This window comes from Engystomops pustulosus, chromosome 3 (genome assembly GCF_040894005.1).
Source record: "Engystomops pustulosus chromosome 3, aEngPut4.maternal, whole genome shotgun sequence".
Classification (NCBI taxonomy): Eukaryota; Metazoa; Chordata; class Amphibia; order Anura; family Leptodactylidae; genus Engystomops; species Engystomops pustulosus.
Window position 1 is genome coordinate 57330004 of NC_092413.1, and position 60948 is coordinate 57390951.

Here is a 60948-nt window from a genome sequence, read left to right on the forward strand (position 1 = left end):
CAGAATCTCTGTATTTATGAGGCATCATCTTATAAGCAACAACATCTCATATGGCCATGACTTACTGCCTATTTAAATCCACTAGGTTCGGATATTACTGCACTTTTATTTGGCAGTTTTAATCTAGCTGCAAATTGCTGAGCCAAACTTTTCCTTTTACATTATTGTACAGATTAGAACTGCACTCTTGTCAGCCATTTGCAGTTCCTTCTAAGAGGACATAGTGTCATACAGAGTCATTAATGAATCTTTAGAAAGAGGAGAGCTAACAAAGCACAATTTAACTTTTGTTGTAGCACAAGAGGGTGCATTAGTTTATTAGGTTGTATCTTTTCCAGATGTTCCACAGTTGCTGTATGTGGAGCCTACTGTTTAACTGCAGATCAAGCACTCAGACACAGCAGCATCTTTACCTCAGAAAAGCTATGGGACACATCAGAAATGGCTTAGTATTTCACAAATGTACTGTCATGGTCACATATAGAAATTTCTACCAGAATTCCCATGTTGAGGGAATACACTAAAAGCAGCACTTGAAGTTAATGTCCCAGCCAAGGGGCTAAGACTGTCAGCCCAAATGGAAAAAGAGTACATAAAGTGACATTGCAAAATGTTAATGTGCAAAATCATGGAGGTCTTATCACTTGCCGAATCCATCATTTTTCCAAATATGACTGATGGATTTCCGGTACTGAGTCATTAACATTCATTTCTGATTTCCAGATAGGACACTGGGCTATCAAGGTTTTCAAATTTGTCGAGCACATATTTTCTACCCACTTTGTGACCATCTCCCTTTGTTATATATAGGTACTGTAAATCCTATTAGATTGCGCTGTTACATTTTTATTTAAAGAATACAAAAATTATTTTAAAATGTATCAAAATCTCTCCTTAGGCCATGGCAGAAGAATCAGACATACTGAAATCCAAAATGTCATCTGTAACCAGTGCTATTTACTTACCTCTCTCTGTGAATGGACATGTTCTATTTCTCTTTACATTGACTGAATGGAGTTTTTCTGGTGAAGTAAGAGTCTTGTTGTATGGTCTGTAATGGCTAAATGTCTCCTCTCCCTTCTTAACCCCTTAATGACCGCCCTATCGGGATTCTACGGCGGTCATTAAGGGTACTTCTTCTGATGCGACGCCTTTCTACGGCGGCGCATCAGAAGAAGATTTCGGGACATCGGGTTATTATAGTGCCGGTGTCGGGCTGTGATATTACAGCCCAGACCCGGCACTAACACCCGGGATCGGAAAAACTCCGATCCCGGGTGTTTAACCCCTTGCACGCCGCGGTCAAGCATGACCGCGGCGTGCAAGTGTGTCCCCCGTGGATCGGACCCCCCCGGTGTGCTTACCGGGGGATCCGATCCCTCCTGCCGCTGCCCCGGGTTCCGACGAGTGACCCGGGGCTGTCGGCTCCTCTTCTCACCGGGTCCTGCCTTCCTGGCAGGACCCGGCTGTAAGTAACTGAGCATGCGCGGCATGCTCAGTTACTTACACTATACACTGCAATACAAGTGTATTGCAGTGTAAAGGCTTGAATAAGCGATCGGATGATCGCTTATTCAAGCCAAGAAGTAGAAAATGTAAAAAAGTAAAAAAAAAAAAAATTTAATCTTTTTATAATATAATTAAATAAATAAATAAAATAAAAGTCCCATAATCTCCCCAGTAACACATAAAATGCAAATAAAGTATATAAAACACAAAACACGTACATATTTGGTATCACCGCGTCCGTATTAATCTGTACAATATATCTAAATCAATATTGAACCCGCTCGGTGAACTACGTAAAAAAAAAACTCGAAAAACTTCCCATAATATACAATTTTTCATCAAACACCATCACAAAAAATGTTCTAAAAAGTGATCAAAAAAAGTTACGGTACCTAATATGATACGACTGAAAAGAACAACTGTTTTCGCAAAAAATAAGCCCTCAACCAGATCTGACAACAGAAAAATACAGAAGTTATGGCCCTGAAAACTTGTCAATAGTAAAAACAATGCGATTTTCTCCAATATTGGTTTTGCTCAGGAAAATTGAGCAAAATAAGAAAAACTATATAAATGAGGTATCACCGCGTCCGTATTAATCTGTACAATATATCTAAATCAATATTGAACCCGCTCGGTGAACTACGTAAAAAAAAAACTCGAAAAACTTCCCATAATATACAATTTTTCATCAAACACCATCACAAAAAATGTTCTAAAAAGTGATCAAAAAAAGTTACGGTACCTAATATGATACGACTGAAAAGAACAACTGTTTTCGCAAAAAATAAGCCCTCAACCAGATCTGACAACAGAAAAATACAGAAGTTATGGCCCTGAAAACTTGTCAATAGTAAAAACAATGCGATTTTCTCCAATATTGGTTTTGCTCAGGAAAATTGAGCAAAATAAGAAAAACTATATAAATGAGGTATCACCGCAATCGTAGTGAACCAGAGAATAAAGATAAAATATTATTTTTACGTTACGGTGAGCGGGGGGGGGGGGGGATGCTCACAATCCAAAATAAAAATTGATGATTTTGTTTGTGTCCCCCTTGAAATAGTTAATAAAATCTCATGAATAAGCTTTAGACTCCCAAAATAAATTATTTATACATTGTATCTCATCCCATAAAAAATAAGCCCTCATATGATCGCATTATCAAAAAAAATAAAAATTTATAGGTCGTACAATGTGACAATACAAATCTGCTGTGGACGGCGCCTCCATTCATTCTATGCTCGGCCGTGCGCCCGTACAGCAGTTTACCACCACATATGGGGTATCAGTAAACTCGGGAGGAATTGGGCATCAAGCGTTGCAGTGCGTTTCATCATTTAATTTATTCTGAAAATGTCAGTTTTGGCCTAAATGAATGTATTTCCAAAAAAATTCCATAGTTTCTAAATCGCAGGTCCATATTTTTTAACCCATGTGAAACACTTAAAGGGTTAATGAACTTAATAGAAGTTGTTTTACATATGTTGAGGGGTGAAGTTTCTATAGTGGGGTAATTTATGAGGTTTTACTATTATTTAGGCCTCTCAAAGTCACTTGGAAGCCGAGTTGTCCCTCAAAATGTGAGTTTTGGCAATTTTCATGAAAATAAGAAAAATCGCACCTAAAGTTCTGCGCCTCATAACATCCTAGAAAAATGACCGGAAGCATAAAATATCATCCCAACATAAAGCAGATATTCTGTAAATGTTAATTATCAAACTTTTTGGGTAGTTTTACTTCCTGTCTGGAAACCAGAACATTTCAAACTTGGAAAATGAAGAATTTTTACAAACTTTTGCCAAATTTTCACTTTTTTTCAGAACGAAACGCAAAACTTATCACTTAAATTTTATAACTAACATGAAGTACAATGTGTCACGAGAAAACATTCTCAAAATCACCAGGATATGTTAAAGCGTTCCGAAGTTATAACCAATTATCGTGAGACATGTCAGATTTGAAAAATCGAGTCTGGTCATTGAGCTGAAAACTAGTGTCGGTGATAAGGGGTTAAAACACGAACGATCTCATTCACTGAGGGAAAGTTTCTGCAACTCCAACTTCTACTTACAATATCTTCAGATAGGTTTTGGAAAGATACAAGGGAACTTCAAACTTCTGAAACATATTTAAAAAAATAGTTAATTGTATATAGTATAATGAATGTGCATGTGCACTCATGCATAATGATAACAGTCACAAAACAGTTATATAACCAATAAGTTAGCATTATAATATAATAAGAATTATAGTAAACCTGTATATTGTGGCTGTAAACCTGTGAATTTACACCTAACCAAGTAGCTAATAAAGAAAATATTACAATTTTAATATATATATATATATATATATATATATATATATCATACTAACATGCCTGCCAAAAGATAATAAATATAAAATAACTTGGTAAATATACAGATATAATATCTGCTTAATCTTCTACTTGGTAAATATACAGATATAATATCTGCTTAATCTTCTACTTGGGCACTGGGTTGAGTATTTCCTGGGTGACTCCTCCCTTTTCCATCCAATAAATGGATGGTTGGAGCTGCAATCATATTATACTTATTTGTATCTGATGCTCAATGTGTTTACCACATCTTTGGCTCCTACCTAAGCGCCCAACTACTACCCCTAAATTACAGATCAGGCTTGACAAAGGTCGACTCAGACCGAAACGTCGCTGAAAGAATTATTTGGATCTGTTATTACTTTATATGATCTTCCTGTGATTTTTATGGTGGAGCTGTATACCATATAATACGATATGAATTAAAAGAAATCGTTAAACTCACAAAGGATGTGTGCTATGTATTTTTCCACTGTGTTTACCATTGTGACACTCAGGCATCCTGTTTGATTTGTTTTATACATTTATACACATTTATTTTCAAAGTTATGTATACTGAATGGGGAGGATGTAAAACAAAAATAAATACCTGGTCTTTAAAGTGTTAAACACAGGGGGAATTTATCATAGCTTGTACACTTTTCATGATATACAATTGCAATTTATTATCTCCATACCGCACCTCCACGCCAAATAGGCAGAGATGGGGCATGGAGGGGTGGGTAATGGGCAGGGCTGGAGCAGGGATGCTGACTATTGCAGATTTCTATGCTAGGCAGGAGCACAGTTTTTATCTTCCGATAAGCTTGAATTTATAAGGTCATGTAATAAGGTCGTTTTTTTTTTTTACCTCGAAACGCCTAGCTTTAAGATTTGATGAAAACCTTTTTGATTTTATTGTGAAACTTTTTAATGAAAAATGAAATTTTGTTGGACAAAACTTTGAGCAAATTGTCTTTATGGTCGGAAAAATTGGAAGCATGGCTACACGTGGAGCGCTCCATTTTCTCCATTTTTTCCTGACTAAACTTTGTCTTACTAACGGACCTCAGAAGGTTCTGAGGAGAGTAGCAAACCAGGCCTGACAAGGACTTCCATCTATATGTCTACAGAGTAGCTATGCACTTAGCATAACTACATCAGGTGAGCGGACACGCACACATCCACATTTTTTTCTTTATATTACAGTGTAACCCCCCTTTTTCTTCCCTCCTTTTCTCTTTAGCTGAAAGCAGGAGCCTCTTAGCATATCAGACCAAATGTGTACTGGGGTAGCAGTATCACAAATGGCTCCCAAATGTGATAAATTTTGAGGGGGGGGGGTGAGAAGTGAAGGTGAACAGAAAAAATGTATGGTCCAGGAGATTATTTTAATGTATTTAAAGGAAACCTATCAGCTGTTCTGACATCGCTAGTTTTAGAGCAGCTGATAAGAATTCCATAGCAGCATTTATGTTATTGATCCATACATTATTCGTTGTTAAATAAACTTTTCTTTAATATGCAAATGTGCATCTGCACTGAAGTGAGGAACTTGAGCCAGAAGCTAAATCTCTATTCCTTTCACACATTGTGTAAGAAGGGATGACCAGCGTGAGGATCTAGAGAAGACTCTCAGTCCAGCCCTGGGAGCAGTGGCTGGGCACAATACTGATATATAAGCTGGACATCGCTTCAAAGAAGATGTTGAACCGGACTCCAGCTCAGCTTATGTGATTACAGCTTTATGAACTGAATGTTAAGTTTACAGACATGGAAAAGGACAATGTAGGGGTAAGGACAATGCTTTCTAATGGCAGTTTATGAAAATATTTTTAATTTTTGGTGGTTAATTTGACTGACAGGTTCCCTTCAATACTATAAAATTCTTCTGGAATAAGTGGAGGCTCCCTGGAAGTTATGATGTGAAGTGCTGTCTTGCAGTTACAGTTTTAGCATGTTGCGTTATTTTATTGACAATATTTCAGAAGAAACTAGGGTTCTGAACGTGATATATTTTTTGCGCTATCCAATAATGTGCAAATTTTTTTTCCTCTTTGGCTGTTGTTTTGAAAAGTTGCTTAGAGCAGCCCTAATCTGTTGCTGTTCTATAAATAATGATTTGAATGCTTGAGGATTTGAAGCAGTGCTTGGTCTTTCCCTGGAGCTGTGTCAAAGCCAAAGGCTGATTTTTATAGAAGTAGATGAAATATTTATTTCAATTTTTTAAAAGTATTAAAATGGAGACAAGTCCAATATAAAAAAAAGAATATTTACCTAGCATGGCACCTTTGCAACCAACATATTTATTTTTCCCTTGTTTTTAATACATTGGCACCACATTAACAATACACAAGCAAAACGGTGTTATATAAGTAGAACGCTGCCAGAGGGTAAAGTGTTTGAAAACAGAACCACAGAACACTTTGTCTGATCTTCAGTTATTAACAAAGTGGTTTGGGTTGGTATTTGAAGTTATATGTTTATAGCAGATGTCTTTTGTTTGACTTCAAAGCTTTAACTTCAAAGTCAATATAACTTAAAATAATTTAAATATTATTACGTATATAGTAAAGTAGGTAAAAATATGTCATAATGGTTATCATGAAGACTGTGAAAACATAAGATATATGGGCTTTGGGCAACACTGCTTATTTGCAATTTGATTTATTTCTGGGTCTATTTGATGGTCTGGGTCTGTATTTTAGACATCTATACATGGCAACTATTATGAGATTGAGTGCTTTTTAAAAATTTCATTGTTCAAAACAAGATATATAGACATTTTTGTATGGGAGGGCACATTGGGCCCCATTGCTGTACCCAGAATCTGTAGATAGAACTGATCACCAAACAAAAAAAGATGTATAATTATATGTAGAAATTGAATAATGAGTGCCGTTTCATTGTCATCGATGGAATTTTGTGAGGGAAGTATGTCCACTGCTCTGATGATTGAAGTGTAGAGACTACAGACATCCTGTAGTGTAACTAGGAGCAATGGTTGTGGTAAGGGTGATAAATTCTTGATTGCCTCTACAAGTTGAGATGTATCTAGTAGAAAGGATGTCGTTTTTCTAATCATTGGGGTTAGAATTTTCTCAAGAAATTTTGCCAGTGGGGCCAATATGGAATCAGTGGAGGCCACAATGGGTCTCCCTGGACGTTTTTCCAGTCTTTTGTGGAGCTTTGGCAATGTGTAGGACACAGGAGTGATAGGGTAATGATTGATGAGATATTGTGCAGTTTTTTTGTTAATAGTGCCACTGGCTATGTATTTGCCTATTGTATTCTGGATAGTAGTAGCACTTTTGGGAGTGGGATCTTGTGAAAGTTTTTTGTATGTAGTGATGTCATCTAATTGGGTTTGTATTTTTGCTATATAGTCTTTTTTATCCATTACCACTATTGCCCTTTCTTTGTCCGCTGGTTTTCTTACCAGAATTTGGGAACTTTTAAGTGAAGTGAGTACCTGTCGTTCCAAAGGAGAGAGATTAGAATCATGTTTGTACTTATTCTTTTTGATGTCCGTAAGTAGTGTTTGTGTATCATTATTAACCAGTGAGATGTCAGTCTCAACTGGATGATAATGTGAAGGAGAGTTATAGTTACTTTTGTTTCTGAGGCCTAGTTTATCAATGATGTATAATGTTGGAGGTAGTGTCAGAGTCTCTAGTGGAAGGTGGGATGTCAGTAAAATGGACTTTAACTCTGAAAGATCATAATAATATAGTTTAAAAAGACGCAAGTCCATCAAGCCCAACCTTTAAGAATTAAATAAATGTTTTATCCCCATAACCTGTGATATTTTTTCTCTCGAGAAAGGCATCCAGGTCTCTCTTGAACGTGTACATAGAGTCCGCCATAACAACCTCCTGCGGCAGAGAGTTCCACAGTCTCACTGCTCTTACAGTAAATAACCTTTGTCTATGTTGATGGTAGAATCGCCTCTCCTCTAGACGTAGAGGATGCCCCCTTGTCCTGGTCACAGGCCTAGATATAAAAAAAATCTTTGGAGAGATCCTTGTACTGTCCGTTTAGGTATTTGTACATTGTAATGAGGTCTCCCCACAGTCGTCTTTTTTCTAAACTGAATAATACCAAATTTTGCAATCATTGCAGTCATTGTATTCTAGTCCCCCCATTCCCCTAATAATCTTGGTTCCTCTCCTCTGAACCTGTTCCAGTTCTACTATGTCCTCTTGTGTGGACCAGGGATTTGTATGAGGGCAAATGCAGTTATCATGAGAATCAATTCCTCTCTTGATACATCCCATTATTTTATTTGCTTTAGCAGCAGCCGCCTGGCTCTGGTCACTAAAATTAAGTTTACCATCCACTAATACCCCCAAGTCCTTTTCAGCTCCAGTTTACCAAGTAATTGACTGTTCAGAACATAATTATACTTTTTGTTTCCATGGCCCAAGTGCATAACTTTACATTTATCTACATTAAACCTCATCAACCATTTCTCTGCCCATTCCTCAAGTTTACAGAAATCCCTCTGTAATGCTAAACTATCGACCTCAGAATTTATTACACAGCTTAGTATCATCTGCAAATATTGAAACTTGACTGTGTAAACCCACTACAAGGTCATTAATAAAAATATTAAAAAGAAGTGGCCCCAATACTGACCCCTGTGGTACTCCACCGTAAAACATCAACCCAATCTGAGAATGTGCCATTAATGACGATCCTCGATTTTATATAACTAAGTCAATTACTTACTTACCCAAATACACAGATTTCCCCTAGTCCCAGCAGTCTCATTTTATGTACCAACCTTTTAAGAGGCACAGTGTCAAATGAAATGTCCAGATATACAACATCCACAGCGTCCCCCTGATTCAGTCTGGAACTTACTTCCTTGTAGAAACCAATCAGATAAGTCTGACAGGACCGATCTCTCATAAACCCATGCTGACACTGGGTTATAAGGTTATGTACAGCGAAATACTCCAGGATAGCATCTCTAACAAACCCCTCAAATATTTTCCCCACCACAGAAGTTCGACTCACAGGTCTGTAGTTTCCAGGATCGCTTTTTGATTCTTTTTTGTATATTGGTACCCCATTTGCTATGCATCAGTCCTGTGGTACATAACCAGTCCTCAGTAAATCTTCAATTATTAAAAATAACAGTCTGTCTATCACGGTACATGCAGAACCCGGGGGGATTTATCTATCTTAGTGGTTGTGAGATGGCACCGTACCTCTTCCTGGGTTAAACTGTTGACATTCCAAAGATAATTTACATCATTCCTCATTGTGTCTTCCATCAGGGGATTTTCCTGGGTAAAGACAGCCGAGAAGGCGACATTCAGTAGAATGGCCCTTTCCTCATCTCCTTCCACCATGACCCCCATGTTATTCCTAAGGGGGCCCACACTCTCCATTTTTAGTTTCTTATCATTTATATACTTGAAAAATAATTTGGGATTATTTTTGCTCTCTCTGGCAATATTTCTCTCAGTCTCTATTTTTGCGGCCTTTATCTGCTTTTTACAGGATTTATTTTTCTCTCTATAATCCTGTAACACCTCATAGCTACCTTTGCGTTTTAGCACCTTAAATGCCTTATCTTTCTCACTTATTGCTTTCCTTACAAGACTAGTTAGTCACATTGGCTTTTTCTTGTTCCTCTTATGCTTTTTGCTTATGGTATGTGTTTCTCACAGGTCTTTTTTAGAATATATGAGAAAAAACTCCCATTTTTTTTTTTTGGGGGGGGGGTGTTTTTGAGAATATTGTCCCAGTTTATGCCTAGGTGTTGAAAATTTGCCCTCCTGTGTTGGTTGCCCTCAACTAAGGCTCTTAGTAAAGCGTAATTCAAAATCAATAATATTATGATCACTGTTACCCAGGTTCCCCCAACCTGTAATTTTGATACCCTATCAGGTCTGTTGGTTAGGATTAGGTCCAACAGTGCCCCCTCTTGTTGGCTCCAGTATGAAAAAAGACTAAGGTAGATGATAATGATGCTTAAATTCACTTGAAGTATGAGGACAGTACATAGAGTGAATAAAATGTAACTTTTAATGTTTATAATTAAAATTATTGATAAAAAATAACAAGTGTTGAAAAAATGAGAGCACTCATGAGCAATTACACTGTCTAAAATGAATAGACCAAATGTCTAGTTCTACCATAGACTGAAGAGTCCTTCAAAGATATGCCATATTTGTGTATATTTCAATGTTCCACAAAAAATGATATAAAAAAGGACTCACCACTGAGATGGTCTATGGTTGAAAAAATATATGTAGGAAGCAGCGTCTCCTGTTCACCCGTCTTGGTGTGTACCTGGATTCTGATGAGGAAACTGGATCCCGTGTCTCAGAAAACCGTTTAGCGGGTAGTGCGTACACAGTGGGGGCGTTGTGTGGAGGCGTGTGTCCAACAGGATATGGTCAAACTGTCAAAGAAAGGGGGGATTGGGTAAAAGTACTAACCCTATTAACCCCTGACCAGACAGATTGCTATTAATCCCTAAGTATCCTAACCTCGGAGCCGCGGCCCTATATGGCTGCCACCCCGACTGGAACCTTTCCCTATAAACACTGGCACTGTTAAAGACCTACAGAGTCCAGGGAAGGTATATTAAATTGCTTTACAGTAGTGATGTCAGGTAGAGCATGTCCCTACATGCCATGTTTCGCCCTGCTTAGGCTCATCAGGGGACATTTCAAAAATACCATAGTCACCTTTGTAATTGATGACTGAGGTTTTAAGAAAGGGTACAGGTTAACTCATATCAGGCATATAAGTGACCTCTACGAGTGATTCCCTGTGTCGGGAGCTTGTGGTAAAGAGCTTCCGTCGGTTATGTGAACCAGTGGGTCCAGTGGAACCCTCCCCTACTGTAGAGCCTGTAGCCGAACACAAAAGTCAGCCCAGTTCTCCATGAACCCAAAGCCCTCCTTCCTACACCATCTTTTGAGCCACTTATTTACCTCCCTGATCTCCCGCTGCCTTTCTGCTGTGGCACGTGGTACAGGTAGTATTTTGGAGAAAACTACCTCGAGGTCCAGACATGACTACTGGTTCCTCACCAGCCCCTCCCAGTAATCTGTCAACCCGATCTGCAACCTGCCGAACCCAAGCACCCGGCAAACAACACACTGTTCAGTATGCAATCATTGTGTCTTTGTGGCAGATTGCCCGGTCTGTTCCCCTAATAATTGGATCTCCCATTACCAGCAGCCGTCTGACCTTGCCTGTGCTCCCATTACCTTTCTTACTGGAGCAGACAGTCCCCTGGTTGCTAGAGGCCATGTCTTGCTGCAGCATTGCTACCCCAGAGCTGAGATACCCCTCATCCCCCAGCTTGGCAAACTTATTGGGGTGGACCAAATCAGGACTAGACTCCCTGCAACTCTTCCCTCTACCCCGCCTGCTAAATGTTACCAAACTTGCTGCCCCCTCACTCTGCACCTCCATACTTCCATCCCCACACCCATCTTCCGCAGAGAGTTTGTGCTCCAGGAGCAGCAAACTTCGCTCCATATTGTCAATTGTCCGCAGCCTTGACACTTGCTTATTTAGATCCAGAATCTGGGCTTCCAGATGAGCAATTTTCACACATCTCACACAGCTGTATTCCCCATCGAACGGCTGTTCAAGGAAAGCATACATGGCACAGGATGTACACTGTATAGCATTGCCAGTTATGGAGTGCTAACGGGGAATACAAGGGAAATATGGAAGAAAAAAGAAGATTCACATTAAAAGTAACACAAAAATACAGCCGTTACCTGCTAAAGTCCATCAAACTTAAAGAGAACCTGTCACCAGGAGACCCATTTTTAGCACTCCCCCAGTCCCCACAGAGCATAGTACATACACTGCCAAAGTGTTTTTGTATAAAAAAAATAGGTTTTACAGAAAAAAAGATATGTTATATTGTACCTTGCATTAGAATCTGCTGTGTGACTAGGCAGTTGCCTGGAAAGGAGCAGTCTCTCCCCCCCTCTCTTGGGAAACATGTGACCTTTTCAAATGTATGAATAACTCCCCACACTCGGGATTGGCTGTAGAGGAGCAGGGGGAGTCGCTAAGCCAAGTGTATATATATTTGAAAAGGATACATGGAGTAGCTGTTTCCCAAGAGTGGGGGGAACTGCTCCTTTCCAGCCCCTCCCATTTGGCAACTGCCTAGTCACACAGCAGATGCTAATGAAAGGTACAATATAACATATCTTTTTTTCTACAAAACCAATTTTTAATACAAAAACACTTTGGCAGTGTATGTACTATGCTATGTGGGGACTGGGGGAGTGCTAAAAATGGGTCTCCTGGTGACAGGTTCCCTTTAAGTCCCTTAATCCTAAATCCCACTTTGGACACTGCACACATTTAGGATCAATGCACAGTCGCTTTTCTGAATGCTCTTAAAAAGGTTATTTGCCACAATAATCCGCTATGTTCACTGCAACAAGATCTGGCCTAAAGAAGAAAATGCGATGCAGATGGTCCTCTAATGTTAAGGTGTCTATTGTAGTGCTTGGGCAGAATGAAAGGCCCTTACTTAGTACTGTCATCTCAGTTGGTTTTTATGTTTGTGATGAAATGTTAAAGTAAACCTACCATTTCAAATGGTAGGTTTAAGCTGTAAACACCGAGCACCAGCTCAGGGTGAGCTGGTGCCGGTGCTTAGTTTCGTTAGTGTTAAAACCGCGGTATTGCGGTTTTAACACTTTTTAAACTTTATAGCATAAACTGCTTCGGCGCTGCGTGCGCACGATCGTGCGCGCGCCTACATAGGAAATGCCGCAGGCGTTGCGCGCGCGCACGGTCGCGCGCAGCGCCAAAGCGGCTTCTGCTATAAAGTTTAAAAAGTGTTAAAACCGCGATACCGCGGTTTTAACACTAACGAAACTAAGCACCGGCACCAGCTCACCCTGAGCTGGTGCTCGGTGTTTACAGCTTAAACCTACCATTTGAAATGGTAGGTTTCCTTTAATGACTTGTTCTAACCCACCTCTGAGCGAGTCTGGAATCATGGTGGTGGAGGTTGTTTTTTTTCTTGCATCGTCTTCTCGTTGGTCGTCTCTTTCTTGTGTTGTGTGTGGACTCAAGAAGGGATTGGAATGATGTGGACTAAAAAACGGTGATTGTGGGAATCGGAGGATCTCTCACCACTAGACAGTGGGCCACCGGGAAAACCCCTGGTGGGTCCCGACTGCTCTTGGCTCCGCCCCCTCATTATACTATGGATGAGGGGGAACGTGGATGCAGTGCTTCCTGCACCTGTGATACCACTGTATCAGTGTCACTGAGTGTGTCTGCTCACAGTTGCTAGGTCTGGACTGGCTCCTGTGATTGAGAGCAGACACATTCAGTAATCCCAGCAGGACTGTGTCAGCTTCATACCTCAGGGAGCAGCAGAGGGCAGAATCAGCTGGAGAGTGGAGGAGTCTCTCATCTTCACACAAACCTCGGGCAGTGAGGTGTAATGTGCTCACAGTGACTCTCACTGCCCCAGTGCTGGGGGAAGATGAGAGACTCCTAGTAAAGAATGGCTTTATCGGACTGCCAGCGCTGCACTGAGCAGCCAGGAAGGGAGCAGCCAGCCCTGGAGCTGCTGAGCAGACAGGGACCCACAAGATTGCTCAGTGGGCCCTCCTCCTGGTCCTGACAGGCACCTGGGGCCACCAATGAGAAGGCAGCTTGTAGCTGAGGCATCTTCACTCTGCCCCACCTAACCCTGAGCTGCGCACTGGCGGGACATGGGTGCTGAAGAGCTGTTCCCTCTCCTCAGATCTGCATGGTGGCCTCCTGCCCAGAGATATAGGTATTTACAGCAATACACTGCACTACATGTCACATTAATAACTTCCCATCTAAGAACTACAACTCCCAGCAGCTGAAAGAGCTGCTGAAGATGTAGTTCTTCAGCCCACTCTAATTTTGTATAGGTTTACTTTAACCCCCTTTGCCCCATGTGGCCCCCCCTCCACCGAAGAGTTTCCAAAATGCATATTCTTCACAAAATGTTCTCAATACAAACGGCTTTACCCCATTAAAAATGACATCTTACCTCCCCGAAGTATAAAAAACTCAACTTTCTATTGATTACCTTTCAGAAAATTAAAAACAAACCCTTTATTTAACCCCTTAGCGCTCCGCGCCGTAGCTGTACTGCGCAGCTTCCCACTATTGGCGCTCAGCGCAGTACAGCTACTGCGCGAGCGCATACTATTTTAGAATTGTCACCACGTCGCGAGACGTGGTGACATCGGGCTGAAATTTGGGTGACAGAGGCAGGAGGAGTTCCTGTCTCCGTCACCCGACCAATCAAATTGGTCCCGCCCGCCGATCGCCGTGATTGGCCAGTCAAACCTGACTGGCCAATTACAGCGATTTTAGGCTAAAAAACGTGCTTTTAGCACTTTCCTCTTCCTCCAGCGGCACCATTTTGGTTTGGTATCGCTGGAGAGAGGAAAGAGCGTTACTGTGTGCACCAAAATACACTTTTACACTATAAATAGTGTTCTGATCCTTATCTGATCCCTATTGTTCCCTACAAATTCCCATCCTATCTGTTTTTTCCTGTGTCCTGTGTGTTCCCTGTGTGATCGCCTTGTGTGATCCCACGTGTCTTCCGTTTTTCCCTGTCTGTCCCTTCTGAACCCAAACGCACTTTTCAGTGCGCTGTGTTAGCGTTGTTCTGCACTGGACGCACTTTTCAGTGCGCCGTGTGAATAGCGCTGCACAGAATCTTTAGCAATCTTAGCGGTAGTTAGTTTGTCTTAGGGCAAGCTAGGTGCATTTGTAGCGCCTTTTTGCGCGGTGCACATAGGTTTTTTTTCGGTGCCTGGTAATATTTTTTTCCAGAACGCCGTGTACCCGTACTTAGCTATTTTTTGTGTGTGCCATCTGTGCGGCTGGTCCGTGTGGCTTGGTGTGCATTATCTTTTTTTTTTTGTGTGCTATCTGTGCGGCTTGTCCGTGTAGTTTAGTGCGCATTATTTTTTTTGTGTGCTATCTGTGCGGCTTGTCCGTGTAGTTTAGTGCGCATTATTTTTTGTGTGTGCCATCTGTGCGGCTTGTCCGTGTAGTTTGGTGTGCATTACCTTTTTTTTTGTGTGCTATCTGTGCGGCTTGTCCGTGTAGTTTAGTGCGCATTATTTTTTTTGTGTGCTATCTGTGCGGCTTGTCCGTGTAGTTTAGTGCGCATTATTTTTTTTGTGTGCTATCTGTGCGGCTTATCCGTGTAGTTTAGTGCGCATTATTTTTTGTGTGCCATCTGTGCGGCTGGTCCGTGTGGCTTGGTGTGCATTATCTTTTTTTTTTGTGTGCTATCTGTGCGGCTTGTCCGTGTAGTTTAGTGCACATTATTTTTTGTGTGTGCCATCTGTGCGGCTTGTCCGTGTAGTTTGGTGCGCATTATCTTTTTTTTTTTTGTGTGCTATCTGTGCGGCTTGTCCGTGTAGTTTAGTGCACATTATCTTTTTGTGTGTGCCATCTGTGCGGCTTGTCCGTGTAGTTTGGTGCGCATTATCTTTTTTTTTTTGTGTGCTATCTGTGCGGCTTGTCCGTGTAGTTTAGTGCACATTATTTTTTGTGTGTGCCATCTGTGCGGCTTGTCCGTGTGGTTTGGTGTGCATTCTCTTTTTTTTTTTGTGTGCTATCTGTGCGGCTTGTCCGTGTAGTTTAGTGCACATTATTTTTTGTGTGTGCCATCTGTGCGGCTTGTCCGTGTAGTTTGGTGTGCATTATATTTTTTTTTTGTGTGCCTGCTAGACGGTTTATCCGTGTAGTTTGGTGCACATTATCTAATTTTTCTTGTTCTCTATTTTTTTTTGTGTGCAATGTCTCAGAAGACGTACACCGTGTTGGAGGCATATAACATGCTTGCCTCTGACACCGAGTCAGCTAGTGGGGATGATGGTCCCTTTTACCTATCATCATCCTCCTGCTCATCTTCCAGTGACCTGGAAGGACCCCCAAGAAGGCGCCGTAGGGTTCCAGGGACTTCTGCAATTGAAGTGCCTGGGACTTCTGCAGGAGAAGTGCCTGGGACTTCTGCAGGAGAAGTGCCTGGGACTTCTGCAGGAGAAGTTTCTGGGACTTCTGCAGGAGAAGCGTCTGGGGCTTCCACTGACCCCACATGGGTAGCCCCAGATAATTATACCCCTCAGGTCCCTGACTTTTTGGGCCATCCTGGCATTAACTTTGACACGACAGGGCTCAGAGCTGTAGACTTTTTTAAGTTTTTTTTTGATGAGGAGCTGCTAAATATTATTATATTTCAGACAAATCTCTACGCTGCACAACATATTGCCCAAAACCCCACGTCCTTTTATGCACAACCCTACAGGTGGACCCCTGTCACTGCAGCAGAGATGTACAAGTATTGGGGCATAATACTCCTTATGGGGATAGTAAAGAAGCCTTCAATCAGGGACTACTGGAGCACAGATATACTGTACCACACCCCCATGTTCCGCATGGCAATGAGCAGGATGCGCTTTGAAGCCATCCATAAGTTTTTGCACTACACTGACAACACACAGTGCCCACCCAGAGGTGACCCCAGTTATGATCGGTTATTTAAGGTCAGGCCCATATTAGATCATTTTAGTGCCAAGTTTGCCCAGGCATATACTCCCGCCAAACATGTGAGCATAGACGAGTCCCTGGTACAATTCAAAGGGAGACTTCAATTCCGCCAGTACCTGCCCAATAAGAGGGCAAGATATGGTGTGAAAATGTATAAGCTGTGCGAAAGTTCATCAGGGTACACATACAAGTTCAGGGTATATGAAGGGAAGGACTCCACTATAGTGCCCCCAGAATGCCCCCCCTTCCTGGGTGTTACAGGGAAGATAGTGTGGGATTTAGTGCACCCACTGCTGGACCAGGGCTACCACCTCTACCTGGACAATTTCTACACCAGCACCACCCTGTTCAAGTGCCTCACTTCCAGAAATACTGCGGCATGCGGCACTGTACGCAGAAATCAGAGAGGTCTCCCTAAGTCGCTGCTTGGGCAAAAACTTAAAAGGCACGAAAGCAGGGCACTATGCAGCGACTCTGTATTGTGTGTTAAGTACAAGGACAAGAGAGAGGTCCTTGTATTAACCACAATACATGAGCACACCACCACCCCTGTCCCAGTACGAGGTGCCAGTGCAGAAGCCCCCCAAGCCAGACTGTATTTTAGATTATAACAAATACATGGGAGGGGTGGACTTGTCTGACCAGGTGCTTCAGCCGTACAATGCCATGCGGAAGTCGAGGGTGTGGTACAAGAAGCTGGCCGTGCACATCATGCAGATGGCATTGTATAATGCTTATGTGCTGCATCGATATGCCGGCCAGAGGGGAACTTTCCTGGAATTTCAAGAGATGGTAATAAAGTACTTTCTTTTTGGAGACCAGGAAGGGGGGAGTGCTAGCACATCTGGAAGTGAGGCCACATCACGTATTGTACCAGGGCAGCACTTTCCAGGAGTAGTTCCCCAAACAGCCAGCAAGGGAAGGTCACAAAAGAGGTGCAGGGCAGAGGTCGCATTAACGCCTCACCACGCGTCATAGACGCGTGATGAGGCGCCATTACCCCCCAAAATAATTGCCATGCGTAAAAGAACGCATGGCAATTATTCCCTGTAGCGCACAGGCTGAGCGGCCCGGCGCGCGCTGCAAAAGAGGGAAATGTCACTAGCGCGATCGCAGCGCGCTCCGGGCCGCTCAGCGGGGCACGTGACTAAGGGGCGTGCCGGAGAGACCCGGAGTGAGAGCACCGGCCACAGGGGAGACATGTGGACAGAGGGGCTGTCCCCGCGACGGGACTTAAGATCAAGGCCGGGTGAGTGTAGTGTGCTGTGTGTGCTGTGTGCGTGCTGTGTGAGTGTAGTCTTGTGTGTGCTGTGTGTGCTGTGTGAGTGTAGTGTAGTGGTGTGCGTGCTGTGTGAGTGGAGTGTAGTGTAGTGGTGTGCGTGCTGTGTGAGTGGAGTGTAGTGTAGTGGTGTGCGTGCTGTGTGAGTGGAGTGTAGTGTAGTGGTGTGCGTGCTGTGTGAGTGGAGTGTAGTGTAGTGGTGTGCGTGCTGTGTGAGTGGAGTGTAGTGTAGTGGTGTGCGTGCTGTGTGAGTGGAGTGTAGTGTAGTGGTGTGCGTGCTGTGTGAGTGGAGTGGAGTGTAGTGTAGTGGTGTGTGTGCTGTGTGAGTGGAGTGGAGTGTAGTGTAGTGGTGTGTGTGCTGTGTGAGTGGAGTGGAGTGTAGTGTAGTGGTGTGTGTGCTGTGTGAGTGGAGTGTAGTGTAGTGGTGTGTGTGCTGTGTGAGTGTAGTGTAGTGTAGTGTAGTGGTGTGTGTGCGAGTGGAGTGTAGTGTAGTGGTGTGTGTGCTGTGTGAGTGGAGTGTAGTGTAGTGGTGTGTGTGCTGTGTGAGTGGAGTGGAGTGTAGTGGTGTGAGTGGAGTGGAGTGGAGTGGTGTGCGTGCTGTGTGAGTGGAGTGTAGTGTAGTGGTGTGCGTGCTGTGTGAGTGGAGTGTAGTGTAGTGGTGTGCGTGCTGTGTGAGTGGAGTGTAGTGTAGTGGTGTGCGTGCTGTGTGAGTGGAGTGTAGTGTAGTGGTGTGCGTGCTGTGTGAGTGGAGTGTAGTGTAGTGTAGTGGTGTGCGTGCTGTGTGAGTGGAGTGTAGTGTAGTGTAGTGGTGTGCGTGCTGTGTGAGTGGAGTGTAGTGTAGTGTAGTGCGTGCTGTGTGAGTGGAGTGTAGTGTAGTGGTGTGCGTGCTGTGTGAGTGGAGTGTAGTGTAGTGGTGTGCGTGCTGTGTGAGTGGAGTGTAGTGTAGTGTAGTGTAGTGCGTGCTGTGTGAGTGGAGTGTAGTGTAGTGTAGTGCGTGCTGTGTGAGTGGAGTGTAGTGGTGTGCGTGCTGTGTGAGTGGAGTGTAGTGTAGTGGTGTGCGTGCTGTGTGAGTGGAGTGTAGTGTAGTGGTGTGCGTGCTGTGTGAGTGGAGTGTAGTGTAGTGGTGTGCGTGCTGTGTGAGTGGAGTGGAGTGTAGTGTAGTGGTGTGCGTGCTGTGTGAGTGGAGTGTAGTGTAGTGGTGTGCGTGCTGTGTGAGTGGAGTGGAGTGTAGTGTAGTGGTGTGCGTGCTGTGTGAGTGGAGTGTAGTGTAGTGGTGTGCGTGCTGTGTGAGTGGAGTGTAGTGTAGTGGTGTGCGTGCTGTGTGAGTGGAGTGTAGTGTAGTGGTGTGCGTGCTGTGTGAGTGGAGTGGAGTGTAGTGGTGTGCGTGCTGTGTGAGTGGAGTGTAGTGGTGTGCGTGCTGTGTGAGTGGAGTGGAGTGTAGTGGTGTGCGTGCTGTGTGAGTGGAGTGGAGTGTAGTGTAGTGGTGTGCGTGCTGTGTGAGTGTAGTGTAGTGTAGTGGTGTGCGTGCTGTGTGAGTGTAGTGTAGTGTAGTGGTGTGCGTGCTGTGTGAGTGGAGTGTAGTGTAGTGCGTGCTGTGTGAGTGGAGTGTAGTGTAGTGTAGTGCGTGCTGTGTGAGTGGAGTGTAGTGTAGTGGTGTGCGTGCTGTGTGAGTGGAGTGTAGTGTAGTGGTGTGCGTGCTGTGTGAGTGGAGTGTAGTGTAGTGGTGTGCGTGCTGTGTGAGTGGAGTGGAGTGTAGTGGTGTGCGTGCTGTGTGAGTGGAGTGTAGTGGTGTGCGTGCTGTGTGAGTGGAGTGTAGTGTAGTGGTGTGCGTGCTGTGTGAGTGTAGTGTAGTGGTGTGCGTGCTGTGTGAGTGGAGTGTAGTGGTGTGCGTGCTGTGTGAGTGGAGTGTAGTGTAGTGGTGTGTGTGCTGTGTGAGTGGAGTGTAGTGTAGTGTTGTGTGCGTGCTGTGTGAGTGGAGTGTAGTGTAGTGTTGTGTGTGCTGTGTGAGTGGAGAGTAGTGTAGTGTTGTGTGTGCTGTGTGAGTGGAGAGTAGTGTAGTGTTGTGTGCGTGCTGTGTGAGTGGAGTGTAGTGTAGTGTTGTGTGTGCTGTGTGAGTGGAGTGGAGTGTAGTGTAGTGTTGTGTGTGCTGTGTGAGTGTAGTGTAGTGTTGTGCGTGCTGTGTGAGTGGAGAGTAGTGTAGTGTTGTGTGTTGTGTGTGCTGTGTGAGTGTAGTGTAGTGTTGTGTGTTGTGTGTGCTGTGTGAGTGGAGTGTAGTGTAGTGGTGTGCGTGCTGTGTGAGTGGAGTGTAGTGTAGTGTTGTGCGTGCTGTGTGAGTGGAGTGTAGTGTAGTGTAGTGTTGTGCGTGCTGTGTGAGTGTAGTGGTGTGTGTGCTGTGTGAGTGGAGTGTAGTGTAGTGTTGTGTGCGTGCTGTGTGAGTGGAGTGTAGTGTAGTGTTGTGTGTGCTGTGTGAGTGGAGTGTAGTGTAGTGTTGTGTGTGCTGTGTGAGTGTAGTGTAGTGTTGTGCGTGCTGTGTGAGTGGAGAGTAGTGTAGTGTTGTGTGTTGTGTGTGCTGTGTGAGTGGAGTGTAGTGTAGTGTTGTGTGTGCTGTGTGAGTGTAGTGTAGTGTAGTGCGTGCTGTGTGAGTGGAGAGTAGTGTAGTGTTGTGTGTTGTGTGTGCTGTGTGAGTGGAGTGTAGTGTAGTGGTGTGCGTGCTGTGTGAGTGGAGTGTAGTGTAGTGTTGTGCGTGCTGTGTGAGTGGAGTGTAGTGTAGTGTAGTGTTGTGCGTGCTGTGTGAGTGTAGTGTAGTGTTGTGCGTGCTGTGCGAGTGGAGTGTAGTGGTGTGCGTGCTGTGTGAGTGGAGTGGAGTGTAGTGTAGTGGTGTGCGTGCTGTGCCAGTGGAGTGTAGTGGTGTGCGTGCTGTGTGAGTGGAGTGTAGTGCTTTCTGTAGTGGTGTGCGTGCTGTGTAAGTGTAGTGTAGTGGTGTGCGTGCTGTGTGTAGTGGTGTGCGTGCTGTGTGTAGTGTTGTGCATGCTGTGTTTTACCAAAATTTTCATACTCCTCCTCGGGTAAAAATACTCCTCAAAAATGGTGAGAGGAGTATTTTTACCCTTCTGGAAAAATGTTAGTGCGACCTCTGGTGCAGGGTGTGCTCCAAAAATGGCATTCGGAAGGACACCATTCATCACTGTGAGACATGCCCAGAAAAACCAGGGTTATGTATGAAAGATTGCTTCCGAATTTATCATACATCCCTGGATTTTTAGAGTACCCTGTTGTTACCCTGACGCACAGCTTATACATCATGCCGCACCTTCCCTTCTAAGCCCTGCCATGTGCCCAGCCTCTAGATTACTGTCCCGTATGCTTTACCCGGGAAAACATGCATCATGATTTTTAGGGTGTTTGTCTCCCATGGCAGCAGCTGGGCACAAAATGACATAATAGATATTTTTTACTATGCACTATCCATTTTGCACTTTTTCAGGGGTCCACCTGTGGGGTTAAAATGCTAACTATACCCCTAGATTAATTCATGGAGGGGTGTAGTTTCCAAAATAGGGTCAGTTCTTAGGGGTTTCTACTGTACTGGCCCCTATTGGCATCTACAAATCTTTCATGATGCCAAAAAGAAAAAAAAAAGTACAATGTCTGTGCTCCAACAAGTTATTCCCTTTTGAGCCCTGCCGTGTCACTATCCTACAGATTATTGCCTCCTATGGGGTATTGCCCTAACCGGGGTAACCCGCAGAATGATTTTTGATGTGTTTTTCCCCAGTGGCATGAGTTGGGCAAAATACTTTTGTCACTTCAATGGCATATTTGATAAATTGCAATACAACTGTTTCTCTGCACTACTCACTTTGTATTACATTTGAGCCAGCACCTTAGGGGTTAAAATACTCATACAAGCCTACATACATTCTTTGAGGGGTGCCCTTTCCAAAATGGGTTCACTACTTGGGCTTTCTATTGTACTGGTACCTCGGGGGTACCCCCCATTACCAATCTAGTGAAAACGGAGCTTGAAAACCTAAATTGTGCTTCTTTCTTCCTGACCCCTGCCGTGTGCCCAGCCTGTAAATTATTGGCACATGTGTGGTATTGCCGTACTCAGGACAACCCCCAGAATGATTTTTGGGGTGTTTGTCTAAAGTGGCATGGGTTGGGCACAGTATATGAGGCACAAAAATGACTTTTTTTGAGATAAAAACACAATTTTTACTCTGCACCATTTACTTTGCATTCAATTTTGACCAGCGTGTTGGGGGTTAAAATGATCATACAAGCCTACATACATTCTTTGAGGGGTGCCCTTTCCAAAATGGGTTCACTACTTGGGAGTTTCTATTGTACTGGTACCTCGGGGGTACCCCCCATTACCAATCTAGTGAAAACGAAGCTTGAAAACCTAAATTGTGCTTCTTTCTTCCTGACCCCTGCCGTGTGCCCAGCCTGTAAATTATTGGCACATGTGTGGTATTGCCGTACTCAGGACAACCCCCAGAATGATTTTTGGGGTGTTTGTCTAAAGTGGCATGGGTTGGGCACAGTATATGAGGCACAAAAATGACTTTTTTGAGATAAAAACACAATTTTTACTCTGCACCATTTACTTTGCATTCAATTTTGACCAGCGTGTTGGGGGTTAAAATGATCATACAAGCCTACATACTTTCTTTGAGGGGTGCCCTTTCCAAAATGGGTTCACTACTTGGGAGTTTCTATTGTACTGGTACCTCGGGGGTACCCCCCATTACCAATCTAGTGAAAACGAAGCTTGAAAACCTAAATTGTGCTTCTTTCTTCCTGACCCCTGCCGTGTGCCCAGCCTGTAAATTATTGGCACATGTGTGGTATTGCCGTACTCAGGACAACCCCCAGAATGATTTTTGGGGTGTTTGTCTAAAGTGGCATGGGTTGGGCACAGTATATGAGGCACAAAAATGACTTTTTTGAGATAAAAACACAATTTTTACTCTGCACCATTTACTTTGCATTCAATTTTGACCAGCGTGTCGGGGGTTAAAATGCTCACCACAACCACCGATAAATTCTTTGAGGGGTCTAGTTTCCGAAATGGTGACATTTTGGGGGGTTTTCTATTGTACTTTTACTTCAGGGGCTCTTCAATTACACTGTGGCACCACAAAATAAATTGGCCTTCCAAATTCCCGGTATCGCTAACTCTGTTCTGGACATCGATGTGCGGGGAAACAGCAGCTGACATCCACATGTCTGGTATTGCCGTACTCGGAAGAAGCAGGGCAAGAAATTAGGAATATATATTTACCTCAAATTCCTTCTGAATGTATCCGTTTTAGGGCTAAATTGGAAAGATTGAAATCAAAAATTGAAATTTCAAAATTTCCACTCCATTTTCATATGCTTCCGGAAAAATAATTAAAGGGTTAACAGACTTCTTAAATGCTGATTTGAATAGGTTGAGATGTTAGGTTCATAAAATGGTGTTACTTGTGGGGGTATATAGTACATAAGCCTTTATACGGCACTTCCAAACTGAATTGATCACCAAAAAGTTCGCATTTTTCAAATTTCAAGAAAATCTGAGAAGTTGCTACTAAAACTTCAAACCTTCTCACATCCATAAAAATAATGGAAACGTAAAACAAATTATGGATATAAAAAGAAGACCAATGGCAAAAGGTTTCTATCAAAAAAAATTTGTGGTATCACTTTTTGTCTAAAAATTATAACATTTGAAACTTTGAAAATAGTCATTTTTTTCAAATTTTTCCTAAATTTTTGAATTTTTACCCCCCAAAAAAGGAACGGATCACCGAAATGACACTACTAACATAAACTACAATGTCTCACGAGAAAACAATCTCAAAATCACAGAGATATCTTAAAGCGTTGAAAAGTTATTACCACAGGAAGAGACACTGGTCAAATTTCCAAAAAAAGTTGCGAGCCTTAACCTGCAAACAGGCTGCGTCCTTAAGGGGTTAAATCACCATGTTTTATCTCCATGATCGTACTGACCAATAGACTGTGTTTTATTCTATCCCATCTGATTTTTTTCCTGCTTCCCAGTATATGACACAGAATAGGATATACTGATAGAAATGCGGCTAACGTATGGTAACTGCACGTCCATGGCCTAGATTTATCGGAAGTGAGGCAATATACGGTAGATTACTGAATACTGGCGGGCGGTCTGCAGTAATCTAACGCCCCCTGCACTGCTCAGGAAGTGGCCGCCATCCTTTTTTTGTTGCACCTTTAACATACAGCATGCGACACAATTCTGTCAAATTGCAGTAATAAATGTAACCGACTAAGCAGTAACTCGCTCAGTGAGGGCGCCTTCACACGTTGCCTTTTGGTTGCGTTTTCATTGCGTTTGAAACGCATTACAACAGCTGATGAGAGGTGAATTGCCTCTTACGCAAAAAACGCATCGTAAATGAAATGTTAACGCGTATGTTTTGTTAACGCATGTGTTAATGTAAACAGTAATGTAATTACATTACTGTTTACATTAACACATGCGTTAACAAAACATACGCGTTAACATTTCATTTACGATGCGTTTTCTAAACAGAAATGTTAACAGTAATGTAATTAGACAAATCATCTCTCCTCAGCTGTTGTAATGCATTTCAAAAGCAATGAAAACGCAACCAAAATGCAACTTTGGACGAACCCTCAGGGCGCGTTCACACGTTGCGTTTTGGTTGCGTTTTCATTGCATTTGAAACGCATATACAACAGCTGATGTGAGGCAATTTGCCTAATTACATTACCGTTTACGTTTGTAAACGCAATGTTAACGCATACGTTAACACTTTGTTAACGCATGCGTTAACATCGCGTTTACGATGCGTTTTGTAAACAGAAGCGTTAACAGTGATGTAATTAGGCAAATCACCTCTCCTCAGCTGTTGTATATGCATTTCAAACGCAATGAAAACGCAGGTCAAAACGCAACGTGTGAACGCGCCCTCAGGTGTAAAACACAGAGCAGCCGCGGTACAAATCTGGAGCAGACACTATAAATGCAAGCTCCAAAATGTTCTTTCTAGTGCAATGTCAACAGAAAACTGTTGCAGCCAGAATAATAGACCCAGGCCTATGTGTCATCGTAGTGTAGTCAGTTTCTGAGCCATATGTAGTCTCTGTGTGATCTGTGTCATCCATTTTTACGGAGCCACCAAAAACTTAGGGCGCGTTCACACGTTCCGCTAGCGCCGCGTTCATAATGCGACGCTAGCGCACAGGGGGCAGAGTTTGGGGCGATCGCATATGCGTTTCCAGAGAAACGCATGCGATCGTGTTATTAATCGCATGCGTTTCCCGGGAAACGCATATGCGATCGGCCCGAGCCCCGCCCCGGAACGTGTGAACGCGCCCTGAAGGTTGTCACCAAGGTTGCCATTATATGATTATGGGCGGCAGGGTGGCTCAGTGGTTAGCATTACAGCCCTGTAGCCCTGAGGAACTGGGTTCAAGTCCCATCCAGGTCCACATCTGCAAAGCATTTGTATGTTCTCTCAGTGTTTGCATTGGTTTCCTCCAGGTCCTCCTGTTTCCTCCCACACTACAAAACATACTGGTAGGTTGATTAGATTGTGAGCCCCATTAGGGACAGGGACTGATTTGGGAAGCTCTGTGCAGCGCTGCGTAATCTGTGTGCGCTATATAAATAAAGGAATTATTATTATGATGTCACTACCTAGTCCCAACTTCTTAAAGCACCACATGATTACTTAAAACGACACCCTTGTAGAAACCATAGCTTTTACATTCCCACAGACTATGCAATTGTCAATTTAACAGCCGCTTAAAGGGTTATCCACTCTCAGTAAATAAATGATATTGTTTGTGTAAGGAAAAGTTATACAATTTTCCAATATCAATTCCTTACAATTTTCTAGATCTCTGCTTGCTGTCATCCTATAGAAAGCTTCTATGTTTACGTCCAGAAGATAGAGACCTGTCCATGGTCTTGCGATGGACACACAGATGCATGAGCCATTAGTATCACATGGCTCTAATTACACTCTGTGATAATAATTGGCCATGCACCTGTATGGCCATCACAAGACCATGGACAGATTTCTATCCACTGAAAGTAAACCTAGAAGCTTTCTATAGAATGACAGCAAGGAAAGATTTAGAAAACCATAAGCAATTGATACAGACTGTGTATTAGGAAATTGGATAACTTTTCCTTACACAAATCATATCAATTATTTGCTGAAAGTAGCCAACCCCTTTAAAAGTTAATGGAGCACCACAGATACATTTAATAATTCCTTTATTTGTATAGTGCACACAGATTACACAGCGCTGCACAGAGCTCGCCAAATTAGTCCCAGTCCCCAATGGGGCTCGCAATCTTCCAGTATGTTTTGGGGTGTGGAAGGACCCGGAGGAAACCCACACAAACACGGAGAGAACATATAAGCTCTTTGCAGATGTTGACCTGATGTCAAAGCTTTATTTACAGAGGTAATTTCAACTCTGTTCAACTACTACTAATACTACCCCCAGTAAATATTGGGCAGACTCTATAAATATAAATATTCTTAAAAGTGGTGCCTGGCACTTCAGAAGCATTGCTTCCTTCTTCTAAAAACAGAACTACACCTGACCATGGTTTCTACAGGTCCAGTTCAGACATATAGAAATAAATGAATCTTGGTTATAATACCAGGATGTTTTTGGAAGAATGTAGACATGTCTTTAAGCCCTCGGACAACCCCCTTAAAGGGGTTATCCGGGTTTACATTTTTTTTTATGTCCGGGCTGGGGAGGGCTAGTTAAACATAATAAACATGTACTTACCTCCTCCGGTGCTGCCGATGTCCCGCGCCGCGGCCCGTCTTCTCCGTGCGCCGGTTTCATTACACCGGCGCACAGGGAGCTTCCGGCCGGCCGGAAGCTCCCATGCGCACCATCTCTCAGCGCTTACAACGCTGAGAGATAGGGACGCATGGGAGGAGCCGTCCACATCGTGGACCGGAAGCTCCCTGTGCGCGGCTTCCGTGCCCCTGTAAACAAACAGGGGCACGGATCGAAGGGACCGCGGCGCGGGACAACGGCGGCGCCGGAGGGGGTAAGTCCATGTTTATTATGTTTAACTAGCCCTCCCCAGCCCGGACATTAAAAAAAATTTAAACCCGGATAACCCCTTTAAGGACGAAGCCATTTTGTAGCTTGAGGGCGCGTTCACACGTTGCGCTTTCGTCGCGTTCATAACGCGACGCTAGCGCACAAGGGGCGGAGTTTGGGGCGATCGCATATGCGTTTCCAGAGAAGCGCATGCGATCGGGTTATCAATCGCATGCGTTTCCCGGGAAACGCATATGCGATCGCCCCAAACTCCGCCCCCTGTGCGCTAGCGTCGCGTTATGAACGCGATGAAAGCGCAACGTGTGAACGCGCCCTAAGGCTCAGTCCCATTTTTTGGATTCTGACCTGCGTCTCTTTATATGGTTATAACTTTTGAACACTGTTACTTATCAAAGCGATTCTGAGATGGTTTTTTTCCCCACATGTTGTACTTCATTATTGTGCTAAATTTTTGGCTGATAAGTTTTGGGTTTTCAGGCGAAATCATCGCGTTATCAGGCAGATAGATTTACCGCCTAAGTAACTTGCCGAATAACATTGTCCATATGTCTACTTTACATTTTCATAATTTTTGAAATGTCTGAATAATTTATTTTGACGTCACGCGGCTTTTCGTATTTTCAGAATTGACTATTTTGGGGATAAATACTGTTTGAAATAAAATTTTACATATTTAGCATCAAAACCCCCTATATAACCAATCCATTTTCAAATCTGCACCCCTCAAGCTATCAGAAACAGCTTTTAGGAAGATTGTTAACCCCTTGAGATCTTCATAATAATTGAATCAAAATGGAGGTGAAATTTTGTCGGTTATACGTTCATTTAGCCCTAAAATGTACACATTTCCAAAAGATAAAAAGAGAAAACTCACCATACAATTTTTTCTGCAATTTCTCCCGAGTACAGAGACCCCCCACATGTGGCCGTTACTTGTTTTATGGGTGCACAGCGAGGCGCAGAAGGGAAGGAGTGCCCTGCAGCTGCCAGGATTTTAGTTTCCTCATTGGCCACTTTTGAAGGCTATAAAATTTTCGCTTTTTCGTTATTGGGGCCATGTGATAGAATTTTTTTTGTGGGATGAGAGGCTTTTTCCAGTTTTACCATTTTGGGGTTGTTATCCCCTATTGTTGAAAATTTAGGAACTTTTTTTGAGGTCACGAGAAAAGCATCAATTCTGTACTGGATTTTTTACTATTTTTTTCGTGTTCACCATATAGCCTAATAATCCTGTTATTTTTATTCTATGGGTTGATACGATTACGGGGATACCAGACATGAATATCTTTTCTTATGTTTTACTAAATTTGCCAAATAAAACCCTAATGTGGGGAAAATCTATCATTTGTGCATCTCCGTCTTCTAAGTGGCATAACATTGTTACGTTTTTGGCTACAGAGCTGGTTGATGGCTTGTTTTTTGCGGGACATGTTGTACTTTGCAGCAGTATCATACTGGAGTACATATGTTTTGTTGATCACTTTTTATTGCATTTTTAGTGGGATTCAATAGGTAAAAATCATAATTTTTGGCAGGTTTTTAAATTTTTTTTTTACGGCGTTTATCGTACGGGTTCAATAGTTATTTAGTTTTATACTACGGATTGTTTCAGACGCGGTGATACTATATATGTGGGGTTTGTGTTATGATTTAGACTTTTTTGAGCGTTCTGTCTCTTTATATGTTTTGGGGCTTATGGGCATTTTTACTGATTTATAAAGTTATTTTTTATTGAAAAACATTTTTTTTTTTACATTTTTTAATTGATCCACCATGGGACATGAACAAGCAATCATCTGATTGCTTTTTCATGATAATACTCTGCAATAATGATGTATTGCAGGGTATTATCAGTGTCAGCCTATGCACATGACCTCACAGGCACCATCTTAAAGGCACTGCCTTCAGGCATCTCTGGGGTTTCCGATCGGACCCCAGAGATGCCATAGCAGCGATCGGCACCCCGAAAAGCGGAAGGCATGTTAAATGCCGCTGTCGCGTTGACCGCGGCATTTAACGGGTTAAACACCCGGGATCGGTGCCCACCCCGACCGCGGCTGTTAGCAGTGGATGTTAGCGGTAGATTACCGCTGACATCCCGCGACCCCCGATTCCGGTTCGGCTCTTGTGCAGCGCTGAACCGGTATCATCTCTGTGCAGTAGCTGTACTTCGCTGAGCGCTATTTGCAGGACTCAGCGCAGTACAGCTACGGTGCAGAGCGATAAGGGGTTAAAGGGGTATTCCCATTTCAGCAGATTAATGTTATTGTATGTATGTAACAAGTTATACAACTTTCCAATATACTTTCTGTATCAATTCCTCATGGTTTTCTAGATCTCTGCTTGCTGTCATTCTATAGAAAGCTTCATTGTTTACTTTGAGTGCACAGAAATCTGACCAGTGTCACACAGATGCACGGCTCGTTAGTATCGCAGACAGTAATCAGAGCTGTGTGATATAACGAGCCATGCACCTGTGTGACCATGGTCAGATTTCTGTCCACTAGTAGTAAACAATGAAGCTTTCTATAGAATGACAGCAAGCAGAGATCTAGAAAACCATGAGGAATTAATACAGAAAGTATATTGGAAAATTGTATAACTTTTTATAATGCATACAATAACATTAATTTGCTGAAATGGGAATACCCCTTTAACATTTCTCTACCAAATGCCATGTTTGCATTGCTAAATAAAAGAAAAGCGCACTTTGCTATACAGCAGTGGCCAATACAGTTGTATTTTTAAGATGCGCTATAATCCACTTTTCCATATGCAGAGGCCTTAAAATGGACTAATATTTACATGTAGCAGTAGGTGGGCCCCCATAATCAATTTCACTGGTGGGCCCTAGGCATCCCAGTCCGACCCTGCGACTAGATGATGATGAACGGCATCTGAAACATTGTTGATAATGGTGCCCTTGAAAATTAGGGTCTTTCCACTTGAAGATGCGTTTCTGTTGGTAATCTTCGATATCTCTTAGAAATGTAACTCTCTTTTTATTTTCATTTTCCAAGCGGAACTCCTCTATGGTTTTGTCAACCTCTTCTTTAAGTTTAGACCATTCATCAGTAGTTAAAGGACACCTGTCATCAGGTCTCTGCCACTAGTCCTGTCACCTCTTCCTGATGGAGCAGCTCACAAGGATCCCATCCCAGCCTTTATCTAGTTATTTCATACATTATTCATTGTAAAATCATCTATTCTTTATCATGTAAATGAGGCTGGTCACATGGTCAGAGGCAGTGATGTCACCCCTCTTCCCCCTCCCCTCTCCTCCTCCTGCTCATGTCTGTGTGTAATGTATAGTAAAGCTTGGCTAGTGTGTGTGCTGCATCTGCTGACATGCTGCATCCTCCTAATATACAGGTGAGAGACACAGACATCAGCTACACATGAATCTGACATGTTCTGCTGTAACATGGCTGCCTGGAGCTGCCGTATCTCTCCTATACACACACATGTGCACACAGGCTGCAGGGGGTGTGGCCACCAGCACCAGGAAGCACATCATTATACAGCCCCACTCCATTATACAGGCTGTCAGTCAAGCACTGGGGGTGTGGCTGTGTCTCCCACTCATGAATAGAGTGGACAGCTTGAATATGATAATGACTCATTGGACATTTCACAGGTCATTTGCATACAGCTTTATGACCTCATTGCTTAGGTTTACAGGCATGTAGAGGGACAATGAAGGGATAGAAGCAATGCTCTCTAATGGCAGTTTATGAAAATATATTTAGTTTAGGGGGGTTATTTGGCATGACGGGTTCTCTTTAAAGATGAGCTCAATTGCTGTTCAATAGATTTAAGGCGTGTGGAGGATTCGGTTATTCTGTTTTGCAGAGATTCGATGGTTAACAGAATTTTTTTTACAGAAATCAGGATCAGTTTGCATGGGGGTCCTCTGGCGCAGCGCTGCATAATCTCTGTGCGTTGTATAAATAAAGGAATTATTATTATTATTATCATACTTGAATAGAGTGTGGTAAAGGTTACTGCATAGTCCCCACAGGAAGCATTCAACTGTATCATATTCTGTGAGGGTTGCACAGTGGAGATTTTAGGCTGTGAACTTCCTTTACTCTCTTTCAAAGTCTCTGGCTATTATTTCGGAGTTTGGTATTTGTAATAATGGTCACATTATTGATGATTTGACTTAGTGTTTCTTCAGTATTTGAAAAGGAATCACAGACATCTAGTGATTATATAGCCTTCAATGTAGTGTATTAAACAAATATTATCATATAGAAAGCAGATCAAAATTATACAACTTTTTGGTCCTATCAAATCTGAAATGGAAGAGCATATTGGTATGGCTATAGAAACAGACATAAATTTATAGATAAATTTGAGATAATCTCATAAACTAGTTCAGAATATATTGAGTTGGTAGTTAGAAAACGCGAGCATATGTCATCAAACCCAATTAGATGACACCACCACACACAAAACACTTTTACAAGATCCCATTCCCAAAATTGCTAATACCATCCAGCATACAGTAGACAAATAGACAGCCAGGGGCACTATTGACCAAAATCAATCATCAATCATTACCCTATCACTCTTCTACACATTGCCAAAGATCCACATAAGATTTGAAAAACCTCCAGGAGGACCCATTGTGGCCTCCATTGATTCCATTTTGGCTCCACTGGGAAAATTGTAACTCTGATGATTAGAAAATATCCTTTCTGCTAGATTCCTCTCAATTTGTAGAAACAAATGAAGACTCTATCCACCCTTACCACAGTCTCTACACTCTACACCAGTGATGGCGAACCTATGACACGCGTGTCAGCACTGACACGCGTAGCCACTTTTGGTGACACGCGGCCGCCCAGCGCCCACGGTCTGCCCCCCTCCCTGTGTAATGTGCTGCCCCTGTGTAATGTGCTGCCTCTGTGTTAATGTCCCACCCCCGTCCCTGTGTTTCTGCCCCCTGCTTACCTGTCCGGCGCCGCGTTGGTCCGCCCACCGTCTGCAACTCCTCCAGCTCCTCCAGGCTGCATTACGCGCTGCTCGTCACATGACTGAGGCGACCTGACGTCAGGTCAAGTCAGTCACGTGACCCGAGGTGCGCGGTGAAACCTGGAGGAGCCGAGCCGCCATTATCGTCAGACCTGCAGTAAAGCTACAGGGAAGAAGACATCACTGGGTAAGTATATAAGTTTATTATTATATTATATTTAAAGGGAGGGTGCTAGGGGTATTTTAGTAGTAAAGGGAGGCCGCTATGGGTATTTTAGTAGTAAAGGGAGGCCGCTAGGGGTATTTTAGTAGTAAAGGGAGGCCGCTATGGGTATTTTAGTAGTAAAGGGAGGCCGCTATGGGTATTTTAGTAGTAAAGGGAGGCCGCTAGGGGTATCTTAGTAGTAAAGGGAGGCCGCTGGGGCATTTTATTAGGGAAGGAAGGCCGCTATGGGCATTTTAATAGTAAAGGGAGGCAGCTGGGGTATTTTATTAGGGAAGGAAGGCCGCTGCTGGACATGTTATTAATAAGGGGAGGCCGCTGCTGGACATGTTATTAATAAGGGGAGGCCGCTGCTGGACATGTTATTAATAAGGGGAGGCCGCTGCTGGACATGTTATTAACCCCTTAGCGCTCCGCGGCGTAGCTGCGCAGCTTCCCACTATTGGCGCTCAGCGCAGTACAGCTACTGCGCGAGAGGTGGTGACATCGGGATGAGATTTGGGTGACAGAGGCAGGAGGAGTTCCTGTCTCCGTCACCCGACCAATCAAATCGGTCCCGCCCGCCGATCGCCGTGATTGGCCAGTCAAACCTGGCCAGTGATTTTTGGCTAAAAAACATGGTTTTAGCCCCTTCCTCTTCCTCCAGCGGCACCATTTTGGTTTGGTATCGCTGGAGAGAGGAAAGAGCGTTACTGTGTGCACCAAAATTCTGGTCCTTATCTGATCCCTATTGTTCCCTACAAATCCCTATCCCTATCTGTTTTTTCCTGTGTCCTGTGTGTTCCCTGTGTGATCGCCTTGTGTGATCCCACGTGTCTTCCATTTTTCCCTGTCTCTCCCTTCTGAACCCAAACGCACTTTTCAGTGCGCTGTGTTAGCGTTGTTCTGCACTGGACGCAATTTTCAGTGCGCCGTGTGAATAGCGCTGCATAGTATCTTTAGCGGTAGTTAGTTTGTCTTAGGGCAAGCTAAGTGCATTTGTAGCGCCTTTTTGCGCGGTGCACATAGGTTTTTTTTCGGTGCCTGGTAATATTTTTTTCCAGAGCACCGTAGGTGTACCCGTAGTTGGGTGCACTTAGCTATTTTTTGTGTGTGCCATCTGTGCGGCTGGTCCGTGTGGTTTGGTGTGCATTATCTTTTTTTTTGTGTGTGCTATCTGTGCGGCTTGTCCGTGTAGTTTAGTGCGCATTATTTTTTTTGTGTGCTATCTGTGCGGCTTGTCCGTGTAGTTTAGTGCGCATTATTTTTTGTGTGTGCAATCTGTGCGGCTTGTCCGTGTAGTTTAGTGCGCATTATTTTTTGTGTGTGCCATCTGTGCGGCTTGTCCGTGTAGTTTGGTGTGCATTATTTTTTGTGTGTGCCATCTGTGCGGCTTGTCCGTGTAGTTTGGTGTGCATTACCTTTTTTTTTGTGTGTGCCATTTGTGCGGCTTGTCCGTGTAGTTTAGTGCACATTATTTTTTGTGTGTGCCATATGTGCGGCTTGTCCGTGTAGTGTGGTGCGCATTATCTTTTTTTTGTGTGTGCAATCTGTGCGGCTTGTCCGTGTAGTTTGGTGTGCATTATTTTTCGTGTGTGCCATCTGTGCGGCTTGTCCGTGTAGTTTGGTGTGCATTATCTTTTTTTTTTTTGTGTGTGATCTGTGCGGCTTGTCCGTGTAGTTTAGTGCGCATTATTTTTTGTGTGTGCCATCTGTGCGGCTTGTCCGTGTAGTTTGGTGTGCATTATTTTTTGTGTGTGCCATCTGTGCGGCTTGTCCGTGTAGTTTGGTGTGCATTACCTTTTTTTTTGTGTGCCATCTGTGCGGCTTGTCCGTGTAGTTTGGTGTGCATTATCTTTTTTTTTTTTTTTTTTTTGTGTGCTTGCTAGACGGTTTATCCGTGTAGTTTGGTGCATATTATCTAATTTTTCTAGTTCTCTATTTTTCTTGTGTGCAATGTCTCAGAAGACGTACACCGTGTTGGAGGCATATAACATGCTTGCCTCTGACACCGAGTCAGCTAGTGGGTCCCTTTTACCTATCATCATCCTCCTGCTCATCTTCCAGTGACCTGGAAGGACCCCCAAGAAGGCGCCGTAGGGTTCCAGGGACTTCTGCAGGAGAAGTGCCTGGGACTTCTGCAGGAGAAGTGCCTGGGACTTCTGCAGGAGAAGTGCCTGGGACTTCTGCAGGAGAAGTGCCTGGGACTTCTGCAGGAGAAGTGCCTGGGACTTCTGCAGGAGAAGTGCCTGGGACTTCTGCAGGAGAAGTGCCTGGGACTTCTGCAGGAGAAGTGCCTGGGACTTCTGCAGGAGAAGTGTCTGGGACTTCTGCAGGAGAAGCGTCTGGGGCTTCCACTGACCCCACACGGGTAGCCCCAGATAATTATACCCCTCAGGTCCCTGACTTTTTGGGCCATCCTGGAATTAACTTTGACACGGCAGGGCTCAGAGCTGTGGACTTTTTTAAGTTTTTTTTTTATGAGGAGCTGCTGAATGTTATTATATTTCAGACAAATCTCTACGCTGCACAGCATATTGCCCAAAACCCCACTTCCTTTTATGCACAACCCTACAGGTGGACCCCTGTCACTGCAGCAGAGATGCACAAGTATTGGGGCATAATACTCCTTATGGGGATAGTAAAGAAGCCTTCAATCAGGGACTACTGGAGCACAGATATACTGTACCACACCCCCATGTTCCGCATGGCATTGAGCAGGATGTGCTTTGAAGCCAGGGAAGATAGTGTGGGATTTAGTGCACCCACTGCTGGACCAGGGCTACCACCTCTACCTGGACAATTTCTAAACCAGCACCACCACCCTGTTCAAGTGCCTCTCTTCCCGAAATACTGCGGCATGCGGCACTCTACGCAGAAATCAGAGAGGTCTCCCTAAGTCGCTGCTTGGGCAAAAACTTAAAAGGCACGAAAGCAGGGCACTATGCAGCAACTCTGTATTGTGTGTTAAGTACAAGGACAAGAGAGAGGTCCTTGTATTAACCACAAAACATGAGCACACCACCACCCCTGTCCCAGTACGAGGTGCCAGTACAGAAACCCCCAAGCCAGACTGTATTTTAGATTATAACAAACACATGGGAGGGGTGGACTTGTCTGACCAGGTGCTTCAGCCGTACAATGCCATGAGGAAGTCGAGGGTGGGGTACAAGAAGCTGGCCGTGCACATCATGCAGATGGCATTGTATAATGCTTATGTGCTGCATCGATATGCCGGCCAGAGGGGAACTTTCCTGGAATTTCAAGAGGTGGTAATAAAGTACTTTCTTTTTGGAGACCAGGAAGGGGAGAGTGCTAGCACATCTGGAAGTGAGGCCCCAACACGTATTGTACCAGGGCAGCACTTTCCAGGAGTAGTTCCCCAAACAGCCAGCAAGGGAAGGTCACAAAAGAGGTGCAGGGTGTGCTCCAAAAATGGCATTCGGAAGGACACCATTCATCACTGTGAGACATGCCCAGAAAAACCAGGGTTATGTATGAAAGATTGCTTCCGAATTTATCATACATCCCTGGATTTTTAGAGTACCCTGTTGTTACCCTGACGCACAGCTTATACATCATGCCGCATGCCGCACCTTCCCTTCTAAGCCCTGCCATGTGCCCAGCCTGTAGATTACTGCCCCGTATGCTTTACCCGGGAAAACATGCATCATGATTTTTAGGGTGTTTGTCTCCCATGGCAGCAGCTGGGCACAAAATGACATAATGGATATTTTTTACTATGCACTATCCATTTTGCACTTTTTCAGGGGTCCACCTGTGGGGTTAAAATGCTAACTATACCCCTAGATTAATTCATGGAGGGGTGTAGTTTCCAAAATAGGGTCAGTTCTTAGGGGTTTCTACTGTACTGGCCCCTATTGGCATCTACAAATCTTTCATGATGCCAAAAAGAAAAAAAAATGTACAACGTCTGTGCTCCAACAAGTTATTCCCTTTTGAGCCCTGCCGTGTCTCCATCCTACAGATTATTGCCTCCTATGGGGTATTGCCCTAACCGGGGTAACCCGCAGAATGATTTTTGATGTGTTTTTTCCCCAGTGGCATGAGTTGGGCAAAATACTTTTGTCACTTCAATGGCATATTTGATAAATTGCAATACAATTGTTTCTCTGCACTACTCACTTTGTATTACATTTGAGCCAGCACCTTAGGGGTTAAAATGCTCATACAAGCCTACATACATTCTTTGAGGGGTGCCCTTTCCAAAATGTGTTCACTACTTGGGGGTTTCTATTGTACTGGTACCTCGGGGGTACCCCCCATTACCAATCTAGTGAAACGAAGCTTGAAAACCTAAATTGTGCTTCTTTCTTCCTGACCCCTGCCGTGTGCCCAGCCTGTAAATTATTGGCACATGTGTGGTATTTCCGTACTCGGGACAACCCGCAGAATGATTTTTGGGGTGTTTGTCTAAAGTGGCATGGGTTGGGCACAGTATATGAGGCACTAAAATGACATTTTTGAGATAAAAACACAATTTTTACTCTGCACCATTTACTTTGCATTCAATTTTGGCCAGCGTGTTGGGGGTTAAAATGCTCACCACAACCACCGATAAATTCTTTGAGGGGTCTAGTTTCCGTAATGGTATCATTTATTGGGGGTTTCTATTGCACTGGCACCTCATGGGCCCTGCCAACATGACATGGCACTCCAAATCCAAACGTGTCAAAATGGAGCTGGAAAATCAAAATTTCACTCCTTACGTTCTCATCCCTGCTGTGTGCCCAGTCTGTAAATTATTGGCACATGTGTGGTATTGCCGTACTCGGGACAACCTGCAGAATGATTTTTGGGGTGTTTGTCTAAAGTGGCATGGGTTGGGCACAGTACATGAGGCACTAAAATGACATTTTTGAGATAAAAACTCAATTTTTACTCTGCACCATTTACTTTGCATTCAATTTTGACCAGCGTGTTGGGGGTTAAAATTCTCACCACAACCACCAATAAATTCTTTGAGGGGTCTAGTTTCCGAAATGGTGACATTTTGGGGGGTTTTCTATTGTACTTTTACTTCAGGGGCTCTTCAATTACAATGTGGCACCACAAAATATTTCCTTCCAAATTCCCAATATCGCTAACTCTGTTCTGGACATCGCTGTGCGGGGAAACAGCAGCTGACATCCACATGTCTGGCATTTCCGTACTCGGAAGAAGCAGGGCAAGAAATTAGGGATATATATTTACCTAAAATTCCTTCTGAATGTATCCATTTTAGGGCTAAATTAGAAAGATATCAAAAATTGAAATTTCAAAATTTCCAATCCATTTTCATATGCTTCCGGAAAAATAATTAAAGCGTTAACAGACTTCTTAAATGCTGATTTGAATAGGTTGAGATGTTAGGTTCATAAAATGGTGTTACTTGTGGGGGTATATAGTACATAAGCCTTTATAGAGCGCTTCCAAACTGAATTGATCACCAAAAAGTTCGCATTTTTCAACTTTCAAGAAAATCTGAGAAGTTGCTACTAAAACTTCAAACCTTCTCACATCCATAAAAAAATGGAAACGTAAAACAAATAATGGATATAAAAAGAAGACCAATGGCAAAAGGTTTCTATCCCAAAAAATTTGTGGTATCACTTTTTGTCTAAAAAGTATAACATTTGAAACTTTGAAAATAGTAATTTTTTTCAAATTTTTCCTAAATTTTTGAATTTTTACCCCCCAAAAAAGGAACGGATCACCGAAATGACACTACTAACATAAACTACAATGTCTCACGAGAAAACAATCTCAAAATCACAGAGATATCTTAAAGCGTTGAAAAGTTATTACCACAGGAAGAGACACTGGTCAAATTTTTAAAAAAAGTACAGAGCCTTAACGTGCAAACAGGCTGCGTCCTTAAGGGGTTAATAAGGGGAGGCCGCTGCTGGACATGTTATTAATAAGGGGAGGCCGCTGCTGGACATGTTATTACAAAATTAGGGTTTTTTCTAAAGGTGACACAGCACCCGATGCTCTGTTTTTTGGCGAATTTTGACACACCAAGCTCAAAAGGTTGCCCATCACTGCTCTACACCATTATCCATCAAAAAGGTATCAGAGCAGTGGACATACTTTTCTTACAAAATTCCATCAATGACAATGAAAGGGCAGTCATTCTTAAATTTCTACATATCATTCTACATAACAACTTTTTTTTTTTGTTTGGGGATCAGTTTTATCTACAGACTCGGGGTACAGCAATGTTGTCCAATGTCCCCCCCCAATCGCAAATGCCTATATGTCTTGTTTTGAAGAGGAACATATTTACAATCTTTAACCCCTTAAGGACGCAGGGTTTTTTCGCTCATTTCTCGCTCTCCACCTTCAAAAATCCATAACTTTTTCACGTCACGTTCTTGTGGGCTCAGTTTTTACGACTTTCACTCTTCACTCCAAATAACATGCCTACTTTATTCCTTAGTTCGGTGCGATCGCGGTGATACCAAATTTATACAGGTTTTATTGTGTTTTAATACATTTTCAAAAATTAAATGAATGTGTACAAAAAAGAAAAAAAATGTTTTGCCATTTTCTGAAGCTAATAACTTTTTCATACTTTGGCGCACAGAGCTGTGGGAGGTGTCATTTTTGCAAAATGAGCCGACATTTGCATTTCTACCATTTTGAGGTCTGTGCGAAATTTTGATCATTTTTTATTCCATTTTTTATGTGATGTAAAAAGGTGTAAAAGTCGCATTTCGGACATTTGGGCGCCATTTCCCGTCTCGGAGGTCACCGCCGGCCGTAACTGCTTTTATATTTTGATAGATCGGGCATTTTGGGACGCGGCGATACCTAATGTGTCTGTGATTTTTACTGTTTATTATGTTTTATATCAGTTCTAGGGAAAGGGGGGTGATTTGAATTTTTTTATATTTTATAAAAAAATTTTATTTTTTAAACTTTTTTTTTCTTTTTTTTTTTCACTAATTCTTAGACCATCTAGGGTACATTAACCCTAGATGGTCAGATCGTTCCTACCATATACTGCAATACTTCTGTATTGCAATATATGGCATTAATTATGGTCATTAAGCCTCGGGTCAAACGAAGACCCGAGGCTATCATGGCAACCGATCGCCGCCCCCCCCCCCCGATGACGTTCGGGGGCGTGGCGATCGTGATAAAGATGGCGGCGCGCCACCGTCTTTTAACTGCCGCCGGCGACTTTGCCGGCGGCATTGAAAGGGTTAATTAGCGGTGGGGGTTTGCTGCAATATGCCACAACCCCCACCTCTGTATGAAGAGGACTCAGCCCGTGAGCCCTCTTCATACATTCCCTGTACCTCTGCGCCATAGAGCTTCGGCGCAGAGTGTTAAGGGGTTAAAAAGCACACAATATTGTGGTGTAGTTATATTGATGCTATCTTTTGCATGTGGGTGGGCCCATTGGACTCCCTGCAACACTTCCATCAATACTTGAATTCCATCACAAGTGAACTACAATGCACTATATATTCCAATCCCTACCAGATGAATTTCCTTGACACATTAGTAATGCAAGATCTTTCATTACAGTCAACCTATACACGAAACCCACTGATCACAACACGTTGTTGCATTACCAAAGCTCTCACCCTCCACAAACCAAGAATCAAGTGCTATATCACAATTGAGTAGAGTCATTAGAATTGTGAGCAATGCGGGAAAAAAAGACAGATTACAAGAAATGACCAAGAAATCCCTACCAAAGGGTTATCCCCCAAATTTCTTACAAGACATGGAAACACAAATCTCAACTAATGAAAGACAGACCCGTAAAGATGACCAAACGCTTACCATTATCATGCCTCATTCTCCTCTACTCTCAAGGATTATTAACAAACATTGACCCTTACTTAAAAAAGCATATCCTAACATAGAGGAATTTGACAACCCTTTTCTTTTCTTCCACAAACGGACACAAAATCTCAAGGATACCTTGGTACGGCCTGACATTGGCAGCCTTTCCAAGTTACTTAAACAATCCTTTCTTGCTACACCCAGAAACGGGACATACAAAAAGGATATGAGTAATAATATAAGGGAACTTGAAATTAAAATTCACATGTTAGAAGAAAAATACCTGACTGACCCATCGGATCAGAATAGACTGAACTGGGAAGAGGCACAAAACCTTCTAGTTGACTTAGTCCAATATCAGGCAAATAGGAAAATTACTATAGAAGCCAGGCGTGGGTACATCGAAGCAAATATACCAGGGAAAATGTTAGCTAACTTGATCAAAGAGGATAGAAAAAAGAACATTGCTTGATTCCCCAATTTGTTATGAGGAGCTAGAGGAGGTTTTGGCCTGGACAGCTAGGTGGAGTTCCCCGGGGTTGGACGGGATCCCGTTTGAATTATATGTTGTTTATAAGGATGTACTTATTAATCACCTCTTAGAGGTATGGAATCACTCTCTGGATAAGGTGTCCCTTCCTCCCTCTATGAGGGAAGCCTTAATAACCTTGATACCTAAAGCTGGGAAGGACAGTACTAAACTTGAATCCTACCGCCCAATTTCCCTGATTAACACTGATAATAAGCTTCTCGACAAAATTTTGGCTGAGCGACTTAAAAAATGTATTAGGAGTGTGGTCCATGTGGATCAAAGGGGATTTATGCCCGGTTGCTCCACAATGGACAATCTCAGGAGGCTGTTTTTGAATCTTCAGTCGGTACCATCTAACCCGGGGGAATGACGACTCAGCAAGGATTCTAGTTAATGGGGAGATCTCAAGGGAGTTGAAATTGAGCAGAGGCTCTAGACAGGGCTGTCCATTATTGCCACTATTGTTTGCTATTGCCTTAGAGCCACTGGCTGGTAGGATTCGTCAGTCACAAGATATTTTGGGTTTTAGGTATGGTGAGACTCATGAAAAAATATTATTTATACGCAGACGACATCTTGCTTTTTTGCGGTTCGCATGAAACCATCTCAAGAGTCTTTACAGTCTTTTCCGAGTTTTGGAAGCGATCTGGACTAATAATAAACTGGCAGAAATCTGCCTGTCTCCCAGTAGACCCTTTAGGTGGTTTCATGCCTAGGGATATAGAAATTTTGGCACCGGACGGCTCTATAGACTACCTGGGGATAAAAATCTCAGTCGATATACTAAGATTTATCGAGCTTAATATCACACCGTTATTAGGACACGTCAGAAAGAAAATTAAAATCTGGAAAAAACTACCTCTTAACTTGTTGGGTAGAATTGCTTTGATTAAAATGCAGCTACTTCCAAAAATACTCTCTGCATCCCCTATCTGGATCCCTCAGAAGACTTTTAAGATAATTGAAGGTCTTTTTAGGGAATTGGTATGGAGGGGAAGACAACCTCGTATTAAGCTGGAGGTCCTGATGCTCCCAAAAGAAAAGGGAGGTTATGGACTCCCAGATATGAAAATTTATTTTTTAATTGCACAACTAAAAACTGTTCTGACATGGGACTCCTTGCCTTTGGCGGATTCACATTCCAGGTTATTACGGACTGATGAGGGCACAACGAAGTTGAATATACTAGAAATATTGGAGACTGGTATATGGGACGGGCAAAATAAAAAGAAAACTCTTCCAACCCTTTCCCTTATGTCTCAAGTGTGGAGAGAGATAAAATTCCTATGGACATTGGTAGATCTACTCCCATTTACCCCTATCTGGAGGAACCTGAACCTGGGGGTTCCCGAGGTTCTGACCTCACCTTGGATCGCAAAAGGGGTCATATATTTCCACCAAATTATTAGGAGTGGTAGGATGAGGCCCTTTTCTGCAAATTCAAGAAGAATTTGGGATCACCCAGGTCTGCTATTTCGCCTATTTACAATTGGCTCACTGGTGGTCCACTTCTAATAAGGCAGTGATGGACTGGGATAGTTTGCCCCCTGCGATAAATATAATGTGGGCCTCAATCAATAAAAAAAATTAATAAAAAAAAACTTTATAACATGTTGGTATTACAAAAACATCACAGGTACTCTAATAGAGTGGCGGAAAAATGGGTGGAGGAAGTGGGGATTCTAGAGGACCAGGCGTGGTTAAAAACGTGTAGAGACATCCGTAATATACTTAAAATCCTGGCTCATCGACTGGCCCAACAGTCCATTCTACAAAGAACATACTATACACCAAAAAAAATTTAAAAATTCTCTGGAGAAACGGTTTGTTGTAAAAGATGTGGCAAAGAAAAAGCTGATGATGTGCATACCCTCTGGTTCTGCCTGTCTATTGAAAGCTACTGGAAAGTTTGTGTGTTGGGCATCTGGCAAATAGTTGAAGGTCCTGATAGGGGGAAGTCCGTAGCAAAAAGTTGCTGTTTCTTGCTAGATTCTGTATCATAAAAAAATGGTCCTCAGTAGACCCGCCCTCAACCGCACTTTGGAAGCGCATAACCAATAAGACAATTTTGGCTGAGGGTCATGGAAGGGGTTTAAAATCTAAATGAACCCTCTTCAAGTTATGGTCTAAATGGCTGGACTCTTTTCTCTCAACAGAGGAGAAGAGGGTGTTGGGGTACCCAGCTGAATTAGTGTAGGTGAGACATGGATATGGGGAGAGAGAGAGAGCCCCCCCCTTTTTCTCTTTTTACTTTCTGGTTTTGTTCGTGTTGTTTGGGAAGGGTTCTCATTTTATTAAAAATTACTAACTGTAATTAGGCTGTAATGGTACTTTGTGAAATATTGTATATGTATCTATGCTTTTATGACTATTTTTGTACCGTATATACTTATATGCTTTTAAGAACCGTTTTACTCACCTATGTTCAGCCAAAGAGATGTCAAAGAAGACATTGAGGGATGAAACCTGGACTTTTCACGTGCTGCTCTTTAGGCCTTAGGATAGACCTGCTTGCAGGAATTCCAGGATCTGCTGTATTTTAAGAGAAGATAAATTTGGGATTTCAGGATGGCAAAAGGAAGAAAATCTTTTCCAGATTTTTAAGTAGACTGCTGCGGCCACCGGTTTCCTACTTGCCTGTAGTGTAGCGATGACCTTATCCGACAAACCCTTGGCTCTTAACATCTGTTTCTCAGGATCCATGCCGAAAGCTGAAATGTTTCCGGGCTGCCCCTTGATACAGGAGATCCTTCCTCTGAGGTAGACATGTTTTTTAATGCTGGAAACCAGCTCTTCTTTGGCCAGAGGGGCACTATTAGGATGATCCTGAGATTTTCTTGACTGATGTTCTGTGCTGTCCTTGATATTAACGGAAAGGGAGGGAAGGCATAGGGCAGTTTAACCTGCCAACTGTGACTGAAGGCGTCTAGAAGGTAGTCTGGACTGTTCTCTTGAAGAGAAAAGTAGTGGTCTACTTTCCTGTTCTCTCTGGTGGCGAACAAGTCTGTTAGAGGGGTTCCCCATTTTAAGTTTAATAGAGTGAATACTTCCTCATTCAAACATTACTCCTGAGGATCCAGAGTGTGTCTGCTTAGGAAGTCTGCTTCCCTGTTCTCTGGTTCTTTTAGGTGGATCGCTGTCAGGGAGAGAACATTTTCTTCTGCCCATAAGAAGATCTTTCTTGACAGATTGAGAAGAGTCAGAGATTGTGTGTCTGATATAGGCCACCATGGTCGTGTTGTCTGATAGTATCTGTCACGGGTGCTCCCGCGATCCCTGTCTCGGATCGCGGGCGCATCCGTGCTCCCCCGTTTGCCCCCGCTGCAGGCCGATCTCTTCACTCACCTCCCCTGGCTCCTGCTCTTCCCCGGACTGCCTTGCGCGCGCGTCCCCGCCTCCTAATTGGTGCACTGGCTGAACCTCACCTTTAAGAATCCTGCCTCTTCCTGTGTCCCCTGCCGGATCTTTGTGCCTCATAGCCTTAGAGAAAGCTTCCAAGCGAGTATTCCTGCGTTCCTGTGTATTCCTGCGTATTCCTGTGTTCCCGTGTGTTCCCGCTCCTGTGTTCTGTGTTGCCGTGTTACCTGAGTTCCTCCGCGTTGCTGTGTTCCGTGTGCCTGTGTTCCCGTTCCCACCTGCCTGGACCTCCTGTTGCTGACCCCGGACTTGGACCTGACGTTGCATCTCTGCCGCCTGCCCTGACCCTGTGCCTGGACCTGTCTACGAGATTGTCATCCGCTAAGGTACCTCGACCTCGGCTGCCACCGTGGGCTAGTCACACCTGGGAACGACCTAGTGGTATCCTGCCGCAGCAAGTCCAACCCGCTTTGCGGCGGGCTCTGGTGAATACCAGGTGCCGCTAGGCTCCAGTTCCAGGTGTTGGCTAGTTACATCTCCCGCGGTGGTCCAGAGGATCCACTGATCCCAACAGTAAGATCCGGCCATGGATCCCGCTGAGGTTCCGCTTCCCACTCGACCAAACTTTGCCGCCATAGTGGTTCAGCAATCCTGAGAGATTGCCGCTCAACGCAAACAGCTGGATCAGGTCACCACCATGCTGCAACAGCTGCTAGCCGCCCAGCAACAGCAACAGGTTCCCGTCTGCTCCCGTGGCTCCTGCAACCCCGGTCTGCCTTCCTGCTGCTGAACCACGACTACGGCTGTCTATGCCCAGCAAATTTGACGGAGACCCCAAACAGTGCAGGGGTTTTATTACTCAATGCTCCTTACAAATAGAACTTATGCCTTCGCAATTTGTCACGGAGCGTTCCAAGGTGGCATTTTTCGTCAGTCTTCTCTCTGGGAAGGCCCTGGCCTGGGCCACTCCTCTTTGGGACAGAGGCGACCCGGTCACGGCTAATCTTGCGGCTTTTCTGGCGGAGTTCCGGGCCGTTTTTGAGGAACCAGCACGGGCTTCTTCTGCCGAGACTGCGTTGTTGAACCTGCGCCAAGGCAACTCGTATGTGGCAGAGTATGCTGTTCAGTTCCGCACCCAGGCCTTGCCTGGAACGATGCAGCTCTCATCGCCACCTTTAAGAAAGGACTCTCGCCGCAGGTCAAAGATGCGCTGGCGGCTCGGGATCAACCGTCAACTCTGGGTGGTCTCATCACACTGGCCACTCGGATAGATGTCCGGTTTAAGGAACGCGCCGAGGAACTTCGCTCTGAGCATCCTCAAGCTCAGGTAAGACGTTTTCCTCGCCTCGCACCTGCCTTCCAAAGACCGATCCAGCCTCCGCCTGTATCGTCTGCTGAGGAACCCATGCAGGTGGACAGAATCTGGCTCTCTCTACAAGAGCGTTCCAGAAGACGACAGGAGAACCTTTGTCTGTATTGTACCAGTCCAGGGCACTTCATCAGGACTTGTCCTGTTCGTCCCCAACGTCCGGGAAACGCCAGCACCTAGGGCTCTTGGGAGAAGCGTCCCTAGGTGTGTGCCAAGCTTCTCCACGTCTGATTATTCCTGTGCTCCTCAGCGTAGACACCGGCACCCAGATTCAAGTTTCTGCTTTCCTGGATTCAGGCTCTACAGCGAACTTTATGGACGCAGCCCTGGTCTCCCGGCATCACTTCCCAGTGGTTCGTCTTGAGAAACCATTGTCCATTGCCTCAGTCAGTGGCCCGATTCTTTCCGTGCCCATCCGGTTTCCCACAGAACCCCTGCTTCTGCAAGTTGGAGCCTTGCATAAAGAAAGACTTTCTTTTTTTGTACTACCCCAAAGCACTTCCACCCTCCTGTTGGGTCTCCCCTGGTTGCAGCAACATGCCCCTGTGCTGGACTGGTCCTCTGGGGAGATTCTCCGTTGGGGCCCGGCTTGTTCTTCTCATTGTATGGATGTCCCTCGTCCGCTCCCTGTCTGGACTTCCACCTTGTCTCCCAAGCCCTTGGAGGGGCTCCCCGCTCCATACTTGGATTTCGCAGATGTGTTCTTCAAAAAACAGGCAGAGACTCTTCCTCCACATCGTCCCTATGATTGCCCCATCGACTTGCTGCCCGGCTCTTCTCCTCCACGGGGTCGGGTGTACCCACTCTCGGTACCTGAAACAGCCACCATGTCTGAATATATTAAGGAAAATCTGCAAAGAGGTTTCATACGTAAATCCTCCTCTCCAGCTGGCGCAGGTTTCTTTTTTGTCACCAAGAAAGATGGCTCTCTTCGTCCCTGTATAGACTATCGCGGTCTTAACAAAGTCACCGTTAAGAATCGCTACCCCTTGCCGCTGATCACGGAGTTGTTTGATCATCTACGGGGCGCGAGAGTCTTTACCAAGTTGGATCTTCGTGGTGCCTACAATCTTATTCGCATGAGGAAGGGTGACGAGTAGAAGACTGCCTTTACCACCCATGATGGGCATTTTGAATATTTAGTTATGCCCTTTGGACTTTGCAATGCACCAGCCGTTTTCCAGGAATTTGTTAATGATATCTTCAGGGACTTATTGTACAGCTGTGTTGTGGTTTACCTGGATGACATCCTCGTGTTTTCTGCTGATCTCGAGTCCCATCAGTCCCATGTACGGCAAGTGCTCAGTCGCCTCAGGACTAACCATCTCTATGCCAAACTGGAAAAATGCCACTTTCATCAAAGGAGCCTTCCATTCCTTGGCTACATTATTTCCGACAGAGGCCTGCAGATGGATCCCACTAAACTATCTGCAGTTCTTCAGTGGCCACGCCCAGTGGGACTGCATGCTATCCAAAGATTCCTGGGCTTTGCCAATTATTATAGGCAATTCATTCCACATTTTTCATCCCTGGTAGCTCCACTGGTGGCGCTAACAAAGAAAGGTGTCAATTCTCGTCTCTGGCCCCCTGCGGCTGAGGAGGCCTTCACGAGATTAAAGACTGCGTTTTCCTCTGCATCTGTTCTTACCAGACCGGATAACGAGAAGCCATTCTTTCTGGAAGTCGATGCCTCTTCCGTAGGAGCTGGAGTGGTTCTTACCCAGAAGGGGCCTAGGGGTCGAACTCTCTCCTGTGGCTTCTTCTCCAAAACATTTTCCTCTGCAGAGAGGAATTATTCTATAGGGGATCGTGAGCTTCTGGCTATCAAGCTTGCCTTGGAGGAATGGCGTCATCTGCTGGAGGGAGCTCGATTTCCAGTCAGTATTTTCACGGACCACAAGAACCTCCAGTACCTGCAGACAGCTCAACGGTTGAACCCACGTCAAGCCCGGTGGTCCCTATTCTTTTCCCGTTTTGACTTCCAGATCCATTTTCGCCCAGCCGAGAAAAACATCAAGGCTGACGCCCTGTCACGTGCTTCTGATGTTATGGGGGAGGACTATGCTCCGAGACACATCATTCCTCCAGAGAGGCTTGTGCTGGCAGCGCCGGTGGACCTTCGGCAAGACTTATGTACGACCTGGACTTCGAAAGAGGATCCTGACCTGGGGACATTCTTCTCGAGTGGCTGGGCACCCTGGGGTGTAGCGCTCTGTGGCCCTGATTTCCCGTTTCTATTGGTGGCCTGATTTGGTCTAGGACGTTCGGGATTTTTTGCAGTCTTGTGCCTCTTGTGCTCGCAATAAGCCCTCACGACGAAAACCAGCCGGTCTTCTGTTGCCGTTACCCGTGCCTACCTGCCCGTGGTCTCACGTGGCTATGGACTTCATTACTGATCTGCCGCCATCATCTGGCAATACCGTTATCTGGGTGGTAACAGACCGCTTCTCTAAGATGTCCCATTTTGTCCCTCTACCAGGTTTGCCTTCAGCCCCACGTCTTGCCAGTCTCTTCTTCCAGCACATCTTCCGGCTTCATGGCCTTCCCCAGCACATCGTTTCTGATCGAGGTGTTCAGTTCGTGTCCAAGTTCTGGAGATCTCTGTGCAATCAGCTGCAAGTGAAATTGGACTCTTCCTCTGCCTATCATCCTCAGTCCAACGGCCAAGTAGAGAGGGGAATCAGACTTTGGGGTGCTATCTCCGCCACTTTGTGTCCGCTCGTCAGGATGACTGGGCTTCTCTTTTACCATGGGCAGAGTTTTCCTACAATTCCCTGGACTCCACTTCTGCTGGTTCTGTTCCCTTCTTTATTAATTACGGACTGCACCCACGGCCTCCTCTTCCGTTACCTGTGTCTGCAGATGTTCCTGCTGTGGAGGACTTGGTACAGGATCTAAAAGCCATCTGGGAACAAGTCCGTACCTCATTGCTCCAAACCTCTGCCAAGACCAAGCATCAAGCGGACAAGAAACGTCGGCCTTTTCCTGTCTTAGCTCCTGGTGACAGGGTCTGGTTATCCTCAAGGTACATCCGACTGAAGATCCCTGGCTACAAATTGGGACCCCGGTTCTTGGGTCCATTTGAAATCCTCAGTCGCATCAACCCGGTGGCCTACAAATTGCGGCTGCCTCCTAGCATGCGCATACCCAACTCCTTCCACGTTTCCCTCCTCAAGCCAGTCATCTTAAACCGCTTCACCCGACAAGTTCCTCTCCCTCCGGCCCCACAAGCGGACTCTACTGATATCTTCGAGGTGAAGGAGATCCTGGATACTAAGACAGTGAGAGGTAGGCGGTTGTTTCTGGTAGACTGGAAGGGATTTGGTCCTGAGGAGAGATCTTGGGAGCCAGAGGATAACATCTTGGACAAGAGCCTGCTCCAACGTTTTCTCAGGCCCAAGAAGAGAGTGAGGCTGAAGGGGGGAGGTACTGTCACGGGTGCTCCCGCGATCCCTGTCTCGGATCGCGGGCGTATCCGTGCTCCCCCGTTTGCCCCTGCTGCAGGCCGGTCTCTTCACTCACCTCCCCCGGCTCCTGCTCTTCCCCGGACTGCCTTGCGCACACGTCCCCGCCTCCTAGGGCGCGCACGCGGCTCCTGCCGAAGATTTAAAGGGCCAGCGCACCGCTAATTGGTGTACTGGCTGAACCTCACCTTTAAGAATCCTGCCTCTTCCTGTGTCCCCTGCCGGTTCTTTGTGCCTCATAGCCTTAGAGAAAGCTTCCAAGCGAGTATTCCTGCGTTCCTGTGTATTCCTGCGTATTCCTGTGTTCCCGTGTGTTCCCGCTCCTGAGTTCTGTGTTGCCGTGTTACCTGAGTTCCTCCGTGTTGCTGTGTTCCGTGTGCCTGTGTTCCCGTTCCCACCTGCCTGGACCTCCTGTTGCTGACCCCGGACTTGGACCTGACGTTGCATCTCTGCTGCCTGCCCTGACCCTGTGCCTGGACCTGTCTACGAGATTGTCATCCGCTAAGGCACCTCGACCTCGGCTGCCACCGTGGGCTAGTCACACCTGGGAACGACCTAGTGGTATCCTGCCGCAGCAAGTCCAACCCGCTTTGCGGCGGGCTCTGGTGAATACCAGGTGCCGCTAGGCTCCGGTTCCGGGTGTCGGCTAGTTACATCTCCAGCGGTGGTATCTTTAGGTTTTTTCCACTGAGTTGTTCTGAGCGTGTCTTTAGGGTTTCCCAAACTGCCTTTAATTCCTTGTATTTCAAGGATCTTTATTTTTCTGCTTGGGACCATTGGCCTTAAACCAGTTTCCCTGGCAGTTTTGCTCCCCAACCTGTCTTGCTTGCATCCGTCAGGATAGTTGTTATTGGCCAGTTGTTCCCTTTTAAGTCTCTGTGTTCATTCTCCGCTATGTTCCACCAGTTCAGGAAATTCTTTAGGTAGAGGGGGATCCTAATTTTCCTCTCCAGTTGTTTTAGATTTATGTCCCAGGATATAAGGATCCAGTTCTGAAGGTCTCCTGTGTGATTCTGGGACCAATGAACACATGCTATACAGGCTGTGAGAAGTTCTAGGAGTTTCATGGCTTCTCTGACTGAACAGTACTGTCTCCTTTAGTAAGACGTTACCTGGGTTATGAGGTTTAGAGCTTTCTCTTCTTGGAGGATTGAATATTGATGCACTATATTGAGTCCAGAAGAATACCCAGGAGCTTTTGTCTGGTGCTGGGTTGGAGGTTTGACTTTTTGTAATTTATGATCTAGCCCAGATGTTCTATGGTTGTTATGGTTGTGTTTTCTGGAAGATCAGATTTTCCTTTGAGGTGGACACTAGAAGGAGGTCGTCCAAGTAAGGGATTAATAGAATGTCTTTTAGCCTTAGAGTAGCTACTACATCTGCCATTATTTTGGTAAACAGCCTGGGCGCTGAGGAGATCCCCAACTGTAGAGCTCTGAATTGCATCAGCCGATTTTCTGAAGATAATACAGTGAATCTCAGGTATTTTTGAGATATGGAGTGGATTGGGAAGTTGTTATACGCATCTTTGAGGTCTATAGTGCAAAGGGCTGCGTTTTTTGGAATTAGTGGTGTCATAGACTTTAGAGATTCCATCTTGAACTTTTTGTATTTGATGCGTCTGTTCAGGTTCTTTAGATTTATGAGCATCCTGTTGGACCTGTTGGAAATAGGGGGAGATATCACATTCTTGGTTAGTAGGGACTGTACTTCTTCCCACATAAGATGATGAAGATGTGAAGAAGAGACTTTTGTTGACACAAATGTTTTAGGAGGCAGTGAGTGTAGTTCGATCCTGTAACCCTCCTGCACTGCTCCTAGAATCCATGCATTCTTCCCCCCACCCTGCTTCATTGCTTCTTCACAGGATTGGGCTGGCTACTCTGGGAGGGACTGTATCCTCTACCTCTACCCCCTTTGGGATAACTCCACTGGCCTTGTTTTCCTTTACCACGGTAGGATGGGTATTTTTCCCTGGAATCACGAAAGGAAGGTTTCCTCTAAATCTTTGGTTCTGGAAACCCCTTCTTTTTGTCAGCCTCTTTTTCTAAAATTGTGTCCAACTCCAGACCAAAAATTAATTCACCTGTGAAGGGAATGACACGTAGGTTTGATTTTGATCTGAAGTCCCCTGACCACTGTTTTAGCCAGAGGGCCCTACGGGCTATGTTGGAAAGGGCTCCTTCCTTAGCTGAAAATCTGACTCATTCACTGAGGCATCTGCGATGAAAGTGGTGGCTGATTTTAGAAGACGAAGACTCTCTAGAAGATTCTCCTTTGAGGCCCTACCAATGATCTGATTTTTTAGACCATTTATCCAACATGTCATAGTCCTGGCGACTGAAGTAGTTGCGACATTGGCTTTCAGGTTCAACATCGCTGACTCCCATGTCTTCTTTAGAATGTTGTCCGATTTTTGGTCCATAGGATCCCTTAGTTGAGTTGCGGCTTTGAAAGGGAGGTCGGTTTTCTTGACTACTTTTGTGACTTGTATGTCTACTTTCGGGATTGAATTCAATAACTTCGATTTTTCTTCATCAAATATCAGCCTATTCCTGAATTCTTTGGCTACCGAGAGCCTCTTTTCCGGCTCTTCCCATTCTTGTCGAATAAGGTCCTCCAGCACATTATTGACTGGAAAAACTCTTTTCTTCTTTGCTTTTAGACAGGGAAAGAGCTGCACCGATTTTGTTTCCACCGGATCTTCAATATGCAGAGTCTCTCTGACCCCGTTTAGTAATGTATCTAAGTTGTCTAGAGAGAAGAGAAATCTAGATTCTGACTTCATCTCCTGAACTTTGAGGATTTGCTCCTCTTCACCCCCTTGGTAGGAACAAGAAGCATCATCATGATCTGAGTCCACCTCTTGAATGGGTTCAGGGGCTTTGAATCTCTTAGGAGAAGGCCCTTCTGGAAAGAGGGATGCAACTATGCTTTTAACTTCGACTGGAACATGGATCCATGGAGGAAAGGGAGGAGGAAAGGGACCTCACAAAATTAAAATTACGAACAGACAGTCATAATGGCCCTGACAATTTAACACACAAGGAAAGAATAGCTTTGAAGGATATTAAAACAATAAAAACATTGTAGTTCGCCCCGGCAGACAAAGGGGGCACAGTGGTCATTATGGATGCCAGCCTATATAAAAAACTCAATGAAGAGATTTTAAATGACGAAACTACATATAGAAAATTAAACAGTGACCCCACACCCACAGTTAAACACAAACTAAACACACTTCTGCAAGAGGGTTTTGTTTTGGGGGTCTTTAATGAAAGAATGAAGGAGTACCTGTTTGTGGAACACCCCATCATGCCCATTTTCCATTCACTCCCCAAGGTCCATAAGAACATCTTTCCTCCTCCGATGCACCCTATAGTGGCGGGTATAGGAAGTTTGGGGGAGCTCCTTGGGGAGTGACTGGATGCATTTCTACAACCATTAGCTAGTATCACCCCTGGTTATTTGAGGGACACAAAACATCTTTTGCAAACTATACGTAGTGTGGAGTGGAATGCAAATTATAGCCTGGCCACCAGTGATGTCATAGCATTATACCCCTCAATACCACATGATCTAGGTATCCAGTTCTTGGAACGTCATTTATACAGCACGTATAGCCCAGAACTTAAAGAATACCTGGTGTCTGTCACACGTTTCCTTCTGTCACACGTTTCCTTCTGTCACACAACTTCTTTGTTTTTAAAGCCGAATTTTATTTGCAGGTGAGGGGAGCCCCTATGTGTGCTAAATTTTCCCCCTCACTTGCGAATACTTAAATGACGCAATGGGAAGAACTCTTTGTCTTCTCCCCCACTAATCCCTTTAGGAAACACATAAAATGGATGGGGAGATTCATTGATGATTTAGTATGGATTTGGGATGGCTCCGAGGAGGACTTTGTAAACATGATGTCTTATTATAATGCCAATGATATGAATCTTGGTTTCACCTATAATTTTGGGGGTAGAGAAGTGGTGTTCCTGGATGTTAGACTACAGGGAGAAACCAACCAAATAATTTCAATTCCATATAGGAAAGAAGTTGCAGGTAATTCCATCCTCCTGGCCACGTCTAGCCACCCTAAACATGTTATTAACAACATACCATATGGTGAGATGGTGAGGGCCAAAAGAAATAGCTCTAGAAAAGAAGATTTAGATAATGAAATTCAAATAATCAAAGGCAGATTATCCAGAAGGGGCTACAAGGAACATGTACTAACTGCAGCGCAAAGGAAAATTAATGACAAGACAAGAGACAGTTTATTACAAGATAAAAAGAAATCTGAGGGTTTTGGTATCGGTAATAAAAACAAATCGCACATAACATTTGTTACAGTGTTTAGTAAGCAATGCAATGAAATAAAACGCATCATTAGAAAAAATCTACCCATTTTAATGCTAGACCCAGACCTACAAAAAGTAGTATCTACGGGAGTGAGATTTGTTTCCAGGAGAGGCACCTCTTTAGGTTCTATAGTGTCCCTGAGTTTATTCTCCAATAAAGAGGATAAAAAAGGTAACAACACATGACTAAAATACAAAGGCAGCTATGGCTGCGGATATAGGATATGCAAATCATGCAAATATGTAAAAAAAAGACCAAGAATCCATTTCATATTCAACAAATATAAAATAAATACCTACATTAATTGCAATACATCTAATGCTGTTTATCTGGGCTCTTGTAAAGAGTGCCTAGTACAATATGTAGGTTGCACTACCGGTCCACTGAAAAAAAGGATATGCAGACATATGTCCGATGCCACTAAGGATAACTTTAATATATCAGCGCTGTCAAAGCATTTTAAAAATGTCCATGGAGGTAACCTCAATAGTTTCTCTTGGCAGGAAATAGAAAAAGTCACAAGATCGGTGAGGGGAGGAGATATAAGAAAGAAATTATTAAATAGAGAATCCTACTGGATGTTCTTGTTGAATACAAGACATCCAGCTGGGTTAAACTTAAGACAGGACTTAATTCTCTGTTATTGATCCTTATTGACTCGCGCAACATTTAGATTATTGTCTCTAATGTAAAGACTCTAATGTATTTATGTAAGGTTATCCCCTACAGTCTCATTTCCAACCCGGATCTGCTCCTAATTGGTAACTCACCAGGTAGTGGTGTGAATAGGGTGCTAAAACAGATGAGCATAATGGATTAGATATGGCATACAAAGGGTTTCACATGAAGCCAGCAGAAAGCACGTGCCCATATGACATCACAGGAAAGAGTGGTGCTTACTGAGTTTTAAATGGATTTTTAATGTTTGTTCAATAGATCATGACTAAGGTCGTCTAGGCAGAAACGCGTAGATCTTTTCACATGTAACTTGGGATATCATGTTGTGTATGCCCTATTCAGCTTTTTACTTTGTTTAAATAAAGGAAAATCAATTTTTAACTCCACCGGAACCTGTGCTGGACTAAAGTTTTTTCCTTCCTTGGTGCGAAGTCCGGAGTCTCGGGATCGTCCGTTCACGACAGGTGGAGGACAAGCTGGGAGTGGTGAGCTGAATTTACCTTTCTTCTATTCCTGGAACATGGATCTTAGTTCATCCATAAAAGATGTTTTTTCTTCACGCATGATATTGTCTACACAGTCCTTACGCATGGGTTTCTTATAAGAATCAGGGAGTTTGTTAATGCACATGTTACATCTTCGGGACTGAGGTGTCTTGAGTTTGGATTTATCATCCTTCTTTTCCTCTTTCATTTCATCTTTCTTCTCTTTCTGCTTTTTTTCCTAGGAGTGAGAATGAAGCTACAATATAGAAGAGGATGTATATAATATAGCCCCCCCCCGCCTCCCCTGAACCGTCATCAGACTTACAGAAGTCTGAGGAAGGGGACTAGAGTCCATTCTTGTCTTCACCTAAAATACCTGTAGACAAGGGAGGAGCCTGAGGTATGAGCAGAAGCGGGTGCAGGATAGGATGCGACAGAGTGAACACTGACCTGTGGTGTGCAACACAAATAGCAATACAGATAACCTGCGCCAGTTTTGGTAGACCACGCTACCCGGCTTTTTAAACTTGCCGATTCTCGTTCCTGACTCCTGAGTACTAATAGCTGAAGGCCGGCTTCACTTCCGGTGCGATGTGCCAAACCGGAAGTTGTAGTCGCGGCCTGTGGAACGCATGGTGCGTTCCACCATCGGGAGCCGGAACACATGGTACCGCCGAAGATCCCATAAGGAACATAGCATAGGCGCCATAACCTCTTCTTTGAAGGAATTTGATCAAGGCACTGGGGGGGAGGATCTTAGTACCATGTACCAGGCCTCCATTGCGTCCCCCTCCACTCCCACCCCCGAAGGAGATGAGAAAGGAGAGAGGCCCTCTCTTCCCCCTGACCTGTGTAGGGACAGAAAGAACACTGGAGAGGGATCCAGGGGGAGGAACATTTAACCTCTCTTTTTCCTGTCCCTGCAGAGGTCAGGGGGTAATCCTCCAGGTGGGCTGTCATGGGGGACGTCATGAAAAAATGTATTTTAAGTAGTCATACTTTTTTAATCATACTTTTTTGCATTATTTTTATCCTGTTATATTTTTATCATTATAATGAAATTCTCCCACTTTATTTTACTTTTTTTTTTGTGATGAGCCACCAAACATTTCTATTCAAACATTTTAAATTTTTCTCTGTCTCTTTATTTTAATCAGTTCTCTGTTTTAATTTAAGTTATTACTTTATTTTAATGAAAAGCACATTAGAATTGGAAATGCACCTTTGGGCTGCAGCACAATACAAAATACCTCTCAAATGGCTGTCATAAGAGGTAAGCTTCACTGCGTTCAACTCTCTGGTCGCACGTATGGTCTCATAATAGTTTTATACTTGTGCAGAAATAATTACTTTATTAAAATGTAATTTAATTTGCCTTCAAATCCCTAATCTCATTCGTCTGATGTCCTTTACATGCAAGTAATTCATTTAGGGACTGCACACTTCACTTTGTTAATACAGCCATGTTAAATGTGCATAATTTATGTACTAGGTTACAGTGACAGATCTCTTTGATAATATGGTTAGAAGCAAATCAACATAAATGTCCACAAATATATGAAATGAATTAAAGAAAGGAATTTTTGTATTACCTGTTGCTAGTATATTTTAAGCAACCTTTTACAAGTAGGCAACATCAATCTTCTTGCTGTATCGGCATCAGACGTTGCTTGAGATTTTTCTGCTTTGTTTTGCCCTGCAGGTATGGAACTAAATCATAAAACTATACAGAAAATGAACTGTCATTCAGTAAATCCTTCTCATGTTTACCATTCTTATTAGCCTGATGGATTGGATGGAAGTTGCTGAAAACATAGAAACGACAAAAAAAAAAGTGTCAAAGGATGTCTAATTTTGGTTTCTGCCTGTCAAGCGTTCATTCTGTATGGTCTTTTATGAAAAACCAGTGGCGGATGTAATAATAGGAGTCTGTGATAGAAAAAAGTGCAGACACTTTTGTTTTTTCTATTGCTTAAAATTTAGTTTGGATTATATTGAACACATAGTTTTGGGAATATGATCCTACCTACCTTCCTGGGCTGTCAACATGTTGGAAATGATTTCAGAAAAGGTTTCTATAATAGAACACCAGGTGTTGTGACAATTAGTGTCTGCACATAGGAGATAAAAGGCCAGTAATCACATCATACACATAGCAAAATTTGTGCATGCCCGAGGTATGGCTAAATAGAAAACATTAAGAAAAAGTTACATTTTATGCAAATTTAGAAGCTGTATTCATTAAGTCATTGGTATGCAAAAAAATCTGAAAGAATCATTCTGTCTTTTATCAATATATAGTCTAGAACAGTGGTGGCCAACCTATGGTGTGGGTGACCATCTCAGTGGGCACTCAGGCTGTTGCCCCAGGGCTGAGTTCACCATACAGGACTTTGGAATCCTCCCAGATAGCCCAGCACATGCCATGCTTAGCGTTATTTTAAAGTGAAACATCCTGGTCTGGTCAGGAAAGAAAGCACGGTCCAGCCTGGTTCCAAACTCTGATAACTTATTTATTCAATGCATAAGTAGCAAATAAAAATTTCCACCGTGCTTTCTTTCCTGACCGGATTAATATACCCACGCAGATGGGTGGCCGTGCCGGATCCTCTAGTACTCCAGGAGGTGAGCTGGATCTCTCTTTCATCCTCATCTAAACATCCTGGTCTACCTGAAGTTAGATGAGGTGTGCACAACGACAGGTTATCATTTGAGCTCCTATTATGGGAGCCTCAACATTTCTGTCCAAGGACTGTTAAGGAGCAATGGCAATCCAAATTTCCCCTCCTTCTGACAAATATATTGGTGTCCTCAGGACCATTGAAAGCTGTGGTACAACATGTAGCAAGAAGATTGCAATAAGTTACTGCTTGAATTGCCATTTGCAATAAATAGGTGGGTTATGGTTTTGGGCATTCGACCTGTAAAAGGTTCAACATCACTGGTATGGAAAGACTGACAAAGGAAGGCAAAGTATATTAACATCTTCTCTTAAACTAATAATAATTAGGTGATTATGTCTAAGGTTTCCATAAATTTAAGTATAAAATATATTACTATTGTGTTTTACAGTTTCTTGGATTTTTTACTCAATTATCGCTGACACTAAAGTAAGGATAGGACCCGAGCAACACAGCTCAAAAGCAAAAAGGGTATAACTTCATGAATCCACAATTTCCATTACTTTTATGCCATACAAAAAGCCCACAAGGGTCTGGATCCCTTATATGGCAGACCAATAGTGGTGGGCATTAAAGGGGTATTCCGGGAATATGATCGTCTGACACAAAAACCCATAATGCTATAAATAAATGAATACAACAATACTCAATGTCATTAGTCACAAAACAGAGCTTAAATAGTTTGATTTTATGATTTACAAAATGTATGGCCTCTCTAAAGTAGGTGGAGTTATCACTAAGATGGCCGCCACTGGAAACTACAAGTTCCATGATCCTTTAGTTCTCAGTAACTCCTCCTACCTCTTATTCTCTGCTCTCAGTGATGATATAACAGATTATCTTGCTCTGTTACCTTAGTAATGATGTGTAACTGCCATTACTGCACATCACCACAACACTGTCCATACTGGATGCACTTCAACCAAACGAATACAGCCAAACCTAGTGGTGATCACATGACCTGCCCAGGCAGGTGCAGGACATGTGATGTGGACATGTGACCAGCGGCCATCTTCTCTCCTGTGTCTGCTCCACAACGGACCGCGCGGAGGAAATTAACGGACTGATTAAAGGGCCAGTAGCATATTAATTCTTCATTACATTGCATGTCACCAGCATTTTCTGCTAAGGGGAGCAAAATTTTAAATAACAACTAATTACACATTAGCTTATATTTTGAGTACCCATTTGTATCTGAATTATGCTGATTCCTGGAATACCCCTTTAATAGTTTCAACCAGTACATCAGAATCTATGTGGACATCATCCTGAGGCCGTTTGTTTAGACTCTCCCATCTTACATCAAAAATACAATGGATTGTTTTCTAAAACTGAATGGTATCTATCTAGTGGGTAGAAGGCCACAGCGATCTTTGGCGATGAGCCCGTGGCAGGATCATATCTGCTTCTGCCTGAGGTTCAACAATGATATTTTCATTCTCTGGAGAGAGACAGAGGACAGATTTTTGTCTTCCATACATCAACTGTCAATAATGTAGGAATCCATCTTACATGGGATTATGACAAGAACATCATTATTTGATGTTCTTATGAAAAGGAGAAGGAATAGTGTCAAAAGTGTTTAGAAAGAAAATGGCCTCAAAATGTCTCCTCCACTACAAAAGTGCTCACACAAATGCTTTAAAAAAGGTATACAATACTGCCAATATTTATAATGGAGAGGAAACTGTTCAAAAACTGCAATGTTCAAGGAGTAAGCATCTCAGAAAGAGATTCCTCCAAAGGTTATATCAATACCGTATCCTAAAAACATCCCACAAAAACTCTGTCTGGAGAGAGAACTCGCCTGACACGCAAGTAGAAGGATAATAACTCCTAGACTTTCATAATTATTGATACTTATGAGAAGGCTCGCAAAAAAATTAGGGACATTCTTATCAAACTTTAGGGTATCCTCCTAAAGGTTGAGGACCTCAAAAGATATATAGGCCCAAAATGAGTAGGGCCGGCGTTAGGGGGCAGCAAACTGAACATTTGCCCGGGAATGATGTCCTAAAGGGGCCCCTTGCATGTGGACATTTGTGGGAAGATGATGTATTGCTCTTTTTATACCTTTTGGTTGAATGCCCGGGTGAAGATGCTTATCATCTATCTGCTGTCTATATATCTACCATCTATCTGTCCTGTTACCTATCTCCTATAATTTGTCTATTTCCTATCTATATATCTGTCCACCTAAACATTTATTAATCTGGCTTTTTTGTCTATTTATCTATATATCTTCTATCTACATATCTATCTCCTAAATATTATCTATCCATCGATCTTCTCTCTCTCTTCTACTGTATCTATCTCTCATATTTATCTTTTATCAATTAACTATATATAATCTATTTTATATTTCTGCATATATAAATCTATCATCTATCTATAAATCTATCTTTTATCTATGTATCCATATTATCTTTTATATTTATCTCCTATAATCAATCTACCTTTCATTTGTCTATCTCCTATAAAATTCTCCTACAGTCCCATATTACAGATTGCCTTACCATACTACTAAAGGAGCCTCTTACTGACTGTGACTGTTCATAAAATATTTTTATTTTGTGGCCCCACTTTTAGTTTTGCTCAAGGCCCCACTTTGTCTGAAACTGGCCATGACGACCAGATATAACCTTCAGAAGAGGGCAGAGAATTCAAGACCAAGTCATGAACAGTCATTATATACGACCACCAGCACTTGGTTACTTGCTTTTTGGACAAAGTGTATTGATTTGTTAAAATCATATGGTATGTAACGTAACTGATGCTTTAACTGACAATATTAGGAATAACTAACAGGATTATTTCTTTTCTCCAATGGAAAGGAAGGGTCAAATTTTTTTCCCACTACAGTCATGGCCATAAGTTTTGGGAATGACACAAATATTATATTTTCACATGATCTGTTGCCCTCTGGTTTTTATGTGTGTTTGTCAGATGTTTTTATCACATACAGAAATACAAGTGCAATCATATTATGAGTAACAAAAGCTTTTACTGACAGTTAGAATGAGTTAATGCAGAAAGTCAATATTTGCAGTGTAGACCCTTCTTCTTCAGGACCTCTGCAATTCTCCGTGGCAGCTCTCAATCAACTTCTGGACCAAATCCTGACTGATAGCATTCCATTCTTGCACAATCAATGCTTGCATTTGTCACAATTTGTTGGGTTTTGTTTGTCCACAATGGGATTCTCAATGGGATTAAGATCTGGGGAGTTTCCAGGCCATGGACCCAAAATGTTTTGTTCCCTGAACCATTTAGTTTTTACCTTTGCTTTATGGCAAGGTGATCCATCATGTTGGAAAAGGCATTGTTGATCACTAAACTGCTCTTGGACGGTTGGGAGAAGTTGCTCTTGGAGGACATTCTGGTACCATTCTTTATTCATGAATGTGTTTTTAGGCAAGACTGTGAGAGAGCTGATTCCCTTGACTGAGAAGCAACCCCACATATGAATGGTTGCAGGATGCTTTATAGTTGGCATGAGACAAGACTGGTGGTATCGCTCACCTTGTCTTTCCCAAACAAGCTGTTTTCCAAACAATCAGAAAGGGGATTCATCAGAGAAAATGACTTTACCCCAGTCCTCAACATTCCACTCCCTGTACCTTTTACAGAATATCAGTCTGTCCCTGATGTTTTTTCTGGAGAGAAGTGGCTTCTTGACACCAGGCCTTGCTCTAAGAGTCTCCGCCTCACAGGGTGTGCAGATGCAATCACACATGCCTGCTGCCATTCCTGAGCAAGCTCTGCACTGCTGGTAGCCCGATCCCGAAGCTGAAACACTTTTAAGAGATGGTCCTGGCGCTGGCTGGTCCTTCTTGGGCGCCCTGGAGCCTTTTTGGCAACAATGTAACCTCTCTCGTTTAATTCCTTGATGATGCAATAGATTATTGACGGAGGTGCAATCTTTCTAGCTGCGATACTCTTCCCTGTTAGTCCAGTTTTGTGCAGTGCAATGATGACTGCACATGTTTCTTTAGAGATAACTATGGTTAACAGAAGAGAAACAATGATGCCAAGCACCAGCCTCCTTTTAAAGTGTCCAGTGGTGTGATTCTTACTTAATCATGACAGATTGATCTCCAGCCCTGTCCTCATTAACAACCACACCTGTGTTATTGGAGCAATCAGTGAAACGATGTTAACTGCTCCTTTTAAGGCAGGCCTGCAATGAAGTTGAAATTTGTTTTGGGGGAAAAGGTTCATTTTCTAGGCAAATATTGACTTTGCAATTAAT

At 43.6% G+C, this 60948-nt stretch overlaps 1 long non-coding RNA gene across 1 annotated transcript; it reads left to right on the forward strand.

The window, feature by feature from the left end:
• Positions 1–13555: 13555 nt before the first annotated feature.
• LOC140120475 (uncharacterized) lies at positions 13556–55561 on the forward strand. Its single transcript, XR_011853819.1, has 3 exons — positions 13556–13643; positions 53896–54015; positions 54258–55561. It is a non-coding gene; the product is annotated as an uncharacterized lncRNA (long non-coding RNA).
• The last annotated feature ends 5387 nt before the right edge of the window (positions 55562–60948 follow it).